This window comes from Lathyrus oleraceus, chromosome 5 (assembly GCF_024323335.1).
Source record: "Lathyrus oleraceus cultivar Zhongwan6 chromosome 5, CAAS_Psat_ZW6_1.0, whole genome shotgun sequence".
NCBI classification, from domain to species: Eukaryota; Viridiplantae; Streptophyta; class Magnoliopsida; order Fabales; family Fabaceae; genus Lathyrus; species Lathyrus oleraceus.
The window spans coordinates 229084400-229156488 of NC_066583.1; the positions used below are offsets into that span (position 1 = coordinate 229084400).

Sequence of the window (72089 nt, forward strand, 5' to 3'; positions counted from 1 at the left end):
TATTTAAGTAAGCAACACTTAAGTGAATAACATAAATAGTTGTTAACCTAGTTCAGTGCAACGTCACCTACAAACTTAATTAGTTTGAAGTTCTAAACAACCTTAAGTTTTACAAACTTCTCACCTAGTCTCTACTTGTGGAAGTTTCTATCTAAGACTCTCCTAGATATGAGACCCATATCACTTCCCTTCAATCACACAACTAGGATAATAACTAATATCAGAAAACACAATCCATTATTGCTTAAAAGCTCATGATGGATTGACAATTACAACTCAATAAAACAAGTCAAATCATAGTATCAAAGAGATACTAGAATGGCTCACAAAATTCAAGGACAACTAAACCCTAACACATACAATATTCAGCGTTGCTTCGATGCCTTCTTAGGTTTATAAACGATCCATAAATAGAAATATAAAGACATGAGCTTCGGGCTTGATTGACAACAAATCCATGGACTCTGTACAATCTTCTGCGGATTTGATTCCAACCAAATCAGATGTTTCTTAAATTTTTTTGACATCTTTACTTCGAAAATAAGGCAAAGCAAAACAAACTTTTGCTTTTTAGAAAACGCAGTTCTAGACCCATATATCTCGTGAAATAAATCTTCAAAGGATCTTCAAATATCTTACAAATAGAAACAAATATTTCTGGAAATGAAACAGGTCACACTCCAATGTTGAACCAACATGTCAGGACATCTTGCTTGAATACTTGTTTTTCCAAAATGCAGCCAATCACTACACACCAAACTTAACAATCTCCCCATTTGGAAATTTTTGGCTAAAACAACCTTTGCATAGACCAACTAGAAAGAGGTGAAAGATCCCAACAATAAAACCAATATATAAAGAAAACATTATCTTTTACAAACCAAAACCAACAGAGGCAGGCATAACAGAAAAGAACATAGCCTCACAACTGAGAGAAGTACACTCTCACACGAAGAACCTGCTTAAGAGAAAAATATATTCTCTTGTCAGGATGTCAAGACATTTGATCTAACTTTGATAAAATAAGCAACCCACGCGAAACAAGCCTATCACAGGTTTGAAAAACAATTGCTCCCCCTTAGTAGTAGAACAGAGACAAGTGTTACTCCCCATCCATAAGTACTCCCCTCAAGGGGAAATGGTCATGGCAGAGCTAACAAATTATCTATCACAAAATTACTCCTCCTTTTTAGCCAAAAAGTTACAAAAACATAAACAAACAACAGATGTAGCAGAGTAATCAAAAGTTAAGTTACAGACCAAGAGCACTTTAAAGTGCATAGCCCATAAAAAACAACTGGAAGCACAATACAAAACACAGAGGAAGCAAAAAACTTCAGTCCTCATTACTGTTGGTTGTCTCTTTATCATCACTTACATCAGTCCCTCCTTCATTAGCCTATTCTTCACCTAATTCATCACCTTTCAAATTTCCATCTTCTTTATATAAGGCCTTGATTAGGATCTCAAGGTCGCTCTTACTCTCAGTACAAATTTTGATGGTTTCATCCAAGGTCTTGCATATATCTTTTAGGTCAGCAAGGATTCCTGCTCTAGTAGTAGACCTGGAAGGTTTTTGCCCATATGTCATGACAATATCTGGAACATGTTTCCCAGTAAAAAGCCTATAATGTAATGACAGAGGGGGATATCTTTTGCAACCACTATAAGAACTGATCAAAATACTTGGGTGTTGACTCAGTATAACACCATAAATTAATGAGGGAAAGGCTATTGGCATATTCACAGCAAATGAGGCAACATGCTTCATTGTTCGATCAAAGACATAGGATCCCATGTCAAATTCTGTCTTATTCCTTATAATATAAATGAACTTACCCAATCCAGTAGAAATATTGGGAGTGTGATTAGTTGGCACCCAATTGGCAGCTCCAATCCTGTGAAGTACTGCATACTTCACACTCAAGTAACTTGCTGACAACTTCCCTTTCCTTGGCCATTCCTTCACTTGTTTAGCAGTAATCTCTCTGCAAATGACATTGTCAGAAACTTTCACTTTAGCTTGTTCTTCTTCATTTCTGCCCAGAAACCTATTAATGATTTCAGGAGAGAAATCCACACACATTCCTCTTACATACACTTTTCTAAACTCATTACTCCTTTTGCTATCACAGTCCTTTGAGATATTTGTCGCAACGCGAAAAACAACCGGCGGAAAAAAACACAGAGCCGCCACCGTGCGTTATTTATCCCAAAGGAGGGGAAGGAAACGCTCGAAGTAAACCTGAAAAAAGGGAAAGGAATGGTCTTACGACTAGAGATTGCAAGGTACGGGAGTCGGTTACGCAAGGGGAAGGTATTAGCACCCCTCACGTCCGTCATACTCGACGGGATCCATGCTCAACAGGATAGGAAAAGGTTGCTGAATAACTGCTCAAAGAATCTGCACAAACTGGAATAAAACACAGGTGAAAGGAGATGGAGGAAGGGGACTCGGCAGGATGTCGCATCCTGGGCCTACGTAGTTTGTCAGAAACAAACATCAGAGTCAATGTAGTTCGGGGAAATGGGAAGCATGCTCGCTAGGATATCGCATCTTATGCCTACGTATCTTCTCTATCCAGAGAAGAATCAGAACACTCGTAGTTCGGCTAACGCACGCCGAAACAAAACACAAAAAGGAGACGCTGAGACGTCAAAAGAAACTCAACAAGGAAACGGAATGCCAATAGCTGGAATTATATCCGACTCCAAACAAACACTCACAAGGAAACAGAATGTCAATAGCTGGGCTTACATCCGACTCCAGACAAAAGCAATCGCTAACCAGCGAACACCAAAGGTTCTCCAACTGACAAACTAAGAGGGAGTCTGGAACTCGAGCCTAGTAGCTATCAAGCAAAACACACAAAAAAAAAGGAAAAGGGTGCCCAGAGAGATCTCACACGATCTCCTGCCTACGTATCTCATCTGGTATGAGAATCAGGGCAACGTAGTTCCCCTTAACAGAGGAGAAATTCTCCTAACCAGAGACCAAGGGAATAACGAACTAAAAGGGAGACTGACTCGAGCCTAATAGTCGTCATGCAAATTATAACCCTAGGTTGAGGTCTCTTACAAGAGTTTGACTCACACAGGTAGTGAGTCAACTCAAGTCTATCTCTACGTACGTTCAACTTCCTCGAAAGTTGATCATACGACTCCTACAGAACAGGAGATAAGAAGTGAAAAGCAGATAAACACATCAAAAGCAATCATCACACTCTATATACAAACAAGAGGCTCAGAAAAATGGTCGGGCTTTAGTCAAGGGGTCATATCAACCTCGACAAACAAGCCAAAACTGTATGGGTGTCTGAAGCTCTTAACCACTGACATTGACCGTCAGGGTGAGCAGATGAAAGGTAATGAGGGTTAGACCTCATGGCTCTTAACCCTGGCATGGGTGAGCTTGAATCAATGAAAGCGTGGGGGTCCAGAATGAGGGACCCTATTCCACTTGACCGACTCTATACAAGGATCTTGGGTTAGGTTCAAGAGCGTCAACACGTAGTGCGAGCATAATGAACGACTCAACGACTAACAGGGGACTGGCTACAAGTCCCTTCTATCTGTCAATTGCCTCTTCACTTAGGAGGACTTAACAAGTAACATTCCTCGACAAGGAGGTCTTTGGCACAAACATAAACAAACACAGTCATTGCCTCTTAAGGAGGACTTCAGCCAAACGCCTGCCAAAAAAGCGACAGGGCTTCCAGACTACATGGAGTTAGAAGGCTAAACTACCTCAGTGGTGTACTAACCACACTCCAAATCAAAGTAAAAGCAAGCTAGAAGCGGCTAATGTACCTGTACAAAAGCTAACCAGTCAATATTGTATTCAGACAAACCAAAACAGACAATCAACAGTGGTACTTCAACTATGTACTCAATACAAGTCCTATGTGCAAGCATTCAAGTGATTCCATCACATCAATGAACCTACAACATAACAAGGATTAGTGTACAAAGCCAATGACATCTCAAATAATGAGATCATATCAACCATTAGAGCTAAGTGCTTGAACCTGAAATACAAAACTCAATTGGTAAGTACAAACCACCAGTGCAAAGACTAGGGTCAAAGGCAAAGCAAAAAGTCAAAACAGAAGTTGATATTCCACATGAGGCACATTCAATCCAACAAGAACATATCCTAAAAAGGATCAAGGCTAATTCATAAAGCAAAACCATCAATTGAACAAGATAAGGCAAAGGCAAGCAAAGTGGTCACAATTGGACATTCAAATGAGAAAAACCATATTAAAACAGAAATGAATCCAATGATCATGAAATTTTTATACAAGCTTAACATGTTAAGAACAAACATCATACCAAAATTCAACTCCAGAAGAGATCACATGGCATATGAATGAAAATGTACAAATGCAACATACAAATTGTGACACCAATTGTCACACAACATGTCCATGTATCCAAAACAGTGGTAGAACAAGATAAAAATGCCAAACTAATTCTCAAAAATCCAGTCACATCTTAGGAACAAGCATGTCAAATTTCAAGCCAATTGGACAAATCATGAGCATATTACAAAACAATTGATCTCAACATGTCAACATAACACAATGTCCAATCAACCATCAACAAATAAAATTCCAGAAGTGCAAAAATCATGAAATAAACATCAAAAAATAATAGACACCAACGCAAGCATGTGGAAAAAAACTAGAATCAATTTGCATTATTCTACCATTTTTTATGGTTTTTAGAAGTTGGAGAAAATATGACTTAAAAGTGAAATAATGTGGAAATGGAATTTGGAAATGAAATTCACAAAGTGCCTTCAGCAGGACTTGAACTCAGGTCTATAAGGTAAATGGAGCGCTGAAATAAAATAAAATGGCAAAGTGCTACAGCCTGGAATCGAACACAGGTTTATGAGGTCAAAGATGCGCTCAAAAATAAATCAATTGGAATAGGCACAACGCTGGATTCGAACTGGGGACTGGCTGGTCACATGAGCGCTTGATTGGAATTAAATGGAAACGCGCTAGCGGAGGATCGAACTGGCATTTCAATGGTTCATGGCGCGCTAAGGATAAAACGACGTCGTTTTGAAGCTTGCCTTAGGCCACTTACAGGCGGTGGCGGACGGCTGAAACAACCGTCTTCTCCGGCCAACCAGGCGGAGCGCCACCGTCAAATTTTGCAGAATTTAACAAAATATATATTGTTGGAACCGTCTTTCCACGAGGATCACAGATATCACCTTAGCTAAGCCTAATTCCTCCTGAATTTTCTGGATCGATCAAAAGAAGTTTCACCACTCAAACTTTAAATCACTACTTCTCACTCATCTCTCATCCAAATTCAAAGATATTTATATCAGAATCACCAGTAATGAAAGATCTACGAGATCCTATGCATGAAAAGGCAAAATAAGACAATCGAATTTTCACCAACCTGTTATGCAGTGATCAAAAATAGTGGATTCAAGTGCTCAAATCTTCCAGATCTCCTCCGTCAACCTTGATATGAAGCTCCATGCACAAATCAACACTTGACACGGCCTAGATCTTGCTTAATTTGAAGCTTCCATGTTCATCTTCATGTACTTGTGCAGCTTGATTTTTGCTCCAATTCTTCAATCCAATACTTGATTTGTACTCAACAATGCTCAATGAACCAGATTATGCAAGAAAATTCATGAGTTGTGTGAAGAATTTTGAAGTTTGAATTGAGAGAATTTTTGGAGGGAAAATGGATTCTAAATCTAGAATTGTGATTATGGCACATTCTGTTAGGGTTTGTCTTATATACCATGTGCTAATCCCATTGTAATCACAATTAGGCATGTGCTAATCATAATTAAGGAGATTTGGAGTGTTTTGCAAAAAATGAAAAATGAGGGTGCATGGCTAATTCCTACGTGAACAATAGCATGCAATGGTCCAAATCCACTTAAAATTAGCCAATGAACACAATGAAAGTGGTATTTTCCATGTATGATTCACCAAATTTAAATTCCCCATTTTCCCTCCAAAATGCACTTGAATGGACATTTGATCATATGAACTTTTTTCATGCAATGCAATGGTTGATTTGGAAAGTATTGGTCAAGACAAGCATTTTTCAAAAAGAGTGGACCAATTTGGAGTTTTGGATCAAAAGTTATGCCACTTTGAACCTCCATGTATACTTTGCAATCATTGGACCATAACTTCTTAACCATTCATCAGATGGACATGATATTGGACTTTTTGAAAAGGGGAGAGAAAGATATTCAACTTTCATGTTCACCAAAAATTCATTTGAAGCTTCTTTGATGTTACAAAGTCAAGTTGAATGTGGACCAAAAACTTGCCATTTTTGGAAACCTTCAATCACAGGTCACTTTCCATTTTTGGAAACTTTTGTCCTGACTTCAAAATCTTCAAGATAGATGTTTGAAATGACAAATGAACCTCTTTTGAGCATGATTGGGATGTTGAAACTCATTTCTCCCCCTCATAACCCTCAGTTGACTGCATAGTTGACTTTATAGGTTCTCAAATGACCTAGAAATGCTCTGATCAACTTGAACCTCCACCACTTGAGGAAATGGCTCAGAAATGAAACCCTAGCTCATATAAGCTCTTCAATATAACCATGTGATCTCCAACTCAATAGAATGCCTCAACTCCTTGAGAAACCCCTGGTTGGAAGAAAATCAATTATTAGGGTTGACCAGAGGTCAAAACCCTAACCCAAAGGAACTTGAGCATGAAACATGAAGCCCTTGCTGATGACATAACCATGATGATGGTAATATATCCTTGCCAACAAAATGATGCTCAAAACCATTGAAGGATCAGAAAACCCTAATGCACTGCAAACCCTCAGATGGTTGATCTCCAATTCAACAAGACCCTCAGGCTTGAACCATACAACTTCTCCCTCTCTTAAAAGACTTTGGAGGATGACTTTATTGTTTCCACATGATATGCAATGTGCAAATGCCTAGTGTCCTAAAACATGAAATGCAATATGCAAATGCCTAATGTCCTAAAACATGAAATGCAATATGCTAAACCAGCCCTAGGAAGAGGAGGGCAAATTTTGAGGTGTTACAATATTCACAATGAATTATTTAACAAGCATTTCATAACACTTGCCAAAGCCAGTCGCAGTCTTCATTAATCTAGCTTCTTTAATCAGACTCATGACTTATTTGTATTCAAATGCATTTTTTCTAAGCTCTCTTTCTAGCGCAAGTCTTCTTTGGTAAATAAATTTCCATTTTTCCACATTCTCCATAGAGTGAAAAAAGATGTTGTCAATAGGGACTTCAGGAATATTTACTGGAATCTTCTTCTCGTAAGCTTACTTTCTTGTAGCAGAAACGATATCTTGAACATTGTGTTCAACATCATGGTCAGATTCACTAGACTTATAAGAGACTTCTTTCCTCTTAAGGTATTTATTCTTGGAAACATGAGTGACTACCTTGCTTCATCCTTTTGTAGGGCCAACACCGGTTCTTCTCCTGAGAGATTTTGAGGGTGTGCATGAGGATTCAACAGCTTTACCTTTTTTGTTCTTTAGCCTCTTAGCTATTCCTGGGTCCAGCCTTTTGCCAATGGGCTAATCATCAGAGTCCAGATCATCTATATTTACTATGTATGTAGATTGATCCTTCCTTTCTACATATCGTTCTTCTTTGTCAACTAAATCACCAGACATGCCCTTAGAATCCTTTTTGTCTTTAGATTTTTCAGGAGACTGAGTAGGCATATTGACATCAGATTTATCCATAGGGGTTTCAATAGTGTTATCAGGTTGGGCCAAGGATGTGGAGACATCCGACATAACACCAGTCTTAGGTTCAATACCTAAAACTTGAGAGATCAACACACGAATATTATTATCAACGTCATCTCTATTTGCAACAATCATGTTATATTGACTAAAAATAGTAACATATCTAGGTTTATTACTATTTTCAGAGGCTTCAACATTTTCCATAACATTTGGGACAACAAGACATTTTTCAAAAGCATTAATATTAGGTTCGACATTAATAGGATCAAGGTACAGGCTAGTCATCGAATGAGGTTTCTTGACAGCAGTAGATGGTTTAAGCATTTTTACATTACTAGAATCCATGGATGGAGAGGAATATGTACTTACTTTAAAGGGCTTGCCCTTTCTTATAACATATGTTTTAGGCTTCCTTAGAGGGGTAGCATGGCTAGGAACCATAGAGAGAGGAACGACATCAGTAATAACTTCAGAAAGATCTATATCAGTACTGGTATTCTTAAGGTTCGATTACTTTTTGGTGTGCTTGCCAGGAGTTGAGACAAAAGGTTGAGACATTTTAGAGTTTTGATTTTGAGGTATGAACTTCAAAGAGAAGATAGAGAGATGAGGGCGGCCGAGAGTAAAGTTCAGAGAGAGAATAATAAGGGTAGCGTAAGTGATATTAATGGAGTAGGTAGGATGGCGTGTTGGGAAAATAAGGAAGATTTATAATGATTTTCCTTGAGTTTTGTGCACCATTAAATGGAGGGAAGAGAAAATTTGATTTCCTGTCTCCATATCATGCAAATGCCCAATTTACCCCTTAACTTTTCAAACTTATTTACACCCAAAGCTTTAGTGAAAATACATGTCGGTTGCTTCTCAATGGTTACATGCTCAAGAGTAACAATTTTGTCTTCAATCAGATCCTTGATAAAATGATGACGAATAACAATATGTTTAGTTTTGTTGTGTTAAATAGGATTCTTATATATGTTGATAACACTTAGGTTGTCACAAATATAATGTCATGACATCTTGCTGGACATTGTATTCCTCTAACATTTGTTTCATCTAAATTAATTGAGAATAATTACTTTCTGCTGCTATATATTCAGCCTCAACTGTAGACAATGACACGCAATTTTGCTTCTTGCTGAACCAAGAAATTAAATTATTTCCCAAGAAGAAACATCCTCCAGAAGTGCTCTTCATATCATCAGCACTGCCTGCCCAATCTGCATCACAATATCCTATAAGCAAGGAATTTGCATTGTGAGAATACAATATTCCATAGTCACTAGTTCCATTGATGTATTTCAGGATCCTTTTCAATTGAGTAGTATGACTCATTTTAGGTTCAGACTGATATCTTACACACACTCTTACATCAAATGTAATGTCAAGTCTACTAGTTGTAAGATACAACAAACTACCAATCATACTCTTGTACGGACTTTGATCCATATTTACACCGTTTTCATCTTTAGTCAACTTCAAGTGGATTGGTGCAGGTGTCCTTTTATGACTAACATTTTTCATGCCAAACTTATTTACTATACTCTTAGCATACTAGCTTTGAGAGATAAAGATAGTATTATTCATTTGTTTGACTTGGAGGCCAAGAAATCAAGTTAATTCACCAACAAGACTCATTTCAAATTCAGATTGCACCTGCCTGACAAAATGTTGAACCATCTGATTCGACATCCCTCCAAACACAATGTCATCAACATATATTTGAGCTATTATGAGTCCACCATGCTCTTCTTTAACAAACAGAGGCTTGTCTGTCCCTTTTTTTCTGTATCCATTATTGACAAGGAACTCAATGAGCCTTTCATACCAAGCCCTAGGTGCTTACTTTAATCCATATAGAGCTTTCCTTAGTTTGTAAACATGATCTAAAAAGTTAGGATCTGTGAACCCTTTGGGTTATTCAACATACACTTCTTCATTCAAGTACCCATTTAAGAAGGCAATTTTCACACCCATCTGAAATAACTTAAATTTAAGTGAACAAGCCACTCTTAAAAGTAGTCTTATGGACTAAAGACGAGCAACGGGAGCAAAAATCTCATCAAAATCAATCCCTTCAATTTGAGTGTATCTTTGAGCAACAAGTCTAGCCTTGTTTATGGTCACAATTCCTTTTCGTCATATTTGTTCTTGTAGATCCATTTTGTCCCAATAACATTCATTCCTTTAGGCTTAGGTATTAGGTCCCATACTTCATTTCTTATAAACTGCCCTAGTTCTTCTTGCATAACATTGATCCATAATTCATCAGTCAGGGCTTCCTTCACACTTTTAGGTTCAAACTTTGAGACAAAGCAAGCACTTGATATCACATCTCTAGATCTAGTGGTGATCCCTTCATTAATATTTCCAATTATAAGTTATGTTGGATGATCTTTCTAAATTCTAATAGATGAACCTTTGTTGACTTGATGGTTGTCTGGTTCAGTGCCTACTGGTTCACTGTTTGACTCAATAATTCCCTCATTTTCAGAAGTGTCAGTCTGTTGAAATGATGTGCCAACATCTTCTTCAACATCGATTCCTTTCTCTGTGATATTATCATCCACTACAACATTGATAGACTTCATCATGACTTTGGTTCTGGAATTAATAACTATATAGGCTCTGCTATTTATAGAGTACCCCAAAAATATTCCTTCATCACTTTTGGGATCCATCTTTCTTCTTTGTTCACTGTAGCGTTAAATTCATTATCATCAAGCTATGGATAAGCTAGACATTAAATAACAAGAGTCGCCACTGCACTTTTATTGTTTCCAAGGGAAAAGGGAAAAAATACGAACAAAACCCAAAAGTAAGAAGTTTTCAAATCAAAACTAATGAAATTTCAGAGATTACAAGTAAGGGGGTTGGTTACACAAAGCGAAGGTGTTAACACCCAAAGTGTCCTAGGTACTCTTAGTGAGCCTTTTTTTGTGTGCATATGTATTTTGTACAAAATGATGTTTACAAACAAATAAAATGGAGAGATGAGAAAAGAATTCATTAATTATATTTTTGTGTTTGACAAGACCTTCGGACTTGTGCATACGTACCAACATAAAAATGAGGGATCAAAACCTCATAGTTTGTGATACAAATTTCAAAGTGGATGCATTGCTTTTAATAAAATTTAAGTTTGAAAGGCATAAAGGCCTAGAAAGGGTTTGAATGAGTTAGTTCTTTTTGGATTTTGAAAGTTTAGGTCAAGTATAATTAAGTTCATTTACATGTTTGATTAAGGAAAGAAGTTTGAAAATGCAATGGCATAAGACCAAAGTTTCTAGTTTACAAAGTGGTCAAAGTTTGGAACAAGATAAGTTCAATCAAAGAAGATTTTAAAAAGGGGAGGAAGAGATTTTGAAATTAAATAAATGGGGAGAAGATGGAGAGACTAATCCTATGCACAAAATTAAAAGTTAAGGGTTGAAAAGATCTGACCAATGGGTAGCAATCCAATAGACAAGAATGTCAATAGAAACCCAAATTCCCTTGGACATTTAGAATCAAGCAACACACAAATGCACAATTATATCAATCTTGAAGAGTAAGGCATCAAATAAAGATAGTCACATCCAAGCTTAGCCACTCCATGATCTTCTTCAAATTAGCCCATGTAGCAGATGAATTCCACAAGTCACAGGTTCAAAATAAAAACTTTACCATGATCATGTTACAGATGAACTCAAAGGGATCTTCAATGATGTATCAGATGAAGTTTCAAATTGCAATCACTTGGTTTCACAAAAGTTGGCATTGGCCAAGTCCTTTAGCATAGGGAGGTTGCCTAAATTCTAAGTCCAATTTGCCCAAGATCAAGTCAACAGTCCACACAAAAGTTTTTTAGGGTTTTTTGTTCTTATTATGTACATTAATGGGCCAAGACCACACAAACAAACAAAATATACACAAGCAAGATATATCACACAATATGGTCCAAATGGACAAAGAGAAAATGACATTATTAGAATGGTATGGATAATGGCAAATGAATAGAACTTAAAAATTAAAGTGCATTAAAATAAAAGACTTGAAATTAAATATTAGTTGATAATGAGTTAGAAGTTAGTATTGTTTTGCTTTTGCTTTTTTATTTGAAGTCATTCTTTGGAGAACACTCAACCCACTTGTCACGAGCATGAATCCTTGAGCCAAGACATCTTCTAAAGGAAGGAAAAAAAGGCCAAGTCTCCACACAATACCATGAAAGAGGGGAGACTTACAATCTTACTAACTAGAATGTTATGCCTTTTGTGTCACAAGTTTAGCGCTATGTTAAGCAATTGTAATTGGACTTATGTAAAAGTCACAACTATTTGAGGTTGAGCAATATAATTTTGGTGTTAATGCATGTTAGAGACATAGTATAATGGACTATGCTCATGAAACATACCACACACAAAAAGAATATGCAAAAAAGGTGGCATAATCTCATCCATACTTATGTTGATTTTGCAATCAACTAGCCTTAGGACTTAGAGATATCATAAGCCAAATGAGATGAATGCATAAAGAATGGGAATGAGATGAAGAGGGAGGGGGTTTGATCAAAACTCAAATTGGTCAAAGGAGGACTTTTACCAAATTAATATCATCCATTCATTTTGGGAGATGGAATGTAAATTCCATTAATCCCCTAAATCCAATGATATTAACTTGACAAAGTCAAATTAACCTTGACCAAGGCCTAACAACAAGAGTCGAACTCATACAAGTCATCACAATAGGTCAACACGATTAATAGGCATTTATTCAAATTAAAAATACTAAAATAATATATTTAAATTAAATATGGTTTGTCAAATTCCTAAAACCTCATCAAAACACCAAAGAAATGGCCATGAGATTTATCATAGGTCAAACAAGGTCAAAGGACCTTGGAGAAAAAATTTCAGAATTTTTAAAGACTTAAAAGTATTTTTAAAAAATTAAAAACAATCATAAAATAAATTAAATCATGAAAAATATTAATAATGATCCAAAAAATAATTTTAATTCAAAATATGAAAGAGGAAATTATTTGAATTTTTTTGGTGAAACTCTCATATTTTTTGGATCAATATAAAAATTAATATGAATTAATGAAAATAAAAGGAATAAAAGAAAAATCAGAAAATATCAAAAAACGTGGACCACTTGATCTCCCTCATTAATTGAGGTGGCAGATCAAGTGGATCAGCGCGCGCGTTCCATGGTGCACTGCAGTCAACGCGGTATAGGCTTGGTATTTAAAAGCAACGTACGAGATTAAAACATTTCAAACACATCTAATGGCTCTGAACACTTCCAGCTCATCGCCGAAGCCAAAGGCCGGTCATCTTCTCCGATGACCCTGGCCGGACTGGTTCAGTCATCACCATATCATAAATGACAAAAGAGGACACAATCTGAAAGATAAAATGGTGTAGATCACGAATATCACCTCAATTTTAACTAACTCCACATATATAGAGAGATATATGGAGTTGAATTTTGAGGTGCATCAACTGAGTCGCTTCGATTTAATCTCTAAGAAACTCAATCTTCTTGCCTACATTGGTAGGACTTCAGACAACCAAAGATCCAAGAGAATTGATGAGAATTGAGTGAGAATCGAAGAGATGAAGTTTTCTGAAAATTACCTTCAATGTTGTGCAGAACTCGATGTTGCTTGCTTCAAACATGATATGATCACACTTGAGAAGCTTGCAGGAAGTGATTAGCAAGGGTACAAGGCTTTGGATCCTGGAGTTTTTTTAATCTCCAATAGTTGAGATTCAAACTCAATTTTCAAATTGAAAATTCTCAGGTTTTCCTTTAGATTGAGAGGGTTTGAATTGGGGGGCAAAGTTGGCGCGCAAGGTCTGTTTGAATTGAGCACAAAGGTCATGTATTTATAGCATGAGGGAGTGATATTTGCACACTTGAAATTTTGTCCAAATTTAGCAATGTGAATGGCACGAGTGCGTGGGCATATACAGGCCCATAAGGCAATGCATTAAGGTCCAAAATCAATCATGTTGAAGTCTAAATGAAGCTTGATTGGCAAGGCAATGTGGAATGAAGTTTGTACATTTGATTTCCTCCAATGATGCAACTCTGTTAAAGCCATGCACATCCCTAACAAACCTCATCCAAAATGCATGAACTTAGGTTCTTTAGAAAGCTTGGATCAAGGGGAACAAGTTTGATGTTGAACAGTTTTTCATTTGGAGCTTGGATTATGGTGAATTTTAAGGTGGAAGTTTGGAAATTTCAACATGTTGAAATTTTTCTAAGTGTTAAGTCATATATCTCAATATTCCATCTTACTTAACTTTTCATGTGAGCTTCAAATGAGAAAAGTGTATTTATAAAAGTTGTAAATATTTCAAATACCTTCAAAATGGTCACCAATTTCATGTCATTTGGATTTGGAATGATAGAGTTATGCATTTTTGAGGTTTGGAAAAATCACTTGTTCAATGGTATGGGTCAAAAATGACCTATAATGTACCCTCATATCACATGCTCATAAAAGTTGAATTTGCTTCCACTCCAGACATCAAAGTTGAAGTAGACATATTGAATTTGATTTTGAAACTTGGAAATATTTCATCTCATGAAAATTGAGCAAGTTATGGCCTTGGGAAGTTGACTTTCAAATTAGGGTTTAGACAAAATGACCTATAATGTTTCCACATAGAAAATGATTTTCCAAGCAAAACTAGATATAGGTCTCAACATGAAAGTTATTTGGAATGTCATTTAGAGTAAAGTTTCTCTTGGAATCATTTTCATATGGTGAAAATTGTAGGAGATAGGGTCTAGGGAGACCCAGTTTTGATCAGATGAATTCATCTGGCCAACCACCATCAACCAACTTGCTAACCTTCAATTATCTTGACTTTCTTGGATCATGGTAGATCATATATACATAAGATGATGAATTTTGAAGTGCCCCTTAAGGAATTTGATCAATTTGTGACATAGCTTGTTGGAGAAGTTACTCAAGATACCCAGTCAAACTAGGGTTTCCAAGGCAAATCACCCTCAAACTCTTGAAGAAAACTTGATCAATATGGAATGTAGGGAATCAATGGAACTCATATATGATGCTCATAACCATTCTTGGATCAATTCATGGTTGTGCTCTTTGTCATGAGGGTCTCAAACCCTAGATATGAACTTCATAGATCAATGGTGATCATGCCCTACCTACAAAAGAGTTAGGCAAATACAAAGACATATTTTTGGTATTTTGGTTAGTAAAATGATAATATACAAGTATGATACAATCACATGATGCTTGGTGATCTCTCCCAAAATAAACCCAATGAAAGAGGGGTAAGGAGGATGCCAAGGTGTGATCCCAATGCTAATGCATATGATGAGATTGCATGAGGGACTTAGGGTCAAAATTAGGGTCTTACATTCACGATCAACCAAAATGTAACATTTGCTTCCAAACACATGGAAGTATTTGACAATAGGCTTTATTCCTTTCCATATTTCATAAAGAGTAGTTGAAGTACTAGTTCATTAAGTGACCCTATTATGAATATAGCAAGTAGTATTCATTGCTTCAGCCCAAAAGTGGTAGGGTAGATGCTTAGCATGAATAATGACTCTAGCTGATTCTTGTAGAGTCTTATTTTTGCGTTCAACAACTTCGTTTTGCTTAGGGGTGATGGGAGAAGAGAACTCATGACCAATACCTTCAGAGGAGCAAAATTCAGTAGTTTTTTTATTTTCAAATTCCTTCCCATGGTCACTTCTAATCTTGACAATACCACATTTCTTCTCTCTTTGAAACATATGACATAAATCTTTGAAGACCTCAAAGACATCTGATTTTTCCTTTATGAAGTTCACCCAAAAGGATCTTGAAAAATAATCAACAACAATATAGACATACATTTTCCCACCAAGGCTCTCGACCTGCATAGGCCCATTAAGTCCATATGAAGAAGTTCCAGAACCTTTGAAGTGGTCTGATGTTGCAACTTTAGATGTGACATCTTGGTTTGCTTCCCAATTTGATACTTACCACAAATTTTACCTTTTCCAATCTTGAGCTTAGGAATATCTCTGATGGCTTCTTTTGACACAATCTTTGTCATGCCTTTTAGATGTAAATGTCCAAGTTTTTGGTGCCACAGTCTGACTTCATATTCTTTGGATGCCAAGCATGTGGAAGAGCAATTAATTTCTTGAGATGTCCATAAGCAACAATTGTCCTTAGACCTGACTCCCCTCACTAGAACTTCATTTTTATCATTAGTGACCAAACACTCAGATTTTTTGAAATTAACTTTAAGACCCTCATCACATAGCTGACTGATACTAATCAGATTAGCAGTCAGACCTTTTACCAACATGACATTATCAAGACTTGGGAGTCTTGTACATGCTAGTCTTCCAACTCCTTTAATTTCACCTTTAGCCCCATCTTCAAAGGTGACATAACCGGTGGAGTAGGACTTGATGTTATCCAAGAACTTCTTGACACCTGTCATGTGTCTAGAACATCCACTGTCAAAATACCAGTCTTCTCTAGTTAAAGCTTTAAGAGAGGTGTGAGCTATGAGACTAGTGTTGACGGGCTTGGGTATCCACCCCTTTCTAGTGTTAGTTACCATTTGATTATCCCTGGGCTATGTTGGATACCTGGGATAGCCATACAGTTTGAGGCAAAAAGGCTTTATATGACCAAAATTTCCATATTAATGACATCTTCAGCGTAATAACTTGCCTCCAGTTTGAGTATTCTGATTTCTGGCACGATGTTAAGTTAGATGATTAGACATTATAGGCCTAGGCTCCCTTTTAGGAAGAACAAAGTTTGTCATATAGCTTTCTCCTTGTGTTGTCCGGAGATTGATACTTAAAGCCTATCCCCCTCAGATCTCCAGCCACTTTCCCAACTTCCAAAACTTCATCTAACACACCAGAGCCCTTATTCAGCATTCTTACAGACTTTGTCATGTTATCATGTTTAGAAGTCAACAACATCACCCCGTCTTGAAGATCAGAGATGGTAGATATATATTTTTCTTTTTTAGCCTGCAGCTGAGATGTAATTTTCTTTTATTTTTCTCCCAGCTGACAAACTTCTTCACTTCTGATGCATAGTTATTTATAGGAGCCATCCAGTTCTTCATAGGACACTTCTTCATAAGATGAATCTTCATTAGATTCATATCTTCCAATTAAAACAGTTACATGTTTTGCAGCTTCATCCTCAAATTCACTTTCAAAGTTATCATCATCAGATCAAGAAACATGCAACCCCTTTTTTTGTTTCTTGAGATATGTAGGGCATTCTTCTCTAATGTGTCCAAACCCTTCACACCCATGACATTGAATGCCTTTTCTTTGATTGGATCTCTCTTATGTTCTTGTTCTTTTCTAAAATTCATCGTTATTCCTGATGTTAGATGAGATGTTCTTGACATTTGGTCTTGACTTCCTGTCTATTCTCTTTAGCACCTTATTGAATTGTCTTCCAAGTAGTACAATAGCATTAGTCATTCCTTCATCAGTATACAAGTCACATTAGTCCTCTTTATCTTCAGTGTTGGATACAAAAGTTATGCTCTTGTTCTTCTTTTCAAATTTGTCACTAATACCCAATTCAAAAGTTTGGAGTGACCCAACAAGTTCATATAATCTCATGTTGTTGATGTCTTGAGCTTCTTCAATGTCTATGACCTTCATGTCAAATTTCTTAGGTAAGGACTTGAGAATTTTTCTAACCAGTTTTTCTTCTGACATATTTTCTCCCAAGGCACTCGATGAATTTTCTATTTCAAGAATATTCATGTGAAAATCATGAACATTCTAATCACCTTTCATCTTTAGATTCTCAAATATGGTAATGAGGAGCTAAAGTCTAGACATCTTCGCTTTAGATGTTCCTTCATGAGTATTTATGAGGACCTCCCATGTATCTCTGGCCACAGTACACATGTTTATTAACATGAATATGTTTCTGTCGACTCTATTGAATACATCATTTAAAGCTTTGGAGTTTCCAAAAGCTAGTTCATCTTCTTCCTTAGATCAATCCTCTTCAGGCTTCAGGTCAGCAGTAGCCTTCCCATCTTTGTCATTCACGACATGATGTCCCCAACCCTTGATGACAACTTTCCAGGTCTTGATATCCATAGATTTTAGGAATGCCACTATCTGTGTCTTCCAATAGTCATAGTTGGACCCATCTAAGATGAGGGGTCTATTAACAAATCCATTTTCCTTGTCCATGTTACCATAAAGTATCTTCCTCGGAGACCCAAAAACAAAGTAAGATTCTTGCTCTGATACCAATTGAAATTATGGTATCCAGATCCCGGATGTCGTACATGATGTCACGACACCAGTGTCAACATATAGTCACACCACAAACAATATCAGGATTTAAGTAAGGAGCACTTAAGTAAATAACACAAATAGTTATTAACCCAGTTTGGTGCAACATCACCTACATCTGGGGGCTACCAAGCCACGAAGGAAATCCACTATCACATTATTACTTCGAAGTTCTAAACAACCTCAGGTTTTACAAACTTCTCACCTAATCTCTACCCGTGGAAGTTTCTATTTAAGACTCTCTTAGATATTAGACCCCTCTCACCTCCCTTCAATCACACAACCGTGACAACAACTAATATCAGAAAACACAATCTACTATTGCTTAAAAGCTCATTATGGATTGGCAATTATAACTCAATAAAATAAGTCCAATCCTAGTATCGAAAATATACTAGAATGACTCACAAAAAGCAAGGACAACTAAACCCTAACACAAACAATATTCAGCGTTTCTTTGATGCCTTCTTAGGTTTAGAAACGATCCATAAATAGCAATAGAAAGACATGGGCTTCGGGCTTGATTGACACTAAATCCATGGACTCTGTACAATCTTCTGCAGATTTGATTCCAACCAAATCATATGTTTCCTAAAATGTTTTGACATCTTTACTTCGAAAACAAGGCAAAGCAAAATAAACTTTTGCTTTTTAGAAAACTAATTTTTATACCCATATATCTCGTGAAATAAATCTTTAGAGGATCTTCAAATATTTTACAAATAGAAACAAATATTTCTACAAACGAAATAGGTCACACTCCAATGTTGAACCAACATGTCAGGACATCTTGTCCAATATCTTGCTTGAATACTTATTTTTCCAAAAGGCAACAAATTACTATACACTGGACTGAACTCTTAGCAACAACATACTGCTCCGTAATGGTTTCTCCATACGACTTCACTTGGTTCACCAAGCGAGTGATTTTCATTGCAAAATCATTGATTGTCTCTTTTTCCTTCCTTTGAATCAATTCGAGCTTCCGTTTATGAGTTTGTAACCTCACCACATTTGCTTTTCCAGCCCCTGCATTTCTCTAATATCTCCTAAGCTTGCTTCGATGAATCACAATCACTAACTTTTCAAAATTATCACTATCAACACATTAATGAATCAAGAATAACACTTTGCAATCCTCCTTCTTTTATTCTTTATGTGTTTCTTACTGCGCTTTAGTAGCATTCTGAACAAGAGGAGTAACATCGTTCTTGATCACCTCAAGAACACCTTGGTAGCCAAACAACACCTTCATTTACTTGCACCATTTGTCATAGTTCTTCGCATCAAGAATGTGTAAATTTGCAGGGATACTTTCATCGAAAACTAAATTCATGTTGCACACAAGGTGTTTATAGATCTGAACCAGGCTCTTGATGCCAAATGCTAGAACAAACAAAACACACGGTTGGTGAAATTTGAAATGAGTAAATTTGGATGTGGAAAGTGAAAGAGGAGAATACATACACACACACACACACACACACACACACACACACATATATATATATATATATATATATATATATACACACACACGCATAGAGAGAGAGAGAGAGAGAATTGAGGGTGAGAATGAGTAATTTCATTAGCTAGGGTGAGAGTGCACCTTACACACATATATAGAGATTACACAATAATTGGAATGGACTTTGACCAAGTACAATAGCAGAAAAAGAAAATTTTAGGCTCGTAACCGGTTACACCAAATTGGGTAATCGATTACACCTAAAGCTAATTAATTCCAGAATTAATTTAATCCCATTGGTAATCGGTTACGTCAATCTTGGTAACCAGTTATGCCTTCAAAAAACATACTTCTCTACTACTGATCTGCATACTTGCACTTAAATTATCAATCAAACTTAAACATCCTAGGCCAAATGGGTTTCATTCTTATTTCTATAATAAAAATGTTTGTGTTTGATAATATTTTTTTTTAATGATGTGTTCATGAATCATGCTTTTATCACGAAGGTTGAGTTTGAATGAGATAATTGATTTTTTTTAAGAAATTAAAATTATAGGAAATTCAAATGTTAATTTTTTTGTTTGGGTGGAGTATTAAATTATATATTATTAAATTATTGGGATTATTTTTATAAATTTTATGCATTTTGGGTCAAATTTAAAATGTAGGCACCAATTGCAGCTTTTGAAAATTTAAAGGGACCAGTCTGTAAATCTTGTCAATTATTATGGGCTAATTTGCAAATTTTGAAAACTTTTGAGTCAATTTGAATATTTCAAAAAATATGGTGATCAACTTGCAAAATTTAAAATATTAATATTACTAATTTGACATACACGTTGTAAATAATGAATGGGTAGTTTTAAATTCCTTACTTTAAGGTGTCATTTGAAATTTCTAAAATTTAAATTGGACACTATATTCCTTACATTCTCATCATTTTAACCGGGGGGTCAACAAGACACAGGTTGAGATATACTATAACCAACTATATCCATGTTCTAAATTTTGATCAAACTATTTTGAAGACTTTGACTTGTCCCTCTCGAACAAAGCTGATAATCTCACAACTACGAATATGTGTTTTTATCTCAATTGGAAAAATGGTTTTACCTCAATTTGGTGGGCGAGGTAAAAAATGATGTTATGAAAAGTGCATCCCTTGTTTGGAATTAATACTTAAGGTAAAAGGTGAGTTTTTACCTCGGTTGGTTATGATCATGGAACCTTTTAGAAGGTTGAGGTGATAAATTTGTAAAGGATCTATCATATATATATATATATATATATATATATATATATATATATATATATATATATATATATATATATATATATATATATTCCAACTATCTCATCAAATGATTTGTAGATAATAAAAATCGATGGTGGTTTGTCGTTTCCTCAAAATAGGGAGTTTTCTCAAGTTATCTTGAGCTTTTGAGGTAGTAAACTTAATATATATTGAAAAATCAAAACTCTAATTGACTCTCTAGTAAGTGATTTATTAATTGCCTAGTCAATTAAATTTATTTTCTACTAACTTTTGGTTGAGTTTTAAGTGTTTATGGATCAAAGGTGTGCTAAATGTAGTACGCCTAAAGCCTAATATTAGTATAAGACCCAAGGAGGCTGAAAATAGGTTGTCCAAAAGATTTCTTAAGGGAGATGATTATCTTAGAATGAATATGAGAAAGAAATAAGTAGATTCCATAATTACTTTTCCATTTAGAAAGCTTCAAAAACTTTTAAGTTCTGTTCTAGAAAGACTCAAGTGGGAGAATTTCTCCAACGCTTACCTACCGTCTAATCTCAAAGTTTGATACAACTTTCTATGGGAAAAAGTAATATCTTATGTCCTACTTTTGCGCCTTACTCTGGACTGTTTTTGACCATCTCTTTATAAGGTAATTTGTTCCTTTTACTTAAGCAAACATGTGATATATGAGATATGCTTGTGTTTCCCACATATTTTATTATGCCAAAAAGGAGAAGTATACTCTTAATGGAAATAAAATATACTTTCTACTCATGTGAGAGGGAGTTTATTAATGAACGACGACATGGAAAATTTCTACTTTATCCTTCGAGTTTGGAATAACTGATGGGAAAAGTGTTGAATCTGTAGAGAGTTCGATCCTTAACAAATGCATATTCGTTTTTTTTAAATGCGCCACTTCACCTTGCGATTACTTCTACAACTGAGAGTTTATATATATATATATATATATATATATATATATATATATATATATATATATATATATATATATATATATATATATATATATATATATATATATATATATATATATATATATATATATATATATATCATGTTTTATTAACATACAAAGTTTCTTATTGTACATTGTTGAAAAAACTGAAAGAAACATGTATTGTCAATATATGAAAGAAACATATATTTCATATTTTATTAATATACTAAGTTACTTACTTTACATTTTTTTATCGTTTCAATTTACAAGTATAAATTTTTGACAAATTGTGAATTCAAATCATTTTCATTACAGTTCGGATCATTTTCATCACTATAAATTTAGGGTGGCAAATACTGATATCTCGCTCCATTTGAACCTTATGGAAGAACAAATGTTAGGTATTATATGCATTTAAATCCGATACTAAATTAAAAAAGGATTAGATAAATAAAATAAATTTTCAGTTACATAATCAGAGATTATGTTAGAAAATCAATCTTGAACCAAATTTTTTCCCCCCTCTTGCAATCCATCACAAAAATCTTTGGCAAAGTGAATACATTCTCACCAATCACATATTAAATAAACCTATTTTTTTTTGCTCTTGCAATCTATCACAATGATATATTTACTTATGCAAAATCTCATGAGGCTCTGATTAAACGTATAGGACTTCACGATAACGTTTGAGTTTCACAATAATGTTTGGGTTTCACAATGTATCGCCCTATATATACATGAGCGGTGTTTGCGTTTTGATTGAACCTATATGGTTTTTTGTGGATTGATGTGTTGGCAACATCTTGAAAGATGTTACTTTATAAATGGACAATAAAGATATATTAAGAAAAAATTAAAGTATTTTTCCCTCGGTTTTGTAATAAATCGAGGACTAATGTTATTTATTTTTAAATAAATAAAAAACCTAAAATAGGGAAGTATCTCCTCAGTTACAAAATAAACCGAGATAATATAAGTAACTTTGTATATTAATAAAACATGAATATATCAAGAATCTAACATTGTTTTCTTTTACAAATTAAACATTGACAAGAGGTAGAACAACAATAACAACAAAAACAAAAACAACAAAAACAACAATATTATGTGAGATGGATAATAAGAATAGAAAAACTATTTTATAAAGGCGGGTGTTAGAAGAACAATAGCACATAAACAAATTTTTTTTTTGTCTGGATATCTATCCCAAAGAATGATGTTTATAAGTATTGAGAGGTTGTATATATGAGTTAGGTATAGAGAAAAACTTAGTGAATAACTTTTTATAGTTAAATATGTGTATCATATCCCTCAGTCATTAAGGAAACCGATGGAATGCATTATTTAATAATTAAATAAAAATTAAATAAAAAGAAAAACGTCTCTTTTAAAATATATAAAAATAAAACTTGTTGCTGTTGAGATTCAAAGTATGTACCCTGAACTAGTTTACCCCTCGATTTATTATAAAACCAATGTAATAGATTGCTAATTTTAGAAATAAAAATAAAACATGGCGAGTACAAGTATTACACCTAGGATTTTTGTTACGTGAGGTGAAATCGCTGTCATACAATATATTATTTATAGTAGTGTTTAGAATATAATTTGTCTTTCAAAAGAAATTTGTGGTCTTGGAGTCCAAATATTAATAAGATGAGGACTGATTTACTCTATAAGCAATATCTTATTTTCTCTCACTTACTCGTCTCGTTGCATATAGACAGAGAGTTCAACTAAATAAAAATGGTCATATTATTTTCACATATTCTTACGCGCGTGTGTGTGTATATATATATATATATATATATCTTATTTTCTCTCACTTACTCGTCTCGTTGCATATAGACTGAGAGTTCAACTAAATAGAAATGATCATATTATTCTCACATATTCTTACGTGTGTGTGTGTGTGTGTATATATATATATATATATTATATATATATATATATATATATATATATATATATATATATATATATATATATATATATATATATATATATATATATATATATATATATATATATATATATATCCAAATTCAATATACAAATGATATAAGATCTTAAAATAAGCATTTGATATTAATATGTTAAATACTAAATCATGAATACACTAAAGTCACATATAATAGTGACAATTTTTTTTAATGGTGTACATCATTTTAGACTATTTTATCAAAATAGAGTACTAAATAATATTGGATTTTAGTCAACAATAATTTGTTATAAATCTTAAGATGTATAGTTTACAAATATACATTTTATTTTGTAAGAAAGGTCTCCGATTGATACAATTTCACAAAATAAAACTTTAAAGTTGAAAAAAACACGACAACAAATTATGACTAACATGTAACTCAATTTTTGTTAACAATCCCCAAAGGAATATAATGCAACTAAAACACTAACGGCGAAAATTATTAAATACAATTTCAAATGAACAAAATAAAGTTTAATCCAAACAATGCACAAAAGTATGTGACAAAAACACCATATCAACATGAATGCAAAATTTTAATCATTAACTAGAAACTACACTTCACTTTACGAAGTCAAAACTTAACAATACTAAGCCACTTCCAAGTATATTTCATGTCAAATTCTACCTAGTTTTTAATTATACAAGTTTCATTTTAAATCAATTTATGCCTAGAAAGTTATGCACATCAATAAAAAATAACAAACCAATTAATCAATTAGACTATACATGCATGATGAAATCATTTTTTCTCTCCATTCTAAATTCCAATTCAAGAAAAACCCAAATTAAAATTTAAGTTCAAAACAAATAGACTAACTCTCATGCATGCGGGAGGGGAAAAATATACCTCTAACTTGAAAATATTAAAAAATGGATAGATGATAAGGGGATATTGACAACACACACAATGATGATGATAACGAGTAATAATAATAAAAATTTCAAGTTCTCTTCCTTTTATTTTCTTTCTACTCCCCACCATTTATGTTATATAATTCTCTCTAATTTTCATTAATAAAAAATATGAAATGTCAAAAACGAATGCATGTTGTGAGTTTTTCTGTGTTAATTTTACTTAAGTGTGTGTGTGTGTCGTATACGTGGTTGACTATGTTAATAAATAAATATTGATCGTTTTCAGTCACCAAATATACTAATAAACACTTTCATTTCCATTCTCAATATAATAAATTATAATTAATAACATGTGTATGATACAAATGCAATAGTTAGTTAATAACACTTCACAATTTAAAATATAGAAACTTATTCTTGTAAACTAGAGTTCAAATTCTAAAATGATATTTAGGATCAATTTAAAACTCAAAACTTAAAAAACCAAAACATTATTAAGACAAAATATAGATGACAAAATGATGCATTTGACCTAAAATAAGTATTTGGATTCATATAATTGGTTTTAGTTTTATGCTCCATAGAGCATCCTTAACCATGATATCATAATTAAATTCGATCAAATAAAAAATCTTATGGGGTGTTATAATAGTAAACAACACTCCACCAGGTTAAGTTACTCATAATAGTTAACGATCCCGACCCAATTACAGAGTTATGATTCCTCTCCAGCAAACCCATACTACTTCACTCTAGTAGGATTCTGAATTCCTCTTCAACCTCTACTGCTGCAACTTCCACACCCTGTTCTACCATCATGGCGACGTCGTCACACGCTCGAGCCGTCAAGTCTCTCAATAATTCCCCTTCACCTCCATCTCTTTCGCTACCTCACAACATCAAACAACACTATGCATATTTGTTAAGCAAATTTTCCTCATTTCTATCGTTTTAATCTACAATTATAAATGTTTTATAAATTATGAATTCAAATCATCTTCATCACTATAAATTTGGGGTGGCAAATACTGGTATCTTACTCCATTTGAACCTTGTGGAATAACAAATATTGGGTATTGCATGTATTTGTTTCTAATATAAAATTAAAAAAGGATTAGATGAATAAAATAAATTTGCAGCTACATGATCAAAGATTATGTTAGAAAATCAACCTTGAATTATATATTTTTCCTGCTCTTGCAATCCATCACAAAGATCTTTGGTAAAATGAATACACTCTCACCAACCACATATTAAATAAACCTACTTTTTAATCTTGCAATCTATCACAATTATACCTTTACTTATGTAAAATCTCATGGGGCTCTGATTAAACGTATAAGGTTTCACGACAAGGTTTAAGTTTCACAATGTAGCACCTTATATATACATGAGTGGTGTTCGCATTCTGATTGAATGCTGAGGGTTTCTTGTGGATTGATGTGTTGGCAATATCTTGAGCGATGTTACTTTATTAACGAACAACGACATGCAAAATTTCTACTTTATCTTTCGATTTTGGAATAGCTGATGGGAAAAGAGTTGAATATGTAGAGGGTTCAATCCTTAACAAATGCATATTCATTTTTTTTTAAATGCGCCACTTTACCTCGCGATTATTTCTATAACTGAGAGGATATATATATATATATATCATATTTTATTAAGAGATTAATTACTATGCACTGTCAGTGTAAAAAGTTTTACACTATCAATTCATCACCATCACCCTTTTACATTACTTTATAGATTTTTAAAATAAAAGTCAAACTTGTTTCAATATCCAACGTCTATTATTAACTGACGGTGTAAAATTCTTTTACACTGCCAGTGTATTTCAATTAAACTCTTTTAAATTAATATACAAAGTTTCTTATTTTACATTATTGAAAAAACTGAAAGAAACATATATCGTTGATATATGAAAGAAACATATATTTCATGTTTTATTAGTATACTAAGTTACTTAATTTATATTTTTTATCGTTTCAATCTACAAGTATAAATGTGTGACAAATTGCAAATTTAAATCATTTTCATCATTGTTCGGGTCATTTTCATCACTATAAATTTGGGGTGGCAAATACTAATATCTCGCTCCATTTGAACTTTGTGGAAGAACAAATGTTGGATATTGCATGCATTTGTTTCTGATATAAAATTAAAAAAGAATTAGATAAATAAAATAAATTTGCAGTTACATAATAAGAGATTATGTTAGAAAATCAACCTTGAACCAATTTTTTTCCTGCTTTTGCAATCCATCACAAAGATCTTTGACAAATTGAGTATACTCTCAGCAACCACATATTAAATAAACCTAAATTTTATTGCTCTTGCAATCTATCACAATGATATATTTACTTATGTAAAATCTCACGGGGCTCTGATTAAACGTATATGATTTCACGATAATGTTTGAGTTTCACAACGTAGCGCCATATATATACATGAGTGATGTTCGCGTTCTGATTGAACGTAGAGGGTTTTTTCTGGATTGATGTGTTGTCAATATCTTGAAAGATGATACTTTATAAATGGACAACAAAGATATATTAAGAAAAAACTAAATTATTTTTCCCTCGGTTTTGTAATAAATCGAGGTCTAATATTTTTTATTTTTAAATAAAAAAGAACCTAAAATAGGGAAGTATCCACTCAATTACTAAATAAACCGAGATAATATAAGTAATTTTGTATATTAATAAAACATGAATATATCCAGAATATAACAATGTTTCCTTTTACAAATTAAACATTGACAAGAGGTAGAACAACAATAACAACCATAACCACCAAAACAACAACAACAACAAAAAACAACAACATTATGTGAGATGGATAGCAAGAGGAGAAAAGTGATTTGATAAATGCGAATGTTAGAAGAACAATAACACAAACCAATATTTGTTTTGTCGGGATATCTATCCCAAAGAATGATGTTTATAAGTATTGAAAGGTTGTATATATGAGATATATTTAGGAAAAAACTTAGTGAACAAATCATTTTATAGTTAAATATTGCTATCATACCCCTCAGTTATTAAGGAAACCATAGAATGTAATATTTAATAATTAAATAAAAACTAAAATAAAAAGAAAGACGTCTCTTTTAAATAAATAAAAATAAAACTTATTCTTGTTGAAATTCAAAGTATGTATCCTGGACTTGTTTACCCCTCGATTTATTATAAAACCGACGTAATATATTGGTATTTTTAGAAAGAAAAATAAGACATGACGGGTACAAGTATTACACCAAGGGTTTTTGTTACGTGAGGTAAAATCGCTGTCATAAAATATATTATTTGTAGTAGTGTTTAAAATATAATTTGTCTTTCAAAAGAAAATTGTGGCCTTCGAGTCTAAATGTGAATAAGATGTAGACTGATTTACTCTATAAGCAATGTCTTATTTTCTTTCGCTTACCCGTCTCGTTGTATATAGACTGAGAGTTCAACTAAATAGAAATGATCATATTATTCTAACAAATGATATATAATACCCAAGTTCAATATACAAATGATACATGATCTTAAAATAAGCATTTGATATTAATAATCATGAATACACTAAAGTCACATATAATAGTGACAATTTTTTTTAATGGTGTACATCATTTAAGACTATTTTATCAAAATAGAGTACAATAATATTGGATTTTAGTCAACAATCATTTGTTATAAATCTTAAGATGTAAATATACATTTTATTTTGTAAGAAAGGTCTCCGATTAATACAATTTCACAAAATAAAACATTAATGTTGAAAAAAAACACGACAACAAATAATGACCAACATGTAACTCAATTTTTGTTAACAATCCCCAAAGGAATATAATGCAACTAAAATACTAACATCGAAAATTATTAAGTACACTTTCAAATGAACAAAATCAAGTTTAATCCAAGCAATGCACAAAAATATGTGACAAAAATACCATACCAACATCAATGCAAAATTTTAATCATTAACTAGAAACTATCCATGTACGAAGTCAAAATTTAACAATACTAAGCCACTTCCAAGTCTGTTTCATGTCAAATTTTATCTAATTTTTAATGTTACAAGTTTCATTTCAAATAAATCTATGCCTAAAAAGTTATGCACATCAATAAAAAATAACAAACCAATCAACTAGACTATACATGCAAGATGAAATCATTTTTTCTCCCAATTCTAAATTCTAATTTAAGAAAACTCCGAATTAAAATTGAAGTTCAAAACAAATAGATTAAACTCTCATGCAAGAGAGAGAGGAAAAGAAAAATATACTTCTAACTTGAAAATATTAAAAAGTGGATAGATGACAAGGGGATATTGACGACACACACAATGATGATGATAACTAGTAATAATGAATGATGATGATAACTAGTAATAATGATGAAAATTTCAAGTTCTCTTCCTTTTATTTTCTTTCTCCTCACCGTTTCTTTTAATATAATTCTCTCTAATTTTCTTTAATGGGAAATGTGAAATGTCAAAAACAAATACATATTGTGAGTTTTTCCGTGTTAATTTTATTTAAATGTGGGCGTGTGTTGTGTCGTGATTGTGTCGATATTATAATTAATAACCCTTATACAATTTTAAATTATAAAAACTTATTCTTGTAAACTAGAGTTCAAATTCTAAAATGATATTTAGGATCAATTTTTAAAAATCAAAACTTAAAAAAACCAAAACATTATAAAGGAAAAATATAGATGAGAAAATGATGCATTTGAACTAAAATAAATATTTGGATTCGTATAATTGATTTGATTTTTATGCTCCATAGAGCATATCATAATTAAATTTGATGAAATAAAAAATCTTATTGGGCGTTATAGTAGTAAACAACACCCCACCAGGTAAAGTTCCCACAATAGTTAACGGGCCCGGCCCAATTACAGAGTCATGATTCCTCTCCAACAAACCCCTACTACTCCACTCTAGTAGGATTCTGAATTCCTCTTCAACCTTTGCTGCTGCAACTTCCACACCCTGTTCCACCAACATGGCGACGCCGTCACACGCTCGAGCCGTCAAGGCTCTCAACAATGCCCCTGGCCACGGTCGTTTCGTCGTAAGCCTCCACCTCCCTCTCTTCCGCTACCTCAAAACATCAAGCAACACTATGCATAATTTTTTAGCAAAATTTCCCCATTTTAGCCCGTTGCCGAAATTGCTAAAACCCTAAACCCTGCGTTGTTGAAGTTTTTTTAAAATTGATATGTATCACGTTATTTAGCTGTTAAATTTTGCTTAAAACATGATTAAGTAGCTATCAGTTATAGTTGTAGTTGAAAGATTTTTCTCACACACTTTTTATTAACTGTTTTTTTTTTAAATTATAAATTTATTGTATGTGCAGTATAAGTCATTCTCTCAAAGAATAGATGAAATCGAAATCGATGTGTATAGAAGTCTTGAACAGATCAAAGCTGAGCCGAAGGAAGGTTCTTTTTTCAGAGACTGCCTAATGCAATGGAGGGTATGCCTTCATTTACAATTCCTCTATTTCTTGCTCTGGAATGTTTATATTTTTTATTGGATGCGTGCTATTGTTGTATCTTTTTAAAGTGGAGCAACCATATATTGCTATTTTGATAACCAACTGTCTGCTTTGGCAATAAGTGATTGCTTACTAGACCAAATTGATTTTTGTGTGATAGAATTGTATGCCCGATTATTAATGTTTGTATTGTCTACACTACAATTACTCATTTTCATTAATTGTTCAAATTCAGGAATTGAATACTACGGAGGATTTTATCTCATTGTATGAAGAAGTTTTGACTTGTACACAAACACATTACCTGGTGCTGTTGCAGAAGGAATTATTAATCGCAAAGCTACTTTCTAGGTTGCACATGAAAGCAAGGCTATCCCTTGAACCACTTCTTAGGTATGCAAGTCATTTGAGAATCACTTTGTTTTGCCTGCGTAGGGATGTTTGTGAATTATATGATGAAACGATATCAATGAATAAATCATATTACCGCTATAGTTGCAATTTGACAATATTTTGTACTAAATAGCATATTGAAGAGCAATAGCGGTCTGTGCAAATTATGCTGTGCTATAGGGCCGGATATATTGGCCATTTAACGAAATTGGTTTTGTTTTACTATATATCTTTTCTTTTCTTTGATTATGAGGAGTACCTTGACTATTTCTCCTCGGCAGTTACCGTGCATTTCTGACTTTTTTGTGGGGCCATTAATATTTTGGTCATTTATATGTTGATAGAAAGACTGGCCTGTAGTTCTGTGAGTGATTGAACTCAGTGTTGAAAGTCTGATAATTTTATCTTAGGCTCAATATTGCCATGTTTCTAGATAATGTATTAAATATTTATTATTTTTATGCTCCGTTGTAATCTGTTTCCGACAAATTATCGAGAAAGGAAGGGTGGTGCACAATTGATCAATTTTCTCTATTTCTCTATTGCAACAAAAATGTATATAGTTTTATCAATTTTCAATCGGATAGGCGTATTGCAGGAAGACAATAACCAATAAGTAACTAGTCCTGCCAGTCAATAGGTTCAAAATTCAAATGCTGTCATTCCTGTCTCTTATTATTAGGTATCAATTGAGACTGAATCAAATAAAACATGCAAACTCAATATCATTAGTTACCAAACTGAACTATGAGCACTTTCTTTTTGGCTAGATCTATTGCAAATTAATCTCAACACTTTGTTTTCAGGTTAATTGCAGCTTTATCTAGAGATCTTCTAGAGGAGTTTATTCCGTAAGTTGCTTATCGCTTTCACTAGATGTTGGCTATTTTGGAATTTCCTGTAATTTCATTTGCCAAATTTCTTCTTACAAAAAAAATGATGACTTCCTTACGGGCTTTTTTGCTAACATCTTTCATATTCACCATGGTATGGGTTTTGCCAGGCTATTTCCGAGAATTGTTGATTCTTTAGCATCTCTTCTAGAAAGTGGTGCTGATAGGGAGCCAGATATAATTGAGCAGGTATAGTCTATCAATCTGGCAATTTTCTTAACTAAGATATTGTTCATTTCTCATTCGTTAGTTCCCTTTATTCAGTGTGAATTATGATACTGTTCATTTTCATGCAGATCTTCACGTCATGGTCATATATTATGATGTATCTAAAGAAATATCTAGAACAAAACCCATCAGAAGTCCTTAAGTGAGTGATATAGTCTATTTTTTTGAAGTTTTGTTTTTACTTTCTTTACGAGTTTAACTCATAAGAGAGTAATTTCCTGCACCACTTTGTTAACATCCAAGGATTGACTTGCATAGCTGAGGTTTGGACAAGGACTGAACACTTACACATTTATCTCATTTGTTGGGTGAATTAGCTGAGAGCTGTGTTCGCTTTCCGTGTTTAAACATGCATGCATAAACAAGTAGTTCACTTTAGAAACTGCTGTAAATGATGCATAAATTAGATTTAGGTGAAGCCCTATAAATCACAATTTCTACCAAACAAAAAGATAATTTAATGTAGGTTTTGTTACAAAAAAAGGTAACATCTTAATGTAGCCCAAAGAGACACGAGGAAATCATGGAATGGCCTTGATGTAGACAGATTTCCTTAAAATGGCTACGAAGTATGATATTTGAACGGGGAGCACAACTATACTGACATATGGGCCATGGTATTGCATTGTGATGCTGGCCTAGGTTGACCAAGTAAATGTGAAGCACTAAGGGTGGAACTTGAAATATAGTTTAAACAAGTGTTGACAGAAGTGTAATTTCTCAGTTCTTGCCTATCATTAGTTTTTGCTGTAGATGATAGAAGATAAAAATAACAATTTGAAGGAAGGGGAATTGGAATAGGAAATGGATGTTTACACCAAGGGATGTTGAAACCCTTACTGGAAACTTGCTAACAAATGTTCCTACCAACTGATCTAGTCTCAAAGGATAATTGCTTGTTTTGCTTAATTTAGCCAACTACAAGTCTGATTCTTCTATGTTTCTTTGATTGATACTTGAAGGGCCACATCAAAATTGAGGTATTATCCGAAGGAATATGTTCGAGAATTCATGGCAGAGGCAATGTCATTTGTTTTGAGACAGGCCCCATATGAGCAGCTCAAAATAGGTATTGATGTCATTGATTGTTTTTCATTGTGTATATATTTCCTCCGCCGACTCTCTTGTCTTTGTTCACATGTTTAATCAATATCTCCATATTGTAATACATCTATTCCAAAATGCCTCACGGTGTTGAATTAATTCTGTCCTTGTCTCTTTGATTTAATGATTTTATTAGTTTGGGTGGGCTATAAAGCTTGTAATATTGTTTGATTGGACAGGAATTAGATGTGTCATCGCCGAGGCAGTGAAGGAGCCGTCTCCATGCCGAGAGTCTGGTGTTGGATTATTGCTTTATAATATCATGAAAGGTTACTCATCAAGGCTCCATTCGAAAGCAGAGCGAGTGTTACAGTTATCGACAAGTGAAACAATTTATACCATTGCTGATGGAGCCGACCAAGGCAAGCTTGTTCTATAGTAAAAAATAACAATTCAACTTTTCTATTATTTCATAAGATTCTGATCATAGACTATGTTCATTTTGTATACGATTGAAGTAACTAAACTACTTGATATTAGTAACATACAAAGAACATGGGTATTTGATTGATCTTCAGGAATATATTTTTGAGCATTTGAATTTTTCTTTGTCTTGGCTTAGTTATAAAAAAAGTATTTAGATTTCTCCATTTGACTCTTAAGATTGGACAATGGGATTCTTAAAATCTGCTGTGGAGTCCGTGGCTTAGTGTTACAAGGTCCAAGGATGAAATTGAATATGTTAATTTCATGTACAAAGAAGAGATCACTTCATTTTAGAAGCAGTAGTGGAAAAAATGGGATAATATCTTGAGCAGTTAGACATGGTTTATAATTAGATGCTATCATAAAGGAGACACTGAATTTGTTATGAAACAACTTTATGAACAGGTGTGGGGAGATTTTATTGTTGCTTGATTTAGTGCTTCAAGACCTATAAATAAAAATAGGGCTATTCTAGGCCTAATTAAGTTGTCAGGGAATAATGCTCGTGCAGTGACAGGTGTTCAGGACCATGGCTATGGCTAGTAGTGCAATGTGTAGTGAAGTTATTTCAAAGGTAGTTATTGTTATGTTATTATTTGATGATACACCATTTCCAAATAAAACAAACTAGACCTGAAAAGGAGTATGCAACAAAGTGTGAGAATAAATTGGAACCAAAAAGGATTTCGGAGCAAAATTGATTAAAAGCTGCAAAACCACCAATATTGTTGAATATGCAATAGAACAAAAGATATGATAAGGTTCCAAACATGAAATATAATAAAGTAAAAGTTGCAAAACCATGCACACTCGCGGAACAAAAAAAGTAGAGTTGAAGAGAAGAGAGTAGATAAGGAGGAAGTCAAGTATAGAGACAAAACAGGCAAGAAAGACAAGAGAAGATGATATGGTACGAGGACGCAGAACAAAGAATAAGAGACAGAACAAATGCGTACCTCAACTAGTTTTTGCTGGCAGTACTGAAGGGCTTGAGTAATGTCAGAAAGTGCTAATTAGTGATGTGATTTTGGGGTTATAGCACCACTTACTGTAAAACCCCCGTTCTGATTAAATATTAAGAAGGTTATGGCGTTTACCATACTATTGTTACCGTAGCATATAGTAATGTCACTAATGTGCATATCAAAATAACTTCCCATGTTCATAGCATAGTGAGTTGCTTATCAATATAGCATATACTACAGTAGGCTATTAACATCATGACGTGATCAATACCTAAATACTGTAACTTAGTGGCTTGACAGTTTGATTGGAAATTTGCCAGTAATTAAGATGTCATAAATTAAGATTTTGACCCAACAGTCATGCATTTACGGGGATTTGAACTACATGCATAATCCATCTCATCTCTGTTGGATAATGTTTGTAATTTCTGCCCTGACGCCGATATTATTTGGCGCACCACTACAATAGTGTTATTGATGGCAAATGACAGACCATGCCGAAAAGCAAGAAACATAACTACGATTTAACATTAAATTAGTAAAAGCCAGAAGTAAGTGCTAGACAGATGCACATCATTTAGATGACCTAGCCTAAGCAGGACAATTTCTTTTATATAGAAACTCGAGCGTTCTAAATTCCTTTAAGTGATCAGATATTGATTGTTGCATGGACTCTATTTTGCTTATTATATTTGTCTCTTGTATGATACTCTTCAATCTCTAAAAATGATTAGATATTTTAACCAGCTCATCTTGTCTCCTTGTCTTTGGACCTTCATTTGTTGTTATCTGTCACCTGATGTTGCTGTTTGTGAATATAATTATGTTTCTACATGATTTGTAATGTGTTAGATTACATTGTTTGATTATCTCTTCTGCTTCATTTCAGAGTCAAAAACCATTTTGGACATCATAAAAACCGTGTTTAAGAAATTATGCGAGACAATGGAGCCTGAAGAGTTGAATTTGGTATGGAGTTGCTTATATAAGGAAGTGCATGAGTGTGTTAGTACTGGAAACATCAGGCATTTAAGATGCATTTTATCTGTGCTTGTCTCAGCCATAGAGGTGGAAAAAGGGCAAAAGGTGTCTGGTAAGTTACAATACTTTATGCAAATGAAATATTCCTTTTTATCTGTTCAAGTAAGCTGGTGACAAACCAGTATTGGATAAATAAATTAAATTTTGCGTTTCTTTGGGGAGTCTTCTCTAGTGTTTAGTTTTCTCTTTGTTCTTTAAACTGAGTTACCCTGAGTATTCCCACATTCTCTGGGTTGAATTACCCTTCAGGCATATGAGTAGGCCTTCACACATTTGGCATCTGTAGGACTAGAGCTATTGATTCCATGGTGATTGCAGTTTGCGTGAATCAAATGATACTATTACTTCAGGTTTTCATGCCATATGCTTTTGTTTGGTACTTCTTTGATAATCTTCATTACATATTAAGACTAGTTCATATATTAATGGGCAATTAAAAATAATGTGTGATGGCAGTTCAAGTGCTATATGCTAGTTTTGTTTTGTTTCTTATATTCCCATTTTTCTCAAAAGCGTATTGTCACAATGTTTTTCAGTGTAATTTAATATATTTTATTTCAAGATACTACACAGTTTCTTCAGTAAGTTGCTTTAGTTGTCCACATGCTTTTCACTAATTTCGACTTTCCTTAAATATGGCAGATTATAAGCCTATGCTTGAACTCGTCCTCTTACTTGTGCGCTCATATATCACACCTTTGGGTGTTACCAAGTCACAAGAAGATACATGCTTTGTTGGTGAAGTATTGAACTTAATGTTGGCTACTCTCGACGGACTCTGTAGTTACAGCAAATCAATGATACCTGATTGTGCTTCCCAGTGGGCTCCAATTTTCAAATCACAAAGCTCAAGGTAATGGCTGAGACAAACGGTGTACTCTTGATTTAAACATTCTGTTTAACTTATTTCAATACTCTCTTGTGACACATTTGAGCCTGTTCCAGTTTGCTACATTTCATTAAAAAACTGCTACAGAAGGATTTCTGTTTACTTGCTTTCAAAAGTAATGTTATAAGGTAACCTTTGAATCACATGATCAAATCATTGTTCTGTATTCTGGATATATTATTTGACTTATCTGCTTGTTTTTTAGTGCAATAAATGAGTTAATGGAGATTTCAGAGGAGGAGGTCATACATCTATTAAAATCCTTCTGTGAGAAAATGCATTTGGATATGCGAGACTCAGACTTTGTAGACGGAGAAAGTGCAGACGCATTAGTTAGGATATGCAATCATTTGCAAGGGACTATCCATTCTTGGATTGAAATGATAAATGATATTGCACATTCTGACATTTCTTGTGAATTTGATGAAAGAAAGATGGCACTGCTGTGGGGAGTTGTGAACTGCTATTCTCATATGTCTATTGTTGACGCCGTTCCATCTTTGTTGGTGCATCTTATGGATGTGGTAGATCAGCTTCTGACCGTTAAAGCTGGTATTCCACCCTTTCTCGATTCAAATATGATTTTCTTTTATGAGCAGTAGTTTTGTAGAACCTTGTGTCTGAGTAATACTAAAGCTGGTTTTCATTTTTGGCAATTATATTAGGTTTGCTGTGATTTTTAAATGGGTTGGGCCATACTAAAAAATAAAATATATGGTTGTGGGTTTGTAGATTGAATCTTTTTGATGCTTTACTCATTTTTTCTAATCTGCATGTGTTTCACACTGATAGACTTTGTACATTATTTCTTATTTTCTTATTCTCTTTTTTATCTAAAGACCACATTGTAGATACGTCTAAAAAAGCATGGGAAAGCATTATAGGTGCTTTACTAAGTTCTTACAACAGATTATGCAACGGCAGTAACCTCGGAGCTGATGAAACCAAAAAGATCTTATTTTTTGCCAAACGATACAAGTCATCTTCACACGTCTTGTCGGCTGTTGCTGGTTATTTGGAAAGCAAGTATGGGTAAGTGGATATGTTGAAGTTAACTATGTTTTAAATATTTCAATCTTTAGTTGTCAAATTGCCCCTATTTTATCGGTACTCCTTGGTATTTGAATATCCCTCTTACTTTTATATATTATAGTTCTTCTTTGGAAGACATTGGGTGTAGAATGTACCATCCAGAACTTGAAGAAATGACTGCAGAGGAAGTGGCAGCATTTGGTGATAATTTGTGCCATTCAGAGAAGGAGGTTCGAATTTCAACTCTTAAAATACTCTGTCACTACAAATCTTTGGGTGAGGAAAATTCTTCGATGGATCAGTCAGCTGCGAAGAAAAGGAAAATCAAAGCTTCCTCAACTTCCATTGTGGATAACACAGGAAATAAGTCAGCTGCAAAGAAAAGGGAAATCGAAGCTTCCTCAACTTCCATTGTGGATAACACAGGAAATAAGTCAGCTGCAAAGAAAAGGAAAATCGAAGCTTCCTTAACTTCCATTGTGGATAACACAGGAAATAATGTATGTATCTTTAAGTTATGCGCCTTTACCTTTTTTTAACCTGAGTTTTAGTATGACTGTATTTTTGTGAAATAGCAGCCTCTGCTGGTTCTACTATCTATTGAAACAACTCCAGTTTCAATTTCTACAAGCAAAACTATCCAACGATTGATTTCCAAGATACAGATGGACCTATCTGCTGGAAGGATTACTAATGTGTACGCACCTCTTGTTTTGAGTGGGTTATTTGGCATCTTGAATAACCGATTTAGCGATATCTGGAATCCTGTATTAGAATGCCTTTCGGTCTTGGTTAGCCTACATTTTTCACTTGTGTGGGATACCCTTATCGATTATCTGGAAAGATGTCTAGCAATAAGAGAGACCTCTAACAGTGCCGGTGGGGCATCCGTTGATCAACCAGCTGGTATGTTTCAAGTTCATTGACTTCATATATTGAGTTCATTCTTACTCCTTCCCATTTTTTTTGTTCACATAATGTCTTACCTAAGTATATTTTGTTGTTCATTGGTTGGTGATTTTTGCTTGAGTTAAATCCACTATGTAAAATTATAAGTAGTTTAATCAGTGTATATTTGGCTTAGTTTGTAACAACCTATATAAAAAGTTTATATTTGTGTTAAATTTTGTAATGTTTTTCTTTAAATTTTTTATATTTCTAACATGTAAAATTCCTGTTTATATTATTCTACCATTGTGTTGTTTTGGTAATCAGTTGATTTTGTTCCTCAGGTTTACTCGGCTGTTTCAAAATATTTGTCTATCCTGAATCTGATAGCACACCATCCGAAACAATATTGACATTATTGCTGCAAGCTTTACAAAAAATTCCAACTGTTATTGAACCTCGCTCTCGGCAATTCATTCCTCTTTTTTTGAAGTTCTTAGGATACAACACTCTTGATCTTGCAAGGTAAGTATCTGCTAAATCCTTTTCCATGATTTTGAAATTTATCATTGGTTTTCCTCAGTGTTTCACTTAAATTGCCATGGTTTGTAATTTGTTTTTCTTAACAAAAATGAAATTGCAGTGTGGGATTGTTTGATTCTCATGCTTGTAAAGGAAAGGAGTGGACGCTGATCTTGAAGGAGTGGCTAAACTTGTTGAAACTTATGAAAAATCCCAAGTCATTTTACTTAAGCCATTTTATTAAGGAGGTTCTGCAGAATAGGTTGAGATGCAATTTGATTGTGTATCTTGTACATCACTGCAAAGTTATTTTCCTTTTAGTAACTTAGATAAACATGGTGGTCCCTAATTTTAAACATCTTCCCCCCCTTTTTTTTGGGATTTTATGACAGGCTTATTGAAGAAGACGATCCTGAAATACAGTTTAGAGTTCTGGATTGCCTATTAAACTGGAAAGATGATTACTTTTTACCATACACTGAGCATCTGAGAAACTTGATTAGTTCCAAAATTACAAGGGAGGAACTAACTACATGGAGTTTATCCAAAGAATCTAAAATGATTCAAGAATCTCACCGACCATATCTTGTGCCTTTGGTTATCCGTCTTTTGATGCCAAAAGTAAGAAAGTTGAAAGGACTTGCATCTCGAAAGGTAGATTGAATTCAAACTTCTGAGATTGTTTGATATATCTGTCTTTTGTCATCCCTTTTAGCTTGGTTGAGTGACAGTATTTTCTCTACATTTTGACAGAAAGCAAGTATTTGTCATCGGAAAGCTATTCTGAGTTTCATAGCTGAACTTGATATCACTGAGCTGCCTCTTTTCTTTGCATTACTGATAAAACCTTTGCAAATAGTAAAGAAAACCGATGGGCCTGCTAACTTGTTTTGGACTTTACCTATAGGCTGCACTAGTGAATTTCAAGCGTCTTCTTTGTTAGAATATTTTACTTTAGACAATGTTGCAACCTTATCCTGGAAAAAGAAATACGGCTTCTTGCATGTCATAGAAGATGTTGTTGGAGTTTTTGATGAATTGCATATTAGACCCTTTCTTGATTTACTGGTGGGGTGTGTTGTTCGAGTGTTGGAGAGTTGCACTTCAAGTCTTGGCAATTTAAAACTAAATGGACTTTCTTCAGACAAACACAAATCTAGTCCCAGCTCAAACTCCTTTTGTGAGGAAAGTGTGGTGGAAAATCAAACTTTGGTAATGTTTTGTTCACACCGAATGCAAATTTTGTGTAGCACATTATTTATGTTTACGAACTTGAGGATGAAATTGCTGTTTCGGAGTATATGTTGGTTTAAATAGTGAGAAGCATGTATTTCAATGTTCACTTAGCCATAATGCTGGTATATTATTCTAGACTAAAATAACCTTTTAATCCCTAATACATGATATTTGTTGTTAGTCCCCACAAATTTATAACCATTCAAGTTGTGCAATATACATGATTTTCCAGGTTTTCAAATATACATATCTATTAACAACAATTTCTATTCAAATATATACCTGAAAATTGTGCTTAATAACCATTTAAATTCATGCTTAATTATGTTATGTGGATGGTTAATGAGTGTGACACCTTTTTATATTTATTAACCATTTATCAGATGTGATTAATTATGTATTTTAACATCATTAACCATTCAAATTATTGTTGAATTTAGATGTCCTGTTTTTTGTTGAAATAACGCCCTTTATAATAAATACATTGAGAGATCACAAGCATATAGGAAGTATAATCAACAATTGTTTTGATAGTGACAAATGGAAATAGATGTATATTACATGGGTTAGAAATATTTAAACCTCTCTTATCAATATTTTATGAATAAATGTCTTATTTGTTTTGTTATCCTAATCTTCTATTGCTTTTTTGTTGTTTTTCATTGTTATCCATTGTATTGTTGTTGATAGCTTCTAAAACACTAGATTAAGCAATTTACTATCCATAAACATATTGTTTGTGCAGATTGGCAATTCTTCAAATCAGCTCAAGGATATGAGATCTCTGTGCCTGAAAATTGTTTCCTATGTTGTCAATAAATATGAGGATCATGAATTTGGTTCTGATATGTGGGACAGATTCTTTTCCTCTGTAAAACCCCTGGTGGATAAATTCAAACAGGAGGCTGCCAGTAGTGAGAAACCAAGTTCACTGCTATCTTGCTTTCTGGCCATGAGTGCAAACCATAAACTTGTAGCACTATTATGCCGGGAAGAAAGTCTCATACCGGATATATTTTCCATTCTTTCTGTAAATTCAGCTTCTGAAGCTATTGTATATTGTGTTCTAAAGTTTGTAGAGAACTTGTTGAGCCTTGACAATCAGTTGGATTATGAAGACAATTCTGCCCATAAAGTTTTACTTTCAAATATTGAAGTGCTTATGGACAGCATTTGTTGTTTATTTGAAAGTGATAATGCATCCAAGAGGTATTTAGTTTTTATCTGCTTGTGCTCTCACAAGTTTAGTGTCTGAAGTAATTGTTTTAACTTTTAACCATGTAGTTTGCATGTTAAATAGCAGGAGGCAAGTAAGTTTGATTTTTGTCATAAGGAGCCAAGTATCTTATTAAAGACAAAAAAATCATGTCTAGGGAGAGCCTCGGAGAGCCTTTGGAGTCTTGCATTTAGTGTAATCTGGACCGATTTTGAATGTCTAGACCTATTTGAAAACGAACAACTAAATGTCCTTTCATTAATGTGTTCAACAATTATTTCATAAAAAATTGATTGCTTTCATTCTCTATGACAAAGAGCTTTACTTTTTACTGACGATCGGTCTATGTTAGATGCATTGCACAATCTGGGATTAAGTTTCAGTTTCTGGTTAGTTATTGGTCACAGATATCCTTGACAGCTGACATCTCTATCTAACTGAGATTTGGATTGAAGGGGGAAAATATATTTGCATTATGTAATTTATAAGATTTTGGTTCCCAGGGCAAAGCAGGGGAGTGGGTGAATTCAATCAAATTATAGGAAGAAATAACAAGATTAAATAAATACTTGCGTATTTGGAAAATGTTGGAACATGTCATTTTTATCATATGCTTAGGTGGAAGCCTTGTCTGATTGCACTGAAAACTGAGGAGTTGGGGCTTGAGTATGAAATGTTTTGACCCATGTTTTTTCCTTGGACAGAAAACTGATCAAATCTCCTGGCGAGACATTGATAAGAATTTTCAAATTTTTACCCAAGTACATCAAGGAGGCAGAGTTTGCCAAGCGGTTTGTGGACACACTGCTTCCATTTTTGGAAATGAAAAAACAAAGTTCTGGTGAGAGAACATCCAATATTTCCAGTTGCTTTATTATCATCCTTTTCTTTTTAAGCTAATTAATGTTTATATTGATACTGAAGTTCTTCTTGCTATATTGTAGATGTTTGTATTGAGGTCTTGCAAGTCATTCAAAACATCATACCCATATTAGGAAATGGAAGCACCACTAAAATTTTGAGTGCTGTTTCTCCTTTATATATTTCGTCTGAGTTGGATATGCGTTTGAGGATATGTGAACTTCTTGATGTTCTTGTTGCATCTGATGCATCTGTACTCTTGGTGGTACTGGTTGCTTTCTTTTCTAAATGTGTCTCTTGATCAACACATTACTTTCTGACAAATACATTCTACATTCTGTGTTCTGTTCTAATTTTCCTGCTCTGTTGTTGGGGTGCAGGCCAAACTTCTTCGTCAGCTGAATGCAACATCTAGTTTGGGTTGGCTTGATCATGATGTTATTTTGGATGCCTACAAAAATATCAATACCGATTTCTTTAGAAATGTTGGAGTGGAACATGCATCACTTATTTTATCACACTGTGTGCTTGACATGTCCTCAGAAGAAACAACTTTTGTTTATAATGCTCAGAGTTCATTGCTATCTTTTGTTGAATTTTCTGCACTCATCCTTTTGCAAGTGGTAAGCAGTGAACAGGAGTTGACTGTAATGCAAAACACTCATAGTTGTTGGACAAAATCATGCATTCAGCGCATTACAAAGAAATTTCTCTTGAAGCATGTGGCAGATGCCATGGATGGACCACTTTCTGTTAGGAAGGTACATGGTAATTCATGTTATAAATCATATTTCAGAGTTGGGTACTGTATGAAAGTTATATGTAATTATATCTGCATTTGTTCAGACTCAATTCCATGTCTAGTTTGACAAATAGTTGCCATTCCTATTTCCAAGCATGGCAAAGTTGTTGGAATGATACTGACGTAGATACACAGTTAATTATGATTGACAATGTGAACATAAATTTCATGAAAAAGATTGTTTATATCCTTTATGTTCATATGCTTTTTGATCTCATTGCAGGGATGGATGAAGTTGTTAAGTCAAATGGCTTTGAAGCTTCCAGATGTGTCAAACCTTAAATCACTCACAGTTCTGTGCAATGAGGGTGGTGAAGCAAATTTTTTTGACAATATAACCGATTCAGTGGTAGGTTTATGTTTACCATTAATCTAAGTAATTTCCCTATTTGTTGTTACTCTTGGTTGCCTCTGTCATCTGTTACATATATATACATTATTTTATTCCAGACATTTCATTATATGTGTATTTCTGCGCCTTTCCTTATTTTAGTCAGAAACGCTTTCAGACTCATTGTCTTGTTATTTTAGCCATAACTTTTGGTTGAGTTATTAAAATTGATTGCAAAACATCTCACAAGTAAATTTGATTTTGCAGATCCGTAAGAGAGTGAAGGCATTGTCGCTGTTTAGAAATGTAATAAGTACAAACAAATTGTCAGAGGTAGTAAATTTAACTTCACAAGTAAAAGCATCATTCCTAGTGATCATTGTTTTTTGATAAGCACATAGTGACTGGTTTTTAATTATTTATTGTTTATTCCAGTTTATCACTGAAAAAGTGTTCATGCGACTCTTCTTCAACATGTTGTTTGATGAGAAAGAAGGACAGGTTGACCATATGAAAACTGCATGCATCGAGACCATTGCTTCTGTAGCTGGTCAGATGGGATGGAAGTCATACTATGCACTATTGGACAAATGTTTTCAGGGAGCATCCAGAAGTCCAGACAAACAGAAACTCTTTATACGCCTCATTTGTTCTATTTTGGATAAATTTCACTTTTCAGAACTTTCTCACACTGAAGAACCTAAGAAAGCTTTGGTTGGTGTTTCTGACATGGGGATAAGTGACATTGTTTCTTCAGTTAATATAAGAAACTTTGGTGTGTCTGATGTGAACACAGATATACAGACGTGCCTCTATAAAGTTGTGCTTCCTAAAATACAAAAGCTGATGGATTCTGATTCAGAAAAGGTCAATGTAAATATCAGTCTTGCTGCATTGAAACTACTTAAGTTACTTCCAGGTGATATGATGGACACATATCTTCCAACAATCGTTCATCGAATTTCAAACTTCTTAAAGAGTCGTCTAGAAAGCATTCGTGATGAAGCTAGGTCTGCATTGGCTACTTGTTTGAAAGAACTTGGATTAGAATACTTGCAATTCATTGTTAAGGTTTTGCGATCTACCTTAAAGCGAGGATATGAACTTCATGTCCTAGGATACACACTGAATTTTATTTTGTCCAAGTGTCTTTCAAGTGCACTTAGTGGAAAGATAGATTACTGTTTGGGGGATCTCCTTTCTATCATAGAGAATGACATTTTTGGAGCTGTTGCCGAACAGAAGGAGGTGGAAAAGATAGCTTCAAAAATGAAGGAAACAAAGAAGAAAAAGTCATTTGAGAGCTTGAAATTGGTGGCCCAAAACGTAACATTCAAAAACAATGCGCTAAAGCTGCTTGCACCAGTGACTGCTCATTTGAAGAAACATGTCTCGCAAAATGTAAAAGGAAGATTGGAAAATATGTTGCATAGTATAGCTGCTGGTATTGAAAGCAATCCATCTGTAGATCAGACTGATCTATTTGTCTTTATTTATGGCATTGTTGAGGATGGCTTAAAGAATGAAATTGGTTGGCATGAGAATAAGTTGACAAAATTGGAAGATAAGGATAGGCGTACTAATGCTAAAAAAATATTTTCAGGCCGTGTAGTTGCTAGTGGCTTATTATGCTCACATCTGATAACAGTGTTTGGTATTAGAATATTACATAAACGTATGAAGGGTTTGAAACAGGGTGTAAAAGATGAAAATGCCTTATCCTTATTAGATCCTTTTGTCAAGCTATTAAGTGATGGTTTGTCCTCGAAGTACGAGGACATATTGTCTGCTTCTCTTGGATGCCTTACTGTACTGGTAAAATTGCCTTTACCATCTCTTCAAGTACATGCTGAGAGAATAAAGTCTGCTGTACTGGATATTGCCCAAAGTTCAGTGAACTCTATCAGTCCTTTAATGCAGTCATGTTTGACATTGCTGACTATGCTTTTGAGAAACACTGAGATTTCTCTCACCCCAGACCAAATACATATACTAATTCAGCTTCCAATATTTTTGGACCTTGAAAGAAATCCTTCTTTGGCGGCCCTTTCACTTCTAAAGGGTATTGTCAACCGCAAGCTGGTTGTACCTGAGATATATGATATTGTTACTAGGGTTGCTGAATTGATGGTGACAAGTCAAATGGAATCTATTCGCAAGAAATGCAGTAAAATTTTATTGCAATTTTTGCTTGATTATCGACTTTCACAAAAGCGCTTGCAACAACATCTTGACTTCCTGCTCTCGAATTTGAGGTAAGTGCACAGTGTGTTCTTGATTATTAATATTATAGTTTTCTTTCTCATTTTTTGAAGATTGATTTTAGGCCAATGGATGTTTTATCCTTACAGGTATGAACATTCGACTGGGCGGGAATCTGTTCTTGAAATGCTTCATGCTATTATAGTCAAATTTCCAACAAATGTTTTGGACGAGCAATCACAGACATTTTTTCTCCATTTGGTGGCTTGCTTGGCAAATGATAATGATAATATTGTTCGTTCTATGAGTGGGGCTGCTATAAAGAAGCTCATTGGTTCTGTTAGTACCAAATCACTTGAATCTATTCTTAAATATGCTCTTTCTTGGTATTTGGGTGACAAGCAGCAACTCTGGGGTGCTGCCGCACAGGTATTTCTCTCTAAATTGCCCTGTGAATCATAAATTGATTAGAAATCATAAAACTTGAATACCATATTGATGTGAGTTGAGCCATACTCATTTGACGTGGGAGTCTTTAACAATTACAATTTAACTTCAGTAGTTGTTGTGACATCCCTGTCGACTAGAGATATGTCCAATACCTCATCATTTCTCCTGGAAAGATTCCCTAAAATTACAGACAGTTGAAATTAAAGAGCCATTAATGAGCAACCCCCATACATCTTCACTTTTCCTGGAGATGCACCTTTTTGGAGGAGACCATAGGTGGAGCTGCTAAGCAGCAGACAACAAACTTAGCCCATAGCAAAGACATGGATGCGATAAACCCCAGAAAATACAAGCATTTCTTTCCAACCAAATACTCCAAAAAACAAACTAGGTACGATATTGGCATAACCCTGCAAATACAAGCATTTCTTTCCAACCAAATACCCAAAGAACAAAATAGGTGCCACATTGGCATAAATGATCTCTTCACTTCTTCCATTGACAAATTGGAAAGAAAATGCTCTAAATTTAGATGAAACTTCGAAGACTCATCAAAGAAATCCAAATGATAGTGGCTTTTGTTCATTATATTATATTGGTTGCTGTTTAGAAACTAGAATTACACATAATGCAATCTAATGGAGAAAGAGCTCTGTTAGCGCGCGCGTGTGTGTGTGTGTAGTAATAATACATTTTTGAGAGCTGGTGTCTAAACAACAAATTTGACCTTAGAATCACAACAGCTTTAGTTTTCCATAGGGTATGCAGTAGTAAGAATTTAGAACCAATCTTTTCATTGTTTTTTATTTTTCTCGCTTTTTCTCAAACACTAAAATTATCTTAGCATAGTTTTTTTTCTGTCTGTTTTTGATCTCTGAAATGGCTTATACAGGTTTTGGAGTTGCTGATTGAGGTAGCAAAGAATGAATTTGTTAGACATATAGACTGTATGCCTTTCAAAAAAAAAGAAAGACCTATAGACTGTATCTTGCCGGTGACTTGTCGCATCTTGCAGTCTGCTATACACGCAGTCACAAACAGGCAAGAGAGCTTTGAGTCCGAATCCATCCTTCCACTTTGGAAGGAGGCATACTATTCTTTAGTTATGCTAGAGAAGATGATTCATCAATTCCACGACTTATGCTTTGCAAAGGATTTAGAGGTAAATTTTGTTGTACTGTGTTAAATATATACAGACTTGGATTTCTTTGGCGGTGTCTGTAGCTGCATATTGCTGATTGGAGACAGTTCTTTCCCGCTCTTTAATGAACATACACGATTTATTGATAAAAACTTTTCCAATTACTTCCACTTCTTAACGAGCACACTGACATATTTCTTTTACCTATATTTCAGGATATATGGGTAGCAATTTGTGAGATGTTGTTGCACCCACACTCGTGGTTACGCAACAAATCAGGTCGTCTCATAGCTCTATACTTTGCACGTGTAACAGATGCCAACAGAGAAAATCATCAAAGCTCCTTAAGTAGTTATTTTATGATGACTCCTAGTAGATTATACTTAATAGCCACTTCTCTTTGCTGCCAATTGAAAATGCCACTCATAGATGATGCTGACAGCGACCTGATGACCCAGAATATTGTCTTTGCTATCTGTGCTGTCTATTCTTTATTGGGGCAAACTGCCAGTATAGATCCATCCGCATTCTGGTCTACTCTTGAGCAGAATGAGCAGAATCGGTTTCTCAAAGCTTTTGACTTGATTAATGCAAGAAAAGGAAGAAGCATGTTCATGTCTTCATCACTTACCTCCTCTGTATGTGAAGACAGTAGTCAACTTATTGTTAAGAACACCCAACATATACTTGTATCGTTATTACTCAAGAAAATGGGCAAAATTGCTCTTCAAACAGATGCTATTCAGGTTGGTAATCGATCCCATTGCGTATATGTTCTTTAGTCTTGACCACTGTGCATGAATAATATTATTTCTTATTTTTCTTATTTAACAGATGGAAATAGTCTTCAACAGTTTTGGGAAACTTATGGCACAGATACAGATTAGTAGCATGGATGACTGCCTGCACTATGCACATGTAGTCCTGTTACCTCTATATAAAGTCTCTGAAGGATTTGCTGGAAAAGTGGTAGCTGGTAATTTCTTGTTTCCCTCTTAAAGTTCCTGTATAGATATATGCCAAGTCTGCTAGATATCCATTTTACCGGAGGATTTCTGTTGCTTGGCATAGAAAAAGATTATATACACTGTTCTATCTGTGGTTCAAAATCCTCTCATGTTACTAACATGAAATGCTCATCTTACTAACATGAAATGCTCGTCTTACGGGGGTAGGCAAAAGTGCAAAACTAGTGGACCTCCTAAATAAATGTGGCATACTATAATTTCTTGTGTCATATATCAGGATCCTATCCTGATCTCAGGGCTTTTTATTGAAGATTTTGTTTATCTTGTATCTTTTCTTTGTTTTTTTAAATATTTTTTTTAATTTCTTTATTTCTTTTGGGAATAACCAGCGATAATGTCTAATAGACAAATGCTTCTCTGCTCGATTTTTTCCTAGTTTTATCTTTACCAATCCCTCCTTTCATGTCATATTTTTTTAGTTTTTCCACCTCCTATTATCACTGTCCAACAGCTTTGAGTATGATTGTTCTTTACCAGATGATCTCAAAAAGTTGGCAGAAGACACATGTGGGAAAATAGAGAATGTTATGGGTACTCAAAACTTTGTGCAAGTTTATAACCTTATCAGGAAGAACCTTGGTTTAAAAAGAAATAAGAGGAAACAAGAAGAAAAGCTCATGGCTGTTATCAATCCGATGCGAAATGCCAAAAGGAAATTGAAAATCTCTGCCAAACATCGTGCCAATAAAAAGAGAAAGGTTACGACTTTGAAGATGGGGAGATGGAATCGTTGATTGTGGGAGGGGTGTTAGTACAAAGTCCCGGAGGTATTGCTTTCGTTGTCATTGGAGCCTTCAGTGCTTGTGTCAAGGTTTTAGTAAAAACAAGAATCTTACCATCTTATAGAGATTCATAGGCATTGCTTTCGTTGTCATTGGCTTGTTTGAAGAAAAACAAGTGGGTTCGGAGTTTTTTGAAGATCACGAGCAAAATGGTTGATACTAGTATGTATGTCTCATGTCCTGAAGGTTTCTGTCTGAAGATTTTTGGGTATTTCCTAGTGTTACCGTTGTACATTTTTAAGGATTGGAAAAAAGAAATACAAAAGGATAGCACAAGGAGGAGAATATTCTTTAACAGGTTTTGATGTTTCTTTTCTTAAACCCCTCAGTGTATCCTTAATTTTTGTAGTGAATGAAAATAGGCACTTAATTTTTGTAGTGGATGAAAAATAGGCACTTAGTTTTGTACCAATTGAATGTAAAACATATGTTTAATAAATTTTACCTGCTAACTACAGATATGCATTTTAAAATGTAGTATGTAACCATTTTAACTTTAATGACTAAAAAGGAAACACTAAATTTTGAGTTTTTTAAACCATACAAATCAAATAGTGGATCACCCTATGGACCACTCTATGTCTTTTAACATGGATAAATTTGAGTCAAAAATTTGAGTCAAAAGTGCGAAGGAAATATCTGATAGATCATTCAAAATTTCAGTAATAGATTTAATTTTCGGTAGCTTATCTTTAAATCTTTGATACAATTTTTTTATTTATAATTCTGTAGTTTATTAGAATTTTTGAAAATTTCAAAATCTTTATTTCTTAAATTTTTGAGTTTTTATTGGGAATTTCGGGTATTGTTTTTAAAATTCTGTAAACAATGTTGTAGGACGTGGATAATTTTATTTGCTAAAATATCAACATCTATAAAGAACCAGAGTGAATCTTGCTTTCAAAACTCTTACTTTCCTGGCTTTTTCTCTGAGTGGGTCTTTACCTTTGAAGTAGATAGAGACACTTCTTGTAGAATAACAATCAATATGTCACGTCGTATTAATTAAAAGATGGATTTATGACGAGGTATTTTCTTAAAGTCTATATTAAGTGTTTTGTTTTTTTATTGTAAGTTGTGATGGGAAATTTGTGTTAAATTCTAAGTACAAATTATTCATGTTATTTTTTTTATTGTACTAAAAAACATTTATTATTCTCTTATTTTATCAATTTTTTATTTGTGTTTTTTATACATGAAAAATAATTTTATTAAATTCTTCGTAATTTTTCTTTTTTATACAATAATAATTTTTTTAACACTGAAAATATAAAAACCACTTATAATAAAAAAATGAAACTTGTAGTATGATAATGAGTACTATTTTGTTTCAAAAATGTTATAATATAAGTTTATTTATTATTTTTTCTATAAGCTAATTATTTATTAAATTAACATGAACTTGCCGTATAGCACAAACAATTCACAAACGAATTTTGCCGACATACTAATCTACAGGTGGAATGAAATACATAGAAGAAAGAAAACAGGAAAGCGGTACTGACTCATTTCATCCTATGGTTTTTTATTGTTCGTTAAAGTTCTTGCTGGTTACAAGCATTTTTCAATTAACATAATTAATATCGTTTTAAATGATTTATAATTGATGATAAATTTAACTAATTTAATTTTTTTGTTGAGACTAAATAGTTTTTGATTTTTTAAATAGTTAAATATGAGATTTTGTTTTAATTGTCCATAATTATTTAAAAGTGATTACATTCACTTGTAAGTAATATAAATGATAAATAAAATTGATAAAGAAGTTAATGATTTATATTATATGCATATAGATAGCAAATTATATCATTGATTTTTTCAATTTATTATCCTAATAGTTATTTGCTTCAACATATTTTTGATGGTATATATTAATAGAAAAATAATATGGTAAGATGACTTTTATAGCAAGTGATTAAATTTTTTACGCTTTTACTACATAATTATTCAACTATAGCTAAAAGAAAATGTAGGGTGAGAAATTGATTGGGTGAATTGATATTATTTGGATGAAGAAAAATAGTAGTAGAGTTTTCCCCTACTTAATTGGTTGAATAAAATGTAATAAGAAACCCTATCTTTCTTATGAATCACATGCAATTTCTAAAATGTTTTTAGTTTTTGGAGATATATCTTCAAACATATCAAATAAACATTTTACATAGACCATTTTAAGTGACGTCCTATAAGTTAAATTTTTTAATTTTTGAGATGAATCTTCGGTATATTTCCGTAGATGTATTTTCGGAACATTTGCAAACCAAAATCGTAAGCAGACAACAAAAACAAATATGTATTTTGATAAAATAAAATTAACATTCATAACATAAAATAAGCATTACATAGATGATTTTAACATAAAATGCAACATTACACTTCAATATTCAGACGGACACTTCAACATCTTAAGAATATCTTCGATCGATCTTGGAATCGACATTCAACTCGAGCGGAACTTTTGTTTCGAAACGGAAAAAGGTGTTCCGCATAGCCCTTACATCTACATTCGTCTTGAGCTCAAAGTCGTTGAACTCAATCTTCCCTCTGTTGTCAATCGACGATGAATGGTACTCGAACTTCACAATTCTTCGATTGTCTCTGTAAGGTAGCAGATAATAGATTTCGTCTATAATATCTACAAGAGATGTGTATTCGGTGAGCTTAAGTTTTGCCCGGGAGTTCCGTTGGAGCAGAAGACATTTGCGACATACCAGTTGATGTTTATTTGTGACATTTTCAGTTTGTATGAAATAAGGAACAATGACACCTTAATTTATAGAAGCTGTAGACAATTGTGGACCATCTCAGTTACAAGTAAACTTGAACAAAATGTTTTGATTTTGAAACCCGCTCAATACACATAATACGATCATTTGGATTTTGAGGAAGGCAGGTACGCAATAGGAAAAAGGTTTCTGAAGAACCATATCGTGTAAGATCAATACACACCCTATCATACGCACATGCTATGAAGTGACCCATGTCAAGGAAGCACATTCATTTTGCCATTGGTGTCGGTCCGCTAAGGCAAGGAACAAGAGACTCATAAACTTCATCGAAGTGTCCTTCTTTCCATATTGAAATTCTAGTAACAGACTATCAATGTCACACTGGATGTTATGACATCCAATTCTGCGCAGACAGGAATGTATACAAAAGGTAAATGTAAAGGGCAATAAATAACACAGAGAATTGTTTACCCAGTTCGGTGACAAACACACCTACGTCTGGGGGCTACCAAGCCAGGGAGGAAATCCACTATAAGAGGTATTAATTCAGGACTTAAACCAACTGTTTAATCCTATCACTTAATACCTACCCAATGTAATTTCAATCTACACTAAGACCTGAGTTCCTACTCACTCCCCCTCAATCACCACAGTGATTACAACCTTTAATAAGTTTAAAGTCAATGGCGAAGTTATACTTCAAACAACTCTTGATTGTGCTTAAAAGCTTTAATCAAGAAACACAACACTCACGCTTACAAGCTTAGAGTGACACAACAATTACAACTCAATGAACACCCTATTCTAATGCAATCATCTAAGTGATAGTTGCTTGGCTCACAAGTAAAACCTAATACAAGACACAATAAAACGTACAACTAGGAAATACAATGATGTATTTAATTCTTCACACTTCAAACCCCTTAGTTGCTTAAAGTAGGATTGTCATCCTTTTATACTGCAACACTTGGGCCTTGTACTTGAATTTCCTAAAATTAAGGTTAAGCAAGTTAACCTAATTTCCACATATTAGGGTGCTAACAAATAGGCTATTTGTTAGGTCTCTTACTTTTAGCTCAGCTGTTAGTTTCCTGGATTTTAGCACAGCTGTTAGATTCCTGAAAAATAGCCTGAGATAAATACTGAATGATAACAGAAAAACTAACTAGCCTACACTTTAGCACATGCTGTCAGGAATGAATGTCATAACATTCAGTTTGACGTCCAGAACATAGGCTATATGCTAGGTCTCTTAATTCTAGCTCAGCTGTTAGTTTCCTGAAACAGCAGCCTGAAATAAATACTGAACTATACCAGGAAAAACTAACTGGCCTATAATTCAGTATCTGTTGTCAGGGATGAATGTCATAACATTCAGTTTGACATTCAGTAAATCCTGTATTAGATAATCCTGCAGCATACTACTCAAGCATATCATGACATCAGAGTACAATTAGTGTTTTAACATAAAATGTAGCCAATCAAAAACATCTACAAACTCCCCCTTTGGCAAATTTTTGGCTAAAACAACTTGGCATCACAATAGAGTTCACAGCAGCGGAAAGTACACATCCAAGCAGAGAATCAAATTAGCTAATACACTCATCACATATAGAAGTTAAACTTCAAACAGCAGCAGCACAAGTAGACAGCAAACAACAAACAGCAACACAACCTCTTGCTTAGAGGATCTTCAACTTCAAACAAATCTGTTCAAACAAATCTGTTGTCATGGGGTACATGTGTTACTCCCCCTTTTTGTCAAAAATGTTGCCAAAGCAACACTTAAAATTACAGACCAAACAAAATAAAATTACACACAATTTTCAGAAACACAGGAAATGTCCTAGTCATCTGACTCAGAGTCAGCATCATCATCTGTGCCATCATTAGGATTGGCATCTGCTTCTCCCTCTTCACCTTGTCTTTCAGCTCCTTCTGCAGCAGCAGCAACTTCACCAAGCACATCACCTTCAGTCATCTCCAACTTGCTAATCAATTTTTCCAAGTTCAGCTTCCTTGCCTCTAACTCCTTACAAGTTTCTTTGAGCATTGCAATGACAACAGCTTTACCTGGTTGATTGCTTACACGTGATGTCTCACCTGTTGTCATGACAATGTCAGGAACATGGGTACCTAGGAACAACTTATGATTGAAGGACAAAGGGCTGTCTCTTTTCTTCACGGAATCATTCTCTGTTAAGATGTTTGGAAACTGATTCAAAATAATACCACAGATGAGAGAAGGAAAGGCTATAGGCCCCTTCACACTGAAGCTTCCTGCATGCTTCAAAGTTTGATCAAAAATATAGGATCCATAGTCAAAATTGGCTTTGGTTCCAACAACATATATAAACTTTCCAAGCATTACAGCAACTGTAGATTTATGATTGGTGGGCACCCAGTTAGCAGCTCCAATCTTGTGCAGCATTGCATACTTGACACTCAGTTTGCTGGCCACCAACTTTCCTTTGAAAGGCCACTTCCTGACTTGATTAGCAGTGATGACTTGACAGATTTTGTTGTCAGTCACCTCAAGCTCAGGTTGAGCTACATCAGGCCTTCCCAAATACTTGTTGATCATTGAGGGAGACACACTTGCCTCGCACATACACTTTTCTGAATTCCTTAGACTTCCCATCAACACACTCTTCAGACACATTGACAATAAATTCCTTTACCAACATCTCATAGCACTTTGAGAACTGAGTCACAGTCTTCATTAAACCAGCCTCTTGAATAAGGTCCATAATATCCTTACATTCCAGGACATTCTGAGCTAATTCCCTTTCCAAGGCCAGCCTCTTCTGATAAACATATTTCCACCTGTTTACACTTGAAGCAAAATGAAAAGATATGTTGTCAATTGGTACCTCAGGGACACTAGCTGCAAGCTTGCTAGTGGTTGGCTTCTTCTTTGACAGAGTGTCAGGGACATCACATGGAACATCTGAGTCAGACTCAACAACAACAGACTTGGTCTTCTTTTTCTTGGGCACCCCTTTGCTCCAAGATTTTGTTGGACCATGAACTTTCCTCTTGAGGGAACTCTCGACTGCCACCTTTGTATTGGAAGAGGTTGGAACATCAATCTTCTTTCTGGGGGACCTTTGAGCCACTATTTTCTTTTCTCTCCTAGTCCTAACCCTTTTGGCTATGCTAGGGACGACTGAGGACAACAACTCATTATCAGAAAACTCCTCCAGGTCTACTGTTTCAGCCTCACAGTTAGGGTTGTTACTGACATCATGAGTGACATGAACTTCCTCACCAACCATATTATCTAAGGGTTTGTCAACATTTGACTCCTTATGAGCATCATTTTGCTCAACATCATCAGAGATATTCTTTCCTAAAGACTCAATATTTTCTTGATAAGCAACACTATCAGGTTCAATAGTGTTTAAGGGAATGGAAACCCCAAGGACCTTATGATTACCAGACAGTATTCCAGTCACCATAGTGGCAATGGCATTGTGAACATACCTGGAACCTTCTCTGGTTTGTTCCTCAAGAGCGATTGCTGAGGAGAAGCCTGATACAGTTTCTTTAGGTCTTCTTGCATGTGAGGTATTCGCAGAGTCAACAACAGGATCTTCTCTGTTAGGGTTGCATGGCTCAGAGCTAGAGGAATCAGACATGTTCTTGGAGGAAGATGAGTTGGATTGTTGAGACATGATGAATATCTTAGAGGCGAAATGAAAAGTTTCTTTGAGAGAATGCTTGCGTGACTGAAAGTTGAAATGATGGAAGAGGTAACGCTTGTTGCAAGAGAAATAGCTATTATTTGTTGACCAATCAGAGCATACTCTCAAATGTTTAATAATTTGAATTATTAAACAGTAAATACCTAACATCATTAGTTGCTATAATTCCTCAGAAAGACATATTCCCACTTTGCCCCTTAAATTTTCAAACTGAGTATCATCCAATGTCATGACATTCTGAGTGACATTGTACTTAGTCTGCACCTGTTTCATCCATACCAGTTGGGAACAACTGCTACCAGATGCTATGTACTCAGCTTCTGCAGTGGATAATGATACACAATTCTGTTTCTTCCTTTCAACTACACCATTTTGATGAGGAATGATAGGTGAGGACAACTCATGACTTTCAATCTGCATAGGTCCCATTAAGTCCATGTGCAAAAGTTCCAGAGTTTTGGATATTTTAGAATGTCCAAGCTTAGGATGTGACATCTTGGTTAGCTTGCCCACCTGACATTCTCCACAGACTTTTCCTTCATCCATGAGCAGCTTTGGGATTCCTCTACCTGCTTCCTTGGATATGATCTTCTTCATTCCTCTTAAACGTAGATGTCCAAGTGTTCTATGCCACAGTTTCACTTCCTTTTCTTCCTTGGCTAAGAAGCACATTAAGGAGTAGTTTGAGACTTCAGGTTCCCATAGATAGCAATTATCTTTGGATCTGGCTCCTCTCATAACTTCCTTATTTTCTCCATTCTTCACAACACACTTTTCCTTAGTGATCTGTACATTGAAGCCTTGATCACATAGTTGGCTTATGCTGATGAGATTAGCAGTTAGTCCTTTTACTAACAACATATTATTCAGTTCTGGAACTCCAAGACTGTTCAGCTTACCAACACCTTTGATTTTTCCTTTAGCTCCATCACCAAAGGTCACATAACTGGTAGTATGAGGTTGTCTATCTACCAATAAGTTCTCCATCCCAGTCATATGTCTTGAGCAACCACTATCAAAATACCAGTCTTCTCTGGTAGATGCCCATAGAGATGTGTGAGCTAATCTAGCAACCCATTGTTGTTTCTTGATGGGGGCATTATGCTTAGATGCCTTCTGCTTAGGTCTGACTTGAGGGGTCTGGTTAGGATAACCATACAACCTGTAACAGAAGGGTTTTATGTGACCAAATCTACCATAGTAGTGGCATCTCCATCTTTGAAATTTCTTCTTTTGATGGTTAATCCTCCTGTTTACTTGATGTTGTGACATTGGTTGTGACTTCTGTTTGATTTTCTGAACTTCAGCCTTTGAGATTTTGAGTTCAGTTGAGGATTCCTTAACAAAGCCTAAACCAGACATGGTTCCTGATTTCTGTCCCACCTTTAGAATCTCTTCCAAAGTGTCAGTTCCTTTATTCAGCATTCTGATGGACTTTTTCATTTAATCTAGCTTAGAGGTCAGCAAGGTTATCTCACCATTTAGACCATCTATGACTGTCAAATGCTTCTTCTTCTCAGCTTCCAGCTCCTTGATGAGTTTCTTCTGCTTTTCTCCTTGTATACACACTTCTGCACTTTTGACACATAGCTCTTTATATGAAGCAGCAAGTTCATCAAATGTAAGTTCATCTCTACTTGAGTCATCATCAGAGGCACAAACACTAGTTAGTGCAGTGACATGTTTAGCAAGTTCTCCTTCAGATTCACTCTCAGAGTCTCCCTCAGACCAGGTGACAGATAGTCCCTTCTTTTCCATCTTGAGGAAGGTAGGACATTCAGCTCTAATGTGTCCAAAACCTTCACATCCATGACACTAGATTCCCTTGCCTTGGTTGAACTTTTCTTCAGATTTTGATCTTCTACTGATGTCAGATGAAAAGTTCTTGACATTTGGTTTACCTTTTTGATCAACCTTCTTTATGAACTTGTTGAACTGTCTTCTAAGCATGGCTATAGCTTCTGATATGCTTTCATCACCTCCAATATCTCCTTCTTCCGAATCCTCTTCAGTATTTGATACAAAAGCTATGCTTTTGTTTTTCTTTTCAACATTCTCACACAAGCCCATTTTAAAAGTTTGGAGAGAACCAATAAGCTCATCAACCTTCATATTACAGATATCTTGAGCCTCTTCTATAGCAGTAACCTTCATGGCAAATCTCTTGGGCAATGATCTGAGAATCTTTCTTACAAGTTTTTCTTCAGACATTTTCTCTCCTAAGCCTCCAGAAGTGTTGGCAATTTCAAGAACAATCATGTGGAAGTCATGAATAGTCTCATCCTCTTTCATCCTCAGATTTTCAAACTTAGTAGTCAGCATCTGGAGTTTAGACATCCTTACCTTGGAGGTACCTTCATGAGTTGTTTTGAGAGTATGCCAAACTTCTTTAGCCAGCTCACATTGACGCACTAGTCTGAAGATGTTCTTATTTATCCCATTGAACAGTGCATTCAAGGCCTTAGAGTTTCCAAGGGCTAATGCCTCTTGCTCCTTGTCCCACTCTTCTTCAGGAATTTGCATAATGATTCCATCTTTACCTGTCTTCATTGGATGTTCCCATCCTTTGTTGACAACTCTCCAGACCTTGCTATCCAGAGACCTCAAGAAGGCTATCATACGGGGTTTCCAGTCATCATATTAGAACCATCCAGCATGGGTGGTCTATTTGAGAATCCTACATCCTTGTCCACGGTACTAGAAAGTAACATCCCTAGATCTCACCCAGAAATTAACAGGCAGGGTGCCTGCTCTGATGCCAATTGAAATTCTAGTAACAGACTATCAATGTCACACTGGATGTTATGACATCCAATTCTGCGCAGACAGGAATGTATACAGAAGGTAAATGTAAAGGGCAGTAAATAACACAAAGAATTGTTTACCCAGTTCGGTGACAAACACACCTACGTCTGGGGGCTATCAAGCCAGGGAGGAAATCCACTATAAGAGGTATTAATTCAGGACTTAAACCAACTGTTTAATCCTATCACTTAAGACCTACCCAATGTAATTTCAATCTACACTAATACCTGAGTTCCTACTCACTCCCCCTCAATCACCACAATGATAACAACCTTTAATAAGTTTAAAGTCAATGGCGAAGTTATACTTCAAACAACTCTTGATTGTGCTTAAAAGCTTTAATCAAGAAACACATCACTCACGCTTACAAGCTTAGAGTGACACAACAATTACAACTCAATGAACACCCTATTCCAATGCAATCATCTAAGTGATAGTTGCCTGGCTCACAAGTAAAACCTAATACAAGACACAATAAAACATACAGCTAAGAAATACAATGATGTATTTAATTCTTCACACTTCAAACCCCTTAGTTGCTGAAAGTAGGATTGCCATCCTTTTATACTGCAGCACTTGAGCCTTGTACTTGAATTTCCTAAAATTAAGGTTAAGCAAGTTAACCTAATTTCCACATATTAGGGTGCTAACAAATAGGCTATTTGTTAGGTCTCTTACTTTTAGCTCAGCTGTTAGTTTCCTGGATTTTAGCACAGCTGTTAGATTCCTGAAAAATAGCCTGAGATAAATACTGAATGATAACAGAAAAACTAACTAGCCTACACTTTAGCATATGCTGTCAGGAATGAATGTCATAACATTCAGTTTGACGTCCAGAACATAGGCTATATGCTAGGTCTCTTAATTCTAGCTCAGCTGGTAGTTTCCTGAAACAACAACCTGAAATAAATACTGAACTATACGAGGAAAAACTAACTGGCCTATAATTCAGTATCTGCTGTCAGGGATGAATGTCATAACATTCAGTTTGACATTCATTAAATCCTGTATTAGCTAATCCTGCAGCATACTACTCAAGCATGTCATGACATCAGTCAAGACATCAGAGTACAGTTAGTGTTTTAACACAAAATGCAGCCAATCAAAAACATCTACACATATAACCGTGTGTATGAATCTTTATAAGTCCTTAACTCTTGGATAAGTTGATAGCGAAAAGAGTTTGGTTATTTTCTCCTTTACCGAGTAAATTCGAAATAGCTCGATATCCACAATTACCACCCCCCTGAACATTGACGATCCGCTCGATGAATTTGTGCATAAAAATGAGCATATTGTCAATGAATGGAATTTTTGGTGGAGGCGACGTAGGATATGGTTTGCTAATGCGAGCTCCTTTGACAACATTTTTTTTGAGATTTTGAAGTTGGTGAGTCGGGAATTTTTTGTAACATGTTCAAAATATGAAGGAGACCATGTAGTAAAATTGTCATTTGGTGTAGGATTGATTTTCTTCGGAGCACCTTTTGTTTTTACCGGTTGGGAGAGTGGTTTCAAGTCGATGGTTTCCGGATAGGCAATCTTCCTCAATTGTTCTTTGATGTGGAGTTTCATGTTGTCATCGACTTTCAAAAATGTCCCTTGTATCATTTCCCATTCGGTCAAAATAGAGATATTCGATTTACCTTCTTTCATGACACTTCCGTCATCAAACCTAAGCCTCTTTCAATGGGTACAAACCTCATCCATTCCTATCGGGGTACCAAGTTTCACCTTTTTTGCAATAACACAAGCACATGGGAGACCGTATGTTTTCACAATTGTGCATCCACACTTTTCACTATCAAAACTTACATTATCAGCTCATTTAGCCTCGTGAAAAATATAATTCAAACTCGCTCGAGATATGTTACCGACCAACTGAGAATAAAGATTGCTGTCTTTAAATTTGTGCTCAAAAACTGTGATTCTCCGACCAAATGATGTTTGTATCTCACTATGCTGGTTTTGAATTATTTGGTTCATGGAGTTCCAATCTCTACACAAATCACCCTTACTATTTCCCAACAAATTTTTCAAAGTAGCATGGGCAGACTCAACTCTGTTAGTTGTTGTATTTCCAAGGTGTCTAATCTTATCAGTCAATGCACAAACAATTTTCTCCTTCACTTGGTCAAGAATTGTGCTTGCAACATATTTCAACAAATCATGATACTTTTCACACACTTTCCTGAAATGCATAACATAATCGACATACAATTCTTTCTATGGAAGAGTTTACTATACGATTCTATGCATCCATTATTTTTTCCACAACCACACCCACCTTCCCATTTTTCCATCTTCAGACTCTATCTGTTTTGTCTCTACCACGGGTTTAACCCGACTTCTCACATTCTTTATTATGTGATACCTATAAAGTAATGTATTAGAAAGTAGGAAATACCTTTGCAACCGAATTTATCAAGGCGGTATCACGGTGGGTAACAATCACTTTAGGCATCTCACCTTGGTCCCTCAACAGTGTCTGACACATCTCTAAGGCCCAAGTAGCATTCTCCTATTTTCACTCTTTAGAAATGCAAACCAACATAATATATCTTCTCAATTGAGGTAACACCAACCATCTCCAATAATGGAAGTATATACTTGTTGGTCTTACAGGTTGAATGAAGTATGAACACAATAGAGAAACATTTTGTACAACTTTATGAAATCAAGATGAGTCCAAAATATATCTCTAACAGTAACTCCATCCTCCTAAGTTTGGTGCCTAGATGCGTAACTGTTATCATCCAACAATTTCAAGTGTTGTTGCATTTCAGTTCTATCCCCCCTAAGCACCTTGTTAATTTGATACCAAATATTATACACTTGCTTGATATTTGATATATTTTAGGCTCTTTTCCATTTCAATGTTGCAATTTTTTGGTTGAACCAAATTCAATGTCATGTCAACAACATATTCCTTTTCTTCTGGCATGAGCCGACACACACTAGGATGGCCGAATAAGTTTTCACATAAATCATGGTTATGCAAATCACATATGACATTAAATCTCTAGGTTTTGTTTGCTAACATGTAACCATGCACCTTAAAGGGACACTCACATTTTCTTGCACCAGTGTCGTCTCTTTTAAAATTCTAGAGAGAAGTTCTATATTTTTCGCTTCTTAACGTCATTGTTACAAAAGTGCATCTTCTGTCCGAACGATTATCATACCTTCAGATACCACACCAAATCCAACCTTGGAAGAAACAGGAGCAGAAGAAAAACAACCAAAGGAACTAAGATCAAGAGAGGAGACATCCTCGCTATGATCCAACTCCAATGTCTTATACGCATCTGCTTCCTATCCTGATTCATGATGGGGCAACTATGCCGAAGGAGATCAAACCTGTCAGGTTTCTCCACTGTCCTAAGCATAATCCTAATGCCACATGCGAATACCATGCAGGGTACATATGGCACTCTACATAATCTTGTTACATTCTCAAGTCCAAAGTTCAAGAGATCATTGATCATATTTTTCTATGCTTCACAGAGGAGCCTTGCCATCCTTAAGATTGATCATCCTTAGGCCATCTTCAGCTTTTTCATTTGCATTTTCTTTTTGTAAAAGTACTTTTTGCTTTTAACATTGTTACTCACAATGGTGATATGAATAAACTAAGCATGCTTTTTTTTGAATTAATCCATTCGTATTCACTCCACGCTTAATTCACTGTTTTCTTTTTTCATAAAAAGACGGAAAAACAATATCAATACTTCTCCATTTCACTTAAGCAAGGATCAAATGGAGAATGACGAGGAACAAATACCCAAAATTGCTAACAATGTGCTTTCGAATAAAACTTTGCTGACGATGTAAGACATTATTTCACCTCCTAAAACCAGAGATATAAGGAAGATAATCCCTTGTCAACCACCTTGAGACTAGAAGTTGATATTTCTTTCTATACGAAAAAACCCTTTAATCTTAGCCAGGGACAGGGTAGTCATTAGTTAATTCAGTTGTGCATTCAAATTTCAAAAAGAACATCCCATAAATGGATCAATCACATCTTATGCATTGCCCGATGTTCGTAAATATAAAATATAAAGCACGTCCAAAATATGAGGTATTACCACGGTTAACAACCAGACTATTGTAATTTAGTGTTACGAAAAGCCTATTTTGTAGTAGTGTTAACTTCACCACTCGATCACCTGAGCGATACTCATTCTAGCACATATTTTCAATCAACATATTAGACTCATCATCTGCCTTTGCTCTCAATGTACCTCTAGCTGATGCATCGATAATCATTTTCACATTTGTTTACAGCCCACTGATAAAGTGTGTCATCTATTCCATAGAACTCATATTATGATTTAGATACATACTGAGTAATAACTTAAACCTTTCCCATGCATCAGATTATGACTCAGACTCATCTTGGTCAAAATTGGAGATTACAACTTTCCTCCCCACAAACTGAATATTTGAATAATGACTTTCTAAAAATATGTCATCCAACTCTTCCAGGCCTGAATAGTTCTGTTTGGTGCATTACAACCAATCTTTAGCGCGACCTATCAAAGAAAAACCAAATAAACGTAATTTTACCTGATCAACAATTACCTCTGCCAGTTTTCACATTAAGCAGGTCTCTTAAAATTTAACAAGATGCTCCCAAGGGTCTCTGATAGCTTGTCCGTCAAATGGGTCATCTCTTAAACTTGAAAGTATAAAATTCTTAATATCAAACGTTCTAGGGTTAGCCGGTTGAAATCCTAAGGGTATCTGCCCAACGTCAATCCTCTTACAATAATCCCTCAACGTCTATCGCGGTGGATTAGTCATATCTTGTATTTCTTCTTTCAGTTTTTTTGTAGTTAACATTGCTTCTTTCTTCGCTTTCTAAATTGAACGCGCTTTTCTTTCGATTCTTGAATCCAACAATATCAGTGTTGAATTTGAACCTCGTATAAACAAACAAACAATACCTTAGTAGCATTGTACCAGACAGAACATAATAAGTGAATAAAAATTGAAACTTTAAAATAAAAAATAAAAATAGCAAAATAAGACAAAACAATCCCCGACAACAACGCCAAAAACTTGATGGACTTAAACTAGCAAGTGTATTAGTCTTGTCAAAGTAATAAAATAATTCATCTCCACAAGGATTGAGAATTAAAACAAGGTAATAAAAATGCGTTTTAAATCTAATAACCGGGGTGGGGGGTCAATTATGATTTGGTATGAAAGCAAAGAAGAGAAAAACTTTGAGAGTAAAGTTCAATAAGTAAAGAAGATTAGATCTTTTTATTGAATCCCCTCATTATACCTGTTGATGACTGTGTATCAGATGAATAGAAATTATACGATAATATCACGACGAATTAACTAGACCATTGTACGTAATTCATTGGTGCATATCTCACTAATTTATATAATAATCCCTTAATTCCTTAGGCTAATTCAGAGTTAAATCAGACATTTTAAGTTCGTTAATTCAAAAGCCACGAGTTATAATTACCTATTCCTAAGGGTATCTGGCCAACATCAGTCCTCATACAATAATCCTCCAACACATGTTATGGTGCATTATCCATCATTTCTCTTTTTGTTTCGGTTCTTCTGTAGCTAACAGTGCTTCTCGCTTTGCTTTCTGAATTGCACATGCTATTTTTTCAATTTCTGAATCTAACAGTATCAGTGTCGAATCTGAACCTCACATAAACAAATAAACAATACCTTAGTAGCATTGTACCAGACAGAACGAAATAAGAGAAAAAAAATTGAAACTTTAAAATAAAAATAAAAATAATAAAATAAGACAAAACAAAAATTAAATTCAAAATATCGTAAAATATTGCCTTGTTGAAATTAACAATCCCCGATAACGGTGCCAAAAACTTGATGGACTAAAACTAACAAGTGTACTAGTCTCATGGAAGTAATAAAATAATTTGTCTTCACAGAGATTGAAAATTAAAACAAGGTAATAACAATGCAATTTAAATTAAACAATGAGGGGTTTTAATTATGATTTGGTACGAAAACAAAGACGAGAAAAACTTTAGGAGTAAAGTTCGATAAGGAAAGAAGATTAGATCTTTTTATCGAATCCCCTAATTATACATGTTGATGACTGTGTGTCAGATGAATAAAAATTATGCGATAATATCACGTTGAACTAACTAGACCACTGTACCCAATTCCTTGGTGTACAACTCACTAATTTAGATAATAATCCCCTAATTTCTCAGGCTAATTTAGAGTTAAACCAAACATTCTAAGTTTGTTAATTCAAAAACCACAATTTATAATTACTTATTCCTAGTTAATTACTAAGTTGAATAATTGTCCTAGTTCAAATCATTAACTCACGTCCAATAATCCATACTCATCTAAGGTTAATTTGTGCGCTCTTCAACACCAAAAAAAATAATGAACACAAGAACAATTAAAGAATGATTGTAGCATAAAAACATTCAAATATTCTCAAACAGGCATATGATCCAACAGAGTATTATCAGGTTCATCTCAAAGGACCTAATCAAGAATAACTTAATTACTCATATTGCAATTAAGAATTACTATGAGTTGATACGAAATATACTTTAAAATCAATGGAAAATAGGCTCTCAATGACTTCAATACTCTCCAAAATCGCCCACAAAAGCTCCTTAACTGTCACTTTCTCTCTTGAGTTCGTAACCCTAAAAAAGATCTCCATTTTTTCTATTTAAAGCTGCAAAAGTGTGTCAGGATTTTTGCGTCATAGCCACCGCGTCGAAAAGCATCCCAATTGCAATATTGCTTCGTCGCACCCACGATGAAAACACAACGGTTGTGAAAAACCAATGGCAAAACTTGCTTTTTGCTTCCTTTTTCTTCTAATTTTCACTAAGTTCACTTTTCTCACTCTTTTGCGATTTTGTTCAATTGAATTTTAATCATTTTCCACTGTTTCCGTTGAAATTACTCGCCAATATTACGTAATGAAGGAGTATCATCACAACTCCCATCTCTTATTATTTTAAATTAATACTAGTTCTTCATCCGTTGCACATATCCATATAGGATCCTTAAATGAAACATCTACACTCACTAGCTCAACATCTGCTGATAAAGCAAGATGAACATTACTTCATTATATGAAGTGATTTTACAATCTTGAATTTATAGATGTGTGTTTCTTTGTCTATGGTATCTTCTTGGATCAATTTGAGAAGGTGTTTCATTGTTTCCATTTAACTCAAAAGAGTTACTCTCATTGAGTCATTCTTCATATTATTGTACCAATGTCAACATTCCTTCATCTTATTAATGACTGCATTAATAACAATGTATATCACAAAGTACACACCACTTAAATAAAATCTAGGCTACCCATCACACGAGACAATTGAGAAACACTTCAACGATATACTAAACCTTAAAAACACTATAATTTCTCCTAAGACAGCAAGAAAACACCTCCTACTACTAAAAAACTCAGTCACAACAACACCAAACTCTTCCATTAAAATCATGATATCCAAGTATCATCCATTAGATGGGTAAAAAAAGCATCATCCATTAGAACTCCTTACATATCATAATTAAAGAGGTTAATACTTATAAACAAATGAAAAGATTTAAAAATATATTATTTCAATTTTCAAACACATTTGTTAATCAGATTTAATATCAGAAAGTACCTCATTTAATTATGGGATATGAGTCATTTCTAAAAATATATCAAATATATTAACATAGTACAGTTTGATTTGGTTTGCAAAATACAAACCACAAATCAAACCGAATCACACAATTTTCTTAAAATATGACTCAAATACATAATAACCAAATGTTATTTTTTTTGGTTTCCATTTGATTTGGTTTGATTAACCGTCTTCTATTAGACGATTTCAATTTTAACTAACAATTTCCTAACTATCTTAATAGCACTCTAACTGTTATGACCAATGGATAACAAAATTTTAAAACCAAAACAAACTTAATTACTTGTAAATGAAGTTATCTAGAATGATAATTAGAATTAACTAGTTTTCAACAAGCCCTGCGCAACAAGGTCATGTAATTTTTTTTATAATACAAAATTGAGACAAACATATTAAAAGTTATGTATCCTTGATATTTATGATCTATTTTGAAAGGAAACAAAACCTTACATGTAAAGTTGACACCAATTTTTTTTTTCATATTATTATTTTTTAAAATTTTATTTATAAACATATTTCAGATTCAAATTTAAATTTTTATATAATTAGTAAAATACATGTGCCTACACACAAGTATTGATATAGTAGATGTATTTGTTTCTAAAATGTAATAAAAATGAAATAAAAAAAATAAAGTTGTGTAACCAAAAGAGTTTATTATTTTTAAAAGAGATAGTAAATTAGTGCCTATAAATTTTTTCGTATATAAAAATATTTGAATCAACCGTATATTTTCCCTTATATATCACTATTTTTTTTCATATTAGGAGACTTGTTTCCGTTATTATTAAATATTTTGATCAGTAGCTTCATTTTCCCTTTTTCATATGATTTACATATTAGGAGAAAATAAATTTTAGTAGCTTCATTTTCCCTTTTTCATATGATTTACATATTAGGAGAAAATAAATTTTATTAAAATTTTAAATAAATATATTTTTCCTAATATTTATATTGAATTGTTTACACAAAAAGTGTGAAACATGTATTTTGCTATGGCTAGGTCTTGAACCCATATCCAAATCTATGATATTCATGAATGTTACCACTAAGCTACTTTATTAAACATGCATTTTGATTCTGTTCACATCAATACGATTTCATTTTTACTGATTATTATGCTTTATTATTTAATCTTTGAATTAAATTTATGCAAAAAAATAAAATTGATTTATAATATTATTATTTTGTTAAGCAATTATATAATAGATCTTATTTATTTATTTTTGTTCTCTCATATAATTGAGTTACTATGTCTAGTGATCGTTATAATTTTGATTAATTTGGATTAGCCACAACATCCTAAAATTAATTGAGATTTTTTTTTTTTAAGTTTTGAGATCACATAAATTATTATACATAAAATTGTAATTTAATATACGTGGTATAATGAATTTTATCCTACAGGAATTTCTATTATATTTGTATGATTAATTGGGATAAAATGTCAAAATATTTTCATAACTTGCCCACAGGAATTATGAATTGGTACATAATTTGATAGTTTTATCATAAAGTATTAATTTTGGATAGAAAAACAAAATTATATCATGCACGTAAAGTGTGAGGTTTGAAAAATCTATCGTAATTTTTTTTTTTTAATCTTATTACATTAAAATTTAGTCCACAGGTAATTTTTATGTTGCAAGATTTATTTTATGGTATGCTTATATTGATAATACATACAATTTGGATAATATTTATGCCTCAAACTTTAACATCAATTTTGTTTATCTTTTTAGCTTCTCAACCTGCTAATTTTTCTAATATTCGATGTGATATTCCCGAGCTCAGAGGAGATAACTATAAGGCGTGGAAGGAAAGAATTCTCCTCCATCTAGGATGGATGGACATAGATTATGCTATTAGGAAAGAAGAACCACCTACAATTACAGATGAAAGTACTCCAGCTGCAATCACACTATATGAGCGGTGGGAGAGATCCAACCGACTCAGTATGATGTTCATTAAGACTAAGGTCACAGGTGGAATACGTGGTTCTGTCGATCAACATGAGAATGTCTGTGATTTGCTGAAAGCCATTGACGATCAGTTCGTCACTTCTGAAAAGGCTTTGGCAAGCACATTAATTATGAAATTTTCCTCCTACCGACTCACCAGTGTGAAAGGTGTGCGTGAGCACATAATGAAAATGTGAGACATTTCAGCTCAACTTAAGAAACTTGAGGTTGATATGTCTGACTCCTTCCTGGTGCACTATATTCTGAACTCTCTTCCGTCTGAGTATGAGCCTTTTAAGATCTCCTACAATACACATAAAGACAAATGGTCAATCAATGAATTAATGACCATGTGTGTTCAGGAAGAAGAAAGGCTTGTAATGTAACAGAGTGAGAGAGCATTGCTGACAAGCACTCGCGGGAAGAACAAAGCTTTCAAAACTGATAAGTCACAAGCCAATCAGAAAGGGAAATTCAAAATACCACCGCAAGGTGATATCAAGAAAGAAGCAAAGTGTTACTTCTGTAAAAAGGGAGGACACATGAAGAAGGAATTCCCTGGATTCAAAGAATGGCTTGAGAAGAAAGGTAATTTATTCTCATTTGTTTGTTATGAATCTAATATGACCGATGTTAATATTAACACCTGGTGGATTGATTCTGGATCAACAATCCATATAACAAATTCCTTACAGGGTATACAAAACTTAAGGAAGCCAGTGGGAAGTGAGCAGACTGTCCTATCAGGAAGAAGGATGGCCTCACATGTGGAAGCTATTGGAACTTGCAATTTAATTTTGAATAATGGTTTTGTTTTGAAATTAGAAAAGACCTTTTATGTACCAAGTTTCTCACAAAACTTAATTTCAGTTTCTAGACTTGTACCTTTTGGATATTCCTTTAATTTTAAAGACACCTTGTTTGAATTATTTTATAATTCGGAGTGTGTTGGGAATGATATATTGTCAGATGGTCTTTATCGTATTAATTTACAAATCGAATCTATTTATAGTTCAATGCATGTTCAAACTGGCACTAAGCGGTGTAATGTTAATGAGAATTCTTCTATGTTATGGCATCGGAGATTAGGACATATCTCCATAGAGAGAATTAAAAGGTTAGTAAAAGATGGGGTACTTAATACTCTAGATTTTGCTGACTTTGAAACTTGTGTTGATTGCATTAAGGGAAAGCAGACCAACATGTCTAAGAAAGGTGCCAATAGAAGTTCAAGTATATTAGAAATAATTCATACATACATATGTTGTCCTGATATGGATGCACATGGTCAGAAATATTTCGTCACTTTCATAGATGATTACTCACGATATATGAATATTTATTTGCTTAACAATAAATATGAAACATTGGATGCCTTCAAAGTCTTTAAGGCTGAAGTTGAGAACCAGTGTGGAAAATAAATAAAGATAGTGAGATCAGATCAGGGTGGTGAATACTATGGTAGATACACTGAGAGTGAACAAGCACCTGGTCTATTTGCTAAGTTTCTTCAAGAACATGGGATTGTTGCCAATACACCATGCCCGGTTCTCCGAACCAAAATGGTGTTGCAGAAAGAAGAAACCGAACATTATTGAATATGGTGTGGAGTATGCTTAGCAACTATAATCTTCCTAAATCATTGTGGAATGAAGCACTAAAGACGGCTGTGTATATTCTAAATCGGGTTCCATCCAAGGCTGTCCCAAAGACACCATTTGAGTTATTTAAAGGATGGAAGCCGAGTTTACGACATATGCACGTTTGGGGATGTCCGTCTGAGGTGAGGATTTGTAACCCACAAGAAAAGAAACTAGATCCGAGTACCATTAGTGGGTATTTCATTGGATATGCTGAAAGGTCTAAAGGTTATAGATTTTATTGTCAATCTCATACAACTAGGATTGTGGAGTCAAGAAATGCAAAGTTTCTTGAAAATCATTTGACTAGTAGGAGCGATCAAATCAAAAATTCATTTTCCATGCATGATCATATAGAGTATGAACCTTCCACTTCAAGTAATAGATTGGTTACTATTTACAACATCCCTCAAGTTCAAATGGATGTTAATCAACCAATCATCGAGACTCCACAAGCTACTGATGATCCAGTAAATCAAGTTGGTCATCAAGATGATGAACAATCAGTTGAACAACAAGACCCACAAGAAAATGGTGATCAAACATTAAGAAGATCTACTAGGACAAGAAAATCAGCCATTCCTAATGATTACATTGTGTATCTACAAGAATCTGATTATAATGTTGGAGCTGAGAATGATCCTGAGAGCTTTAGACAAGCCATGAGTTGCAAAGAGTCAAATTTGTGGTATGATGCCATGAATGATGAAATGAATTCCATGAAAAACAATGACGTATGAGATCTTGTAGAGTTACCTAATGGGGAAAAGGCCATTGGTTGTAAATGGGTCTTTAAAACCAAGAAAGATTCATTAGGCAACATTGAGAGATACAAGGCCAGACTCGTTGCTAAGGGATTTACTCAAAAGGAGGGAATCGATTACACTGATACTTTTTCTCCTATATCTAAGAAAGATTCTCTTCGTGTCATCTTGGCATTAGTTGCATATTTTGACCTTGAGTTGCATCAAATGGATGTGAAAATAGCCTTTCTTAATGGTGATTTAGAGGAGGAGGTTTATATGAAACAACCTGAAGGTTTCTCTTCTAATAGTGGTGAGCATTTGGTTTGCAAGCTTAAGAGATCCATATATGGTTTAAAACAAGCCTCTCGTCAATGGCATCTTAAATTCCATGAAACGATATCTTCATTTGGGTTTATTGAAAACCCCATGGATCAATGTTATACCAGAAGGTCAGTGGGAGTAAAATTTGTTTTCTCATTTTGTATGTGGATGACATACTACTTGCAATCAATGATAAATGTTTTCTACATGAGGTGAAACAATTCCTCTCTAAAAACTTTGATATGAAGGATATGGGTGAGGCATCTTATGTCATTGGCATTAAGATCCATAGAGATAGACTTCAAGGAATTTTGGGTCTATCACAAGAAACCTACATCAATAAAGTTTTAGAGAGATTTAGAATGAAAGATTGTTCACCAAGTGTTGCACCCATTGTCAAGGGCGATATATTTAATTTGAATCAATGCCCTAAGAATGATTTTGAGCTGGAACAAATGAAGAACATTCCGTATGCTTCTGTTGTTGGAAGTCTTATGTATGCTCAAGTATGCACAAGGCCCGACATTGCATTTGCTGTTGGAATCTTAGGAAGATATCTGAGTAATCCAGGTATGGATCACTGGAAAGCTGCAAAGAAGGTGTTGAGATATCTTAAAGGAACAAAAAGATTACATGCTAATGTATAGGCAGACGGACAATCTTGATGTGATCGACTATTCAGACTCCGACTTTGCTGGTTGTGTTGATTCTCACAAATCAACATCAGGATATATTTTTATGATGGCTGATGGAGCTATTTCATGGAGAAGTACTAAGCAAACCTTGGTTGCTACTTCTACTATGGAAGCCGAGTTTGTCTCCTGTTTTGAGGCTACTTCTCATGGTGTATGGCTTAAGAGTTTTATTTTTGGGCTTAGAATCATGGATTCTGTTTCTAAACCTCTGAAGACTTTTCGCGATAATTCAGCAGCTGTCTTTATGGCTAAGAACAATAAAAGTGAAAGTCGAAGCAAGCACATCGACATAAAGTATTTAGCCATTAGAGAAAGAGTTAAAGATAAAATAGTAGTTATTAATCACATTAGTACTGATTTAATGATCGCTGATCCTTTGACTAAGGGCATGCCACCAATAAAATTTAAGGATCATATAGAGAACATGGGACTCGGGTCCTCCTTATGATTGTATGCATACAGTTTATTAATAAAACTCTTATATTGTGATGTTTTCTTATTTTCATGCGCACATCAGTTTGAGAAAATATGTTACATCTGGACCAAGAGTAAACATTGGTTTATTCATCAAGTTAGTTACCACATTACATATATATACTTGAAAATAGACGTGTTGTAATACATAGATGAGACTACTCGCTTTAAGAGGGACTATCTCTATGATTCACATATTTATTTCTTGAGTAAGTTTTCCATAACTCATTCATGCCAATATCAGTTCTATGGACCAAGTGGGAGAATGTAATGGTTTCTTATTTTTATTATAATAAGTATTAATAATAAAAAACCAATTTAATGTGGTCCATAGTTTTGAGATTTTGGTTCTGAAAAGGGTATGATTTATTTTGGTTTTAATGTAAATTGATATGACCATTTAATTGGGTGGTAATGAGTTTTAATGACTTTAAATTCTTGATGGTAGAATCAAGTTTATAAATAGTCTTTGGTCCCCAAAGCTTTCTCTCATCACAAAAGAAATACACCATATATATTAAGAGAGCAAGAGCTTGGAAGAATCAAAGGCAGTGCACTCACAACACTGCAACAATGGTTGGAGGTAAAACCTCTAATTCTATTTTCGCATTTTGTTTTATTGATCTTGTTGTTCTTTTGTTATCAGGAACATATGATCAATATATATATTAATCTAACAAATATTCCACAAAATCTTACACTTGAGAGTAGGAAAAAGTAAGATTTCACATCAAACATTATACATTAGTTGAGTTGGTATTATATTTCTAT

At 34.2% G+C, this 72089-nt stretch overlaps 3 protein-coding genes across 4 annotated transcripts; 1 reads left to right on the forward strand and 2 right to left on the reverse strand.

The window, feature by feature from the left end:
- Positions 1-1399: 1399 nt before the first annotated feature.
- Positions 1400-2086, reverse strand: LOC127079900 (uncharacterized). The gene has a single exon (XM_051020254.1). The coding sequence runs from the start codon at positions 2084-2086 to the stop codon at positions 1400-1402; it is 687 nt and encodes a 228-aa protein (XP_050876211.1).
- Positions 2087-29522: 27436 nt separating this feature from the next.
- LOC127083193 (uncharacterized) lies at positions 29523-49031 on the forward strand. Of its 2 annotated transcripts, none has more exons than XM_051023445.1 (31): positions 29523-29699; positions 29988-30107; positions 30364-30521; positions 31328-31372; positions 31525-31603; positions 31711-31784; positions 32605-32711; positions 32926-33108; positions 35027-35230; positions 35821-36031; positions 36124-36195; positions 36273-36619; positions 36907-37099; positions 37221-37599; positions 37675-38005; positions 38332-38512; positions 38631-38771; positions 38902-39163; positions 39263-39721; positions 40491-40954; positions 41666-41802; positions 41906-42087; positions 42203-42583; positions 42848-42973; positions 43223-43288; positions 43391-45210; positions 45307-45586; positions 46500-46769; positions 46964-47494; positions 47583-47724; positions 48254-49031. In XM_051023445.1, exons 1-31 carry the CDS (start codon positions 29631-29633, stop codon positions 48508-48510), a joined length of 8271 nt encoding a protein of 2756 aa, XP_050879402.1. In that variant the 5' UTR covers positions 29523-29630; the 3' UTR covers positions 48511-49031. The 2 variants fall into 2 exon arrangements, with proteins under 2 accessions (XP_050879402.1, XP_050879404.1); XM_051023447.1 differs by having other exon boundaries at positions 37678-38005.
- A 4811-nt stretch (positions 49032-53842) lies between these two features.
- Positions 53843-54964, reverse strand: LOC127079902 (uncharacterized). Its single transcript, XM_051020255.1, has 2 exons — positions 54210-54964; positions 53843-54113 (listed from the first exon to the last, which is right to left on the reverse strand). Exons 1-2 carry the CDS (start codon positions 54962-54964, stop codon positions 53843-53845), a joined length of 1026 nt encoding a protein of 341 aa, XP_050876212.1.
- Between the last annotated feature and the right edge of the window lie 17125 nt (positions 54965-72089).

Excerpts from the sequence above, each read along its gene's own strand:
- LOC127079900 (XM_051020254.1), bottom strand. The coding sequence starts at position 2,086 with ATGTGTGTGGATTTCTCTCCTGAAATCATTAATAGGTTTCTGGGCAGA.
- LOC127083193 (XM_051023445.1), top strand. The coding sequence starts at position 29,631 with ATGGCGACGCCGTCACACGCTCGAGCCGTCAAGGCTCTCAACAATGCC. Across the intron at positions 30,108-30,363 it reads ACTGCCTAATGCAATGGAGG|GAATTGAATACTACGGAGGA; the intron begins GTATGCCTTCAT and ends GTTCAAATTCAG. Across the intron at positions 39,164-39,262 it reads AAGGACTTGCATCTCGAAAG|AAAGCAAGTATTTGTCATCG; the intron begins GTAGATTGAATT and ends ACATTTTGACAG.
- LOC127079902 (XM_051020255.1), bottom strand. The coding sequence starts at position 54,964 with ATGTCTCAACAATCCAACTCATCTTCCTCCAAGAACATGTCTGATTCC. Across the intron at positions 54,114-54,209 it reads TGTGATGTCCCTGACACTCT|GTGGAAATATGTTTATCAGA; the intron begins GTCAAAGAAGAA and ends AAGTGTAAACAG.